The following is a 60,948-nucleotide window of genomic DNA, read 5'->3' on the forward strand; positions in this document are numbered from 1 at the left end:
TTCCATCAAGCACTAATGTCTCGAAACGGAACTGTGATTCCGAGCTTATTGAGAAGGGTTTTCTAATCTGCATCAACAATAACACTACGCCAAGGGCAAAGGCCGTATTACGAGTTTTACTGTCTGCTTTTATCGCGTTTCTCCGACTGATTGTACGGAAAAAAATTCTCAGCCATAAATCTGACGGTTGTTTTTGTGGATGTCGACCGAAAAATCCCATAAAAATACGCTTTCTCTGAACTCCAATCATTTCCATGTTTCAACTCACTAATTCTATTATATGTAATTATTTATGGGAATATTTCCAGGCTAAAAAATGATACTATTTTATGTAAAATACTATTACTTATCATCCGTATTTTCATACTAGCGCGTTAATGTCCAATTTAATAGCCATATTTTATTATTTTAACTTTTCATATCATATCATTTAAGTACGCATTCTTCATCATTTAAATACGTATAACATAATGTACTCTTTTAAAAAAAATTACTAATGTTAATATGTGCAAGCCTTATCTCCCAATAAAAAAACAGCTGTTATTTTTATTAATTAGGTTATTTTAACATTTTTATTTTATCGTGTGTATGTATCTTTTGATATATATTTATGGTTTTTTAGTACAAATTTTTGACATATCTCTTCTTTTGACGAGTCTGTTTTTTGGTTGGCTGGAAGATATTGCTTTTAGCAATAAATCCGCTAAAGTACTAATTCTTTGTACTTGAATTTTTAAATAAATAATACTTTAAATAGATAAACATGGACTAGTATACATGGAATGATATTTATGTTTTTTTTATTTATCTTTATAGTTTTTGTTATTTATCTCATGTCGGCCTCGTGTTGTAATGGTCAGCGCGTTTGCTTACCATGCAAGAGGTCTCGGGTTCGATCCCTGACATGGTACCTGAAGCGTCAAACTGATCATATCACCTTCGTGTAACAAAAATGATCAAGATACGCTGTAATTTGTGTACCAATGCAGTGCCCTATGCACCATTAGGTGTGGAAAGGGAAATTATGATGATGATTATAGTGTCATCTATATTTATTAACAGTTCCCTTTTAAATGCACCACGGGAAAACACACCTTTATAAAATATAAATATTTACAATCAAAATATTTACTTACTAATGCTTTTTTTAATTGCGAGTTTTCGTAAAACAGTTGAATTGAGAAGCTTTGATTCAACAGAATTGTTAAAATAAAAGGAAAGAATAAAAGTGAACTTTTATTAGGTGTAAATGTTCGATGTCACATAAGTAGCTTGTAAATCTTCATACAAAATGGAGTATAATATGTGAAAATATGATAAATCTTGTTATAACGGGCATTCTTATAAATCCATCTACCCCTCGCAACAATATTTACAAAGGGGATTGAGAACTTCTCGTTAAAAGTAATTCGAGGTCGATTGAAAACACATAATATAAATACAATTATTTCAGTCACAGTTATAAAGTTTTATTATTATACGTGAAAAAATCGATAACCATTTCTTTATAAAGTAATGAAATTCATCGATTAGTTACAATTCTGAATAATTCTGATAAATTTGTATTTTTGTTAAAAATGCGTTGACTAAATCGATAAACGTGTATGATTTTTTTTTTAAATTGGATGAAGATTTCTTTTTGTATTCATAATTTTTGAATTTTTTTATTTGAAATTTATTAATGAACCCTTGTGAATTACAAACATTAAATAAAATATTTTTTCTTTTAAAATTAATATTCTATAGGTAATGAAAATATTTTAATGTCTTTTGTAATGGTTGTCTTGAGTATTTTGTTTAGTTTTTTCTAGTGGTTATTGTATAATTTCAGTCCTTTGTTTATTAATCTCGATTCTCGACTGTCCTTGTCTTGTTTTAGAAAAATGTATGTGATATTTTTCACATATTCTCGTATTCTATCCATGTTTACTACAATTTTTTCCAAGTTTTAGTTCTTCGTTTACAATAATTACATCAGTGACTAATTTATGAATAAATTTTAAGGATTCTAGTTGAAAGAGTTCAGTTTCATTCGATTATTTAGTTTGTTTAAAAAGTTCTTTAGTTGCCGTTAAATAAGGGAGGTCATAAGCTTATTTCGATATTTTATTTTGCTGTCTTCGTAGTCTATTTATGTCTTTTTGATTTCCTGCTCCCCGTGGTAGTAGTTTCTGCTACTAATGGTAAAATGTCTTGATCATATTTGTTACATGTAGGTAAGATGATCAATCTTACGCTTCAGGCGAAAGTCCAGGGACTATGCAATATTCTAGAGTCGAAACACCGTTTTAAAATAATATTTCATGCCAAACCATGCCGAGAATTGAATCTGGGATCTCGTATTTCCGTAAAACTAACGATTAAAAATGAAATAACGTATTGTTTTTCAATAATATAAATTATTAACAATAACATAATGAAATAATACCTAATTATATTTACTTGATAATAATCACAATATTATTTGTACCACAATAGGCCAGAAGATCCAGGCTTGAGAAATATCTCACTACATCACTTTTTATTATAATTTAATTAATTTTACTATGTATTTTTTTTCGTTAATTATTTATTACGGCTTACTACGGGCACAGCCTAAAATGCTTAAATAAATTCATGAATATGAAAACGAGTGTAATTTTTAATGAATAAATAAATAATATAAATGAGTATGTGCATATTTTTATTTCAAGTTTACTCATAGATTGTGTCGTCTGCTAACTTCTGTGTGACCTCCGCAGTGAGTCGGATCTTAGTAGTTGCATATAACATATTTAAATTTTTACATGGGCTTCATACATTTTCGGTTTTTGGAACAAAGTTTTGATTTTTAAAAAAAGACTCGATAATGTCGCCACTTCGCTAATTAAATTGTTGATATAAATTGTCCATGTCAATTGTCTGTATATTGTTAGTCTCAAGTATTTAACATGTTCAATTACAGTTAGTCGTTTATCATTTATGCAAGCATTTATTTTATGTTTTTTTTTCTGGATTCAAAATGGAAAATATTACATTTGTTTAAGTAAGTTTGTGTTTAGTCAACATAGTTAGGTCTTCGTTTATGTCATTGTTTGTGAATACGTCTGTTTAATTTTTATAGAATAGTCCAATGTCGTCGGCCTATATAATTATATTTCCTTTAAAATTGTACAGTAATAAGTCATCGATATATAAAATATATAATAGTCGACCCAAAATAGATCCATGTGGTACTCCAAAATTTACTGTTTGTGTTTGACTTTTTTTTTTTCATTTATGTTGATATATTGCTTCCGATTTGTTAAGTATGATTTCAGTAGTTTACATTCTTTGTAATTTTACTCCTTCATATGTGTGAAAAATAATGAACTATTCAGTTTAAATAAAAATAAAAGAAAAATTATTTCGTAAGTAACATTTGAAAATCTCACATGAAGAAATAAACATAACTTACAGTTAAATGCGCATATGTACACGTACGCTCTACCTTCAAACATTGTTGCGTTATATATCGTCACATACCATTATGCATAAATGTATAAATAAAAACAGAGATTTTCAACCCGTAATATCCCTATTCAAAGGGCAGTAATAAATCAAACAAATTTATACGAGTATATATATATTATGCATAAAAACGCACCATCGGCGTCGCGTCGTTCAACAATTAAGGGTCAAATCATTCATTAACTTAATATAAAAATAATATCTGAAAAACTAGGGAATTTTTATGCATTATAACTATAGACGTATTACCAATACCGACAAACAATCCCTATTACTGTGTTAAACTCAACAGAAAATTTAAGATTTTCAATCTAAAAAGTAGGCGTTCCTTTGTAAGAGATAACTTTCGTATATATACAAATGCAGGATCGCTCAATCAGATGAATATGTAACAACTTGGCAATTGCGACATGAATATCTTTCTTTCGAAAGGAAAACCTTTAATAAATTATCCTCAATCCGTGAGAGCATTATAAGATGCACAAAAATATTTAATATTTTTTCGTCTTGTGTTTTTCATCTTCAAATACTCAGTTTAATTTGACATTTACAAAAAAAGAACTCACCAATGATATACTGAAATTGACTTGAGCGATTGAAAAATACAAGAAATTGAATAAACAACAACAAAAATTAATATTTTTACCATAAATTAAAACTCAAAAACAGAAAAATACAGCTAAATATATTATGTTTTACTTAATAACTGTCTTATAAGTTCTGTTAATGCCCATTCATTCATCAAATGAGGAGTTAGTACGTCATGCTTATTATGTCTAACTAATAAATAATAAATAAATCGACAAAATTGACGTTACGTTGTCCCGTTTTCTACATCTCAAAACTGAACCTATTTTATAATTTTTTTAAAAAAGAGTTTGAGAATGAAATTTTTAGTGTCGGTAGCTTTTATGTTTTTCAAAATTATTTACCATATTTGTATAACTAACGCCCGACGATGGTCCCAGCTCCTATAAAAAACAATCGATCAAAAAAGCAAAACAATAGAGACACGCCAATGGTAAATATACATAGTGTAAAAAAAAACACTATTATAGTGCTATAATCCAGTAAGTTAATACGGAAATATATTTGTATGAAGAAAAGTCAGACCGCATTTCCTCTTAATTTAACCCGCCTTGTATGATACTTCTAATAATATTTGTAAAAAAACATAAAATATTTCTTTCCTTTTTTTAAAAAAAAAGAAAAATACTCAAATGTTTACTATTTACTGAAATGTTTAAATTTTCAGACTATTTTCCTAAAAGCCGTAAATAACTTATGCTGGAAAAATGGAAATCAAGTTGTGGTAGAGTAGGATTCAAACCTCGGACCTTTGGTTCGTAGGTCTACAATACTACCACTGGACAACAACCCGGTTCATTATATAAACATTATATTCTTTTCTAAAATTTCATTTTACAGTACATTCAAAACAATACCTAAAAAAATAGTGTAAACTTCTTGGAAACCATAGCAGTCAGACGATGACGTGAGAGCGATGAAACCAGTTATTGGTTCATTAAACCAAATGGATTAAAGCGTCAACCGGTGATTTATTAAAAGTTTACTTTATTTATTAATATAAGAAATTTCAGTAACTAATTTCAATGTTTTACAAATCGTTCGACATTTATCTAATTATTTTTAAAAACGTAGTTTTATCATTGTCACCTTTCTTTTTCCGCACCTAATGGTGCATATGGCACTGCATTGGTGCATTAATCGTAGCGTATCTTGATAGTTTTTATTTCACAAAGGTAAGATGATCAGTTATATGCTTCAGGTACCAGTCCAGGGACTTTGAAATATTCTAGTGTGAAAAACACCCTTTAAAATAAATACATCATATCAATCATGTCGGGAATCGTATGGTAGGTAAACACGCTGACTATTACACCACGAGTAAATACAAAAATCCTAAAAACTCACTTTTTATGGCTTGTTGGTAAAATACGCAGTGCTGTAGGAATGTAAAAAAGTTTGAAGAACACTGAGACCCACAAAACTCAATAATCTCCCCTTTGCCAAAAGACAAATATATATTATATGAATGGTTATAGGGATTCTCCCTATCAAAACGATTCTTCTCATCTTCATATCTCTTCCTCTTGTTACACTCACTTAGGGTGGCACTCTTCCAAATCTGCGGGATTCTTAAATATATTTAAACGTGTACTTATGATTCGTATAAATACCATGCCATTCTTTACCGAAAACCTTCAAGTGTGCATTTCAATGCCTATTATTAGAACAAATAATATTTTTTATTTTGATTCATTAATTAAACCTATATCATTATACACGGATTTTCAGGGCTAGACCGCAAAACTTCTGAAGAACATTCCTCATGGTAAGCTGAAAAAAAACTTATGAAATTTTTTCCAAAAAGTCATTTTTTTTTATTTTTATGATCTCGAAATGGAGTAAATCTTTGATTAATTGGACTAGTATCCCTTCCGCAAACTCATACCTCTCCCCGACAAAAAAAATGCGATAAAAACGTATTTGACCAATGAAGCGATACGCACCGGACGCGGACAAGGGAAGCGGGTGGGTAGGAGAGGGGTAGGGGTTCGTGGAGAGACTGCTTGTTCCGAGGAATTAAGGATTTACTTTATTTTGAGATTACAATTTTAAAAATTACTTTTTGGAAAAATTAACCATAAAAAGCCTACCATGAGAAAAGTTCCTCTGAAGTTTCGCAGTCTAACCCTGAAAAACCGTGTATTACTTTGTTACTTTATGTAAAGCACAAGCTTTTACCCGCGGCTTTACTCATGTGGTATTAGGGAGAAATAAGTTAGGTAAATAATTAGTTCTGTCGTTTAGTAATAAGAATTTTCCGGATGGAACGATATGTTTTTTTTTTTACACAGAAAGTAGTTTGCCGGTCCTCCAACTATCAATATGAAAAGAATACAACGATTCGTTGATCTATGGCAACATCGCATCGTTAATCGATTCACAAATCTAAAATCCTAGTACAAAACCAAAACGAAATGCAAACCAAACTGACCATTGATAAAGTCAGTCAACTGTAGAAATTTGAAGAATTAATTTCAAATGGATTATTTTTTAAATATCCTTCCCACCTTACCGCGCTCATTTTCAAATAATGTTGTTCATTGTTGACATTTTATAAAAAAAAGTATTCTATTTTACCTCTCACCTCTCTGGCTATCCCTATGCAAAAAAATATGTCAATCGGTCGCTTCGTTCAGACGTAAAAAAAAACACAAACAAACCCACTTTCGCATTTATAATATAAGAATGTTTGCATGTGTTAGTACGAGTATGTATATTGTACGGGTTCAATAAACCGATACATTATTTTAACGATTGGATTTAATTGCAGATAGTAATGTTTTTTAAGAGGGCATCAAGGAAGTCGTATTTACAGGGCTTATGACCTGTCAATGGGTTGTGTAAGTTGCCACTTTACACGCTTTCTAACATTTTTATTTTTATTCTGCCTATGTTTAAACATATGCTTTCTTCAACTCTTTCATTTCGAGTTGTGGTCCTGTGGCTAGTGTCTCGGACTCACGGACCAAAGGTCCGTAGTTCGAATCCCACTCTACCCCAACTCAATTCCATTTTCTAATAGTTAGTTAATTACAACTCTTCGAAAATGGCCCTCAAAATCAAATATTTGGGTAAATCAGAAGAACGCAAATATTTCTTTATATTAAAAAAAAAAAAAAGTTGACCTTTATGAAGTTAAAGAACTGAAACCCCTATTGATAGGTGATATTAGGGTGATTCTCAACGAAAATATGATTTTTTATTGAAAAATGCCATTTTTACTTTTATTTTTAATGAAAAATTTACAAGAGTTGGTTTGCGGAAATTTTATACTATATTGATTGTAACACATACCATAACAATATAATTTAGGTCTATTTCTCAAAATGGTGTACAAAACGAAAAAAAAAAACTATTTTTTTGTTTTGTACTCTTTGTGAAAAGGACCGAAATTATATTATATGCTATTTGTTATGATGAATATGGTGTGAAGTTTCCGCAAACCAAGTTTTGTTAAATTTCCAATGAATACAAACGTAAAAATGCAATTTTTCAATAAAAAAATATAAAAGCGCCATCTATGAATAATTGGTTTCATATTTTTGTTAAGAATTTTATTTATTTAACTTTTTGTACATAACGTTATTTGTACATTGGCGGATCACCTTAAAGTGTTATCGCCTTGCCTAAAGATTACTTCCTTGAACACGATATTATTTTTTAAAGTAGTAGGAACGTAGATCTCCACTTGGTCTTATTTTCAGGAGGTCTTGAGTTTGAATCCCGACGTTAATGTGAATTGGAAATAAAAAAGGGGTTTTAACAGTAGGATATTTCATGGTTACAGAGTCAGCACCTGAAACATTAGACTGATTATCTTACCTTCATGTAACAAAAACGCTGCATTTGGTGTAGTGTGCGTAAGATTGGTACTTTTGAGAAACTCTTTGGGTTTTCCCTTCCAGTCATAGACAGGCACTTCAGACGCCAATTTGTAAATGGTTGCGCGTTGTTTGATTATGTTTTCATATGCATTGGGCATGACAATGTTCTCTCTTTTCTTTATAATTCTCTCAGTCAAGGCCCTGTCGGCCGCCAAGAAAGAATGTCTTGTAACACTGAGAGAGAAAACCCACTTCCACCCGCAGCTGTCATAGAGTCTTAGGAAACTCTCTGTCAGCCATGCTATTTTAACGAATTTACTTTCTACAAATATATATATTTTATTTCTTTTTACAAGTGATTTTAGTAAAAATCTAGGGCAGAAAAAAAGCGTCCAATCAGTAAATATATACTATTTCTCTACCCTAGTCTCCTTCATTGCCTCCGTCACAACTTGATTGAAAAAACGAAATAAATATTTGTAAAGTTATCAAACATCACACATCACGATAGAGAAAATAAAAATCCAGATACATTCAAATATGAGATTTTTCCAATATATTTTCACACAAATACTTAAAGGTAAGGCCCATCAAAGGTTACCGAGACACGGAGACAAGGGAATATTTCTTGACATCCCGTATTTTTGATATGACATACCAAACAAATAAACACACATTTTTGTTGTACAACAATTTAATAAATATATTTTTTATTTAGAAACTTCACTAATCTGTCTTTAAACCGTATCTTTTGTAAGTTATTATATCATTGTCGACTGTTTATTTCTGTAAAATAAATTAATATTGGTTTCCGTTGTCCTCCTTCCTATTGCCATACCAGATGAAATTCCCTTTTTATGTACCAACTTATAAAAACAATTATACCTCAAATTCATTCATTGGACGTACCTGTAAAACTTATAATGGACTCAGTATTGATGTAGACATTTTGAACTGCAAGTTGCATTTATACAGAAAATTTCTTCATCGAGTTGATTATTTGGGATAGTTGCTGAATGTACATCTTGAGTGGTTTATGCTATGTATATGTGCCGCATGTAATGTATAATGTTTGTGTATGTTTTATTTGTGAGTTCATGTGTGTGTGCGTGGATGTCTCAGAGTGTGCATTTGGTATTTTTATTTATTACCAATGATAACCTCCATGAAAACGCAAATGTTAACAATTTTTATTTTCTCACATGAGTTTCTTATTTATTTATTTATTTTTTGTCCCATTTAATCTTTTGCATAATTTATGAAATCTTAATTGGTTTTTTTGTGTTGGAAAATCGTTATTTTTCACACTTAATATGCATGACTGTATGTTTTCTAAATAAAAATAAAAAAAACAATATTTTGAGTTTGTTCAAATTTTTGTAGACAAGAACTGGATTCAACTCCCTGGGGAGCTGTTAGCATTAAAATATTACAACAGAGATGAAGAACATTTAAGCAAAGGTAATATAGAAGTCAAGGCATCTACAGGGCTAATAACCTGTCATTGGCTGGTTTAAGTGGCCACTTTTGTGTAACATTCACCATTCTGCCCATATTTGAACATCTATATTCCTTCAATTCTTTCATTTGCTGATGTAACAGCCCTGTAGATGCCTAGACTTCTATATTACCTTCTTATAAATGTTCTTCATCTCTGTTGTAGTATGTTAAAAAAAAATATAAAAATACCTGCCCCAAATAGTCGACCTCCTTTAAATAAAGTCCATTTCATAACCATGCATATGATGATACAGTTCTTATTTTGTCTGCCACAGCCGTCTGAAACGAACCCTAATTTTTTGCTACGTGTCTTAACACAGTGATACAGGGCTGAGAAAGTCTCATTTGAACCTTTGGCCGTTTCGTCTTCAGTCCAAATGTACGTTTAGATATTAACGGGTGTCAAAGTGGCGTGTGAAGGGCCGATAACAACAGTAAAGTTACAATATTTGAGTTTGTCCAAATGTTCGTAGACATGAAACCAACTGGTTCAAGAAGAAGTTTAAAAATTGAAAAATTGTTTTCAGGCGTTGCCTTGCATGTGAAATAATTCAGATGATTTTTTTCACAACAATAAAGGTTTCAGCTCTTTGGAACAAATGGAAGAAAGATGGATGTTCAAACATAGGCAAAATAGTGAATGTTACACAGTGTGTAAAGTGGTCACTGAAACCAACCAATGACAGGTCTTAAGCCCTATAAATGCCTAGACTTCCATTTTCCCTTATTTAGGGATTCTCCATCCCTGTTGTAATTTGTTAACAGTAAAGTCAATAAAGTAAAGTTGTCTTGAATAGCATGTTGCTTGGTCTGGTATCATGGACAATGGAAGATTATTTACGCAATCAAATGAGATTATTTTAAGACCAGCAACCTTCTCTTGAAACATTTTATAGAAATGTCATGCAGCTTGTGAATTCTGAGCTGTGTTATAAATTCTTGCTTATTGGCTTGTGACTTCTCAATTTTATCGTTTTCTGTAAATTTGAGATACAGAGAATATACGTCTTTCTTTGGGCTACCAAATTGTTTGTTAAATATCTTCCTGAAAAAACTTTGCTTGCCACTGAATTCCGCCAGAGTCTGGAGCCTGATGCTGGAAAGATGTGACGATTTGTCACCCACTCGACAATAGTCAATTGGGCATCTCGATTGCTTTGTCATAATGCTATTCTTGAAAACCCTCTGACAATTTCATTGCAAAGACGAACGAGAAAGTGGCAACACTAACAAATCCGTATTTATCTATGGCCTATGCCTCTTGCCACACGTAAACTTTTATTGTTTCTTGTCATTCGAAAAAATATAAGAAAATATTTTACTGAGATACTGAAACATTTATAATTATTATTTTCCTTTGACATAACACATGTTATTAGAAATATTTCATATGTATTTAATGGATTTTAAAAACATATTGTATAATATAGGACGAGTGATAAAATAGTTTTAAAATCATGTTTCCAGTGAAACTTAATTTGATAATGGATACAGTTATATTTGTTGCACATTTGTTGATATGCTATAATAATATTGATCAGGTTGTAAATTTTAAGTTCAACAGTACAAAAATACATACTCGTCTGAAGTTACGGTGTCGCATTTGATTGTCAATGTCGAGTGCTTTGGAGCACTCGAGATAAAGTCGATTGGTTTTCAATCGACTGCATTCGTACGGGGGGTTCAAGAATTTTGTCACTCGTTGAATTACGAAAGTCGCATACGATTCTAAAGACGAACGAGTCCAGCATAAGGCCCCTGGTCGTTGTACATTTTGAGCATTAAAAAAATATTCAATCCGGACTCCAAATTCTGCCGGACTTGTATCTTGGTCTCGACAGTAATAAGATTCTATCGAATTAAAACTTCATGCATTTTTTAATGATTTCTACTTTTGAGGCAAAAGCAAGTTATTTTCTATTGCCTCTCCTATTTTCTTTTGCCGACCCACCAGAATATAGTGAAATGCCTCTGAGCTACCCCTTCGATTCGGGATGACTTAGGTCGAGTAGTCTCCTTGAAAGTCTTCTCACATACTGGTAGTGGAACCTTTTTAGAATAATTGGGAATACAATATTTAATGTAAAAAGATAAAGGACTGGGATTTTTAATCTTTTTTCTTGGCCGATTGCGCTTACCTTTGTTACAACCATGTGCTTTATTAAGTAATTGTCCTGCTCAATTTTTGAGGTAGTCTCATAAAGTCTTTATGAAAGCAAAAGAGGTCTTACTTGTTAGTAACATACATTTCATAGTGTTGTGTATGTCGGCAAGGTAGTTTTTTGGAAAAATCCCGAGTTGAGTACCTTAAAATGAATTTCAGAGATGTTAATTTTGCAATGTAAATTACTAGAACTTGAGCATAATTACGGAATAATTTTAATAATTTGAGCTCTATTAAAATCCTGCTAAAGTTGATTAGATATTATCTACTAACTAAGGCAAATAAAGTACGTTTACTGCCATTTCAATTTCGTTTTGTTTAGTTTCGAATTTATTTATTTATTTTAACAACTTGTTGGCTTTTACATGTTTTACATATCTTTATATATATAATTCCTCTGTACGTGTGATGTTACTAAACTCTTCCTAAACGGCTTAACCGATTTACGTGCGGTTTTTAGAGAAATATAGATCTTTGCGCTGTGCGTGTTCGTAAATATAAAAATGTTTTGTAAAAAATAAGTAAGGAGCATAAATGTTTTATTCATAGATTTACCAGGGCTGTATTCGAGGAGAATGCATTTACAAAAAAATGGAAAGATGTTGTTTTTTTTTTAAAAAAAAAAAAGGTTTTTGAATGATTACAATCAGCATTCATTTTTTGTGGATCTCAATAAGATTCTTTCCTTAAATTCCTTCTAATTTCTACCGATTTATTTATTTTTACTGAATTTTTCCCATCAGTTATTTTAAAAGAATAGAAGAAGTAAGAATAATAATAATTAAAAATACAAATATAAGTTAATAAAAGGTACATAATTTAAATTTACGTAGTGTTATTTAGGCATTTAAATTTAAAGATAATCTATTAATACTCCGCCTTTTAAAATTAAAAAGTTTTATATTAATGCGTATATAATTTCAAACGCATGAGCTCTACTTATCGGCGAGTGTACACTGTAGTTTGTTGTAGAAACATTTACATATAAGAGTTTATTATCGGGTAACCGGTCAGGCACTCGCAAGTTAATCAGTTGTAATAGTTGGGAACAGTAAAATATTGAATTGAATATTTTAAATAAAAATGTTTGATAAGTCTGTTGTAATGTGTCAAATAAAAAAAAACATACAATTTTTGTTTGTGTAAGCACGTAAATTTGAATTATTCACATGAAAACCTATTGTTCACAAAAAGTAAAGGTACTATTTTAATGGACTGTACTTTGTGTGTATTTAAGTATATAATAATCATATTTAGTCTGTAAATGCCTCACGGCTGGGTACAGACCTTCCCTCAATAATTGTCATAAATAAAATTGCAAACAAAAGTAGGTATCCCGGAATGAAATCACCCACAGCAGAGTTTGGCTCTGACAAAGCCCTAACTTAAAAACAACATTAGTAGCAAAGTCGCACATACAATCTCTGCTTTTTCTCGGCTTTCTTTCACTGTGTCTTTATATTGGGCAACTAGATGACTGATGCTGAATTGAACTGGGTGTTGACTGCGCCCTGTGGTCTCTTTATAGGCCACATTCCTTTGTTGTTCATTTCTCCATGGTAGGGACGATGTTTATGTACAATACTGTTAAAGTTGCATTAATTGTGTCATTGGATTCTTTAAAAAACGATGGACTGGGTTCATCGGTCGTCGCTCTATTTCAGGTGAAATATGTTAACACGTGTGTTTCATCGATCATGGACTTTGAACCCCTCACATCAATTTCCGAGGGCATTTTCCCTTCTGCATAGAAAACAAAGTGGTCAAAAAAATTATATACGAATAATTAATTACAGGCCTACGCGTACATCTAAACTAGACTGTTTTGGCAAAATTTTTGAATGAATTATTTATGAAAGGATTTTTAATCACGTCGAACAATACATGATTATTGAACAAAATGGCCCTTTTCTGCAACGTTCAGTGGCAACTAACCTTCTAGAATACTCCCAGTATATACGCGAAAATATGGATAAACAAATACAAATCGATGCTATTTATACTGATTTTACTACATTCGACAAATTAAATCAAAAACTTTTCAATAGAAAGTTAGAAACGTATGGAATAGTTAGGAATCTTTATAGTTGTACCATTTAATTATTTATTCCAAGTGGATGGGGTTGGATATATTTGAGGAATCTAGAGTCATTAAAAATAAATTGTAAACGTTCGTTATGGGTTAATTTGTGATTGTTGCCAAGTTTACTATATTGCTATACTTTCTAGAAATTCTTTGTTTTCTGTATTGGGAACTTGTGGGCTTTAGGCCTGTTTTCCAGGAAAAAAAAGAAAAAAAGACATACTAATATTTTATGCGCGCTCTTTATTGATAGTTAAAATACCCATATCAACAATGCGTCTTTTACTTCCAAACCTCCTTTATCATCATAATTCCTTTTCCGCATCTAATGGTGGATAGGGCACAGAATAAGTACACCAATCGCAGTGTATCTTGATCATTTTTGTTACACAAATCAAAATTGTTTTTTTGATTTAGTGACAGGCACTAACCCATTAAAACAGGCATATCAAACATTTTTATTTAAAATATTAAATACAATATTTGACTGTTCCCAACTCTTACAACTATTAAAATTTAGTAGGTGAGATGATCAGTCTTACGCTTCAGGTATCAGTTCATGGATATACACATTTTTAAAGAAATATTTCATGTCAACCATGTCAGGAATCAAACCCAAGATCTCTTGCATGGTAGGCAGACGCGCTGACCACTACACTACGAGGCTGAATTTTATTCTAAACCTATAAAAAAACTGAAATCATAGATAATTGGGGTAATAAGATGCATTCGTAAGCGAGACAGATTTTGTAAACTAAATCAATTGGATCTTCGATCTAAAGTGTTTTATAAAAGTTATGGGAATATTTTTGTAAATTTCTTTTAATAAGAGCTAAAACAATATATTACAGAAATAAAATCTAAGAAACTGGAAAAGACCGCAGGGAAATTCGGAAAATCATTTTCCATCTTCAATAAAATATTGTATAAAAAGTACTAGATAAAATCGCCAACCACCTTAACGATGTTTTTTCTCCGTTGGGACAGGATTAGCGAAAAATACTTTAAAACATTCTTAAATAAGGAAAAATAATCTTGCACTTGTAGATATTTGACGCTAGCTTCATCCATAATCACGAAATAAGTAATCAACACAATATCTTCTTTTAAAAATACGAATAGTTTCGTAATTGATGGTCTTACAATAAACATTATTAAATATCTTAAAAAGTATATTAGCTTACCTCTAACACACATAATAAATACTAGCTTTAAATCGCGATGCTTTCCATCCTGCCTAAAAGAAGCTTTAATTATACCTATTTATAAAGCTGATAAAAAAATATTTCTCTCAAATTATCGTCTTATCTCTCTCTTAAGTGTAAAAATAATATTTAAAAAATGTTTTAAAAAGACTCCTGAAATTACCTGAGAATGGCAATGGTCTTTCAAACAACCCGTTTGGTTTTCAAAGGGTAGAAACATGACAAACGCAATTATTGATATTACTCAAAATATTTATTACTATAAATATTAATATTAACATAAAGCCTTGATAATGGTAAAAAGCTCATTGCAGTTACCTTGCTAAAGTTTTCGACACGGTTTCCCTCCTAATTCTCATGAGACGAATAAATTGTATTGGCATCAGGAATTAAACTCTTCCATTGCTTCAGAATTTGCCTATCTTTGAGATCGTAACTAACGGTCATTCATACATCGCAGGGAGAAGCACAAAGTACTGAATCGCCCAGTACGTTTAGAGTACCACGGGGCAGCGTCCTGGAGTCCATCCTATTTTTGGTCTACGTAAACTCTTTTTGTGAAATAAATAATGGCGGAAAAAATATTTAGTTTGCCGACGACACAGTTTTGTTATTTGAAGCTAATGACTGAAACTTTGTCTTTCAGAAAGCAAATTGTGGTATAAACATGATTAAACAATGGCTAAATGATAATCTTCTCACACTTAAGTGTTTTGTCGATATTAATATCGATAAAACAAAACACCCAAAATTTTGTATAATTAACAGTACACTACTAAGCAATACGCTTAATCCTGGAATTTACTCTTATAAATCATACCAACCTCTGCAACGGGTAGATTTCATAAAATACCTTAGTGTTATCATTGATACAAATTCTGTGATTGGACGCTCAGGTCCAGTCACTAAATTCTTCTTCTGTGCCATCTGTTTTGCTCTCTTAAAGACATTCTGGATATTGCCACTCTCAGAAGTGTGTATTGTGCTCTGTTTCAATCTGCTGCCACCTATGGAATAGTTGGCTGGGGAAGTTGTGCGGTATCTATTTTAAAGTCACTCATACTTTTACAGAAATTATTATTTTGAAAAATATTCCGGCGCCCTCGAACAAACCAGTCAGAACAGATGTTCCAATGCTGAAGGTGCTGGATATGAGACCTACCTAAAAGAAGCACTTACACACTTCTGGTCGGACAGTAAGGAGAGATCTCAGCAAAATGATTATACGAGGTTCTTCTAGAAAACGAGTTATACCCAAAACACGTACCGATTTTGCTCAGAGACATCTCTTTTATCAAACTGAGTTTTCAATATTTTGGAAGAGCATGGAAAAAAGCTGTTTTCAAGAGAGGTGTGAAGGACTGGATTTTCCTTAGCGGGAGGGATCTGAGTGGGAAAATCCTTGATATTTTAAACCAAATGTTTGTGTTTGCTGTTTATAATATTAATGTGCCATACATGTATTTTTAAACATTATTATGTTTTGTGCGGATATAATATGAACATATGTGTTAAATAATTATTCGGCCCAACTCAACATAGGACTTTTGGTCCCATGGAATTGGGATTTTTGTCTTAAAAAAATAAATAATAAGCTGTGCGTAAATAAGTAAATAAATAAAGTGTTACAAGTTTATTCTATGAAAATAATACAACTTGTTATTTCAGGAGTATACTCCTCCCATCGACGGGTGATACAAAACTAAAAGTATAAAAATACAGCAGGCTTATTCTGTCACAATTTCGTTTTGTAAGTTCGTCATAAATCCATCTCATTCTAACGCAATCAAAACCATATTTCGCTCTCGTTCCCTCTCATACAATACGAATGAGTTTACGAAACGAATTAGTACAGCACAAGGCCACTGAATATTGTTCACAGTGTAATCAATAAATCTATACAAAAAACAAATAAATCAGCGTTAGATACTAATGCTAGTTTGGTGGGTGGGTATTCCACTTATCTAAGGTGTTAGCATAAATATGGGTGAGATTTTCACACCTAAAACAAATTTTATATTTTTGAATAATTCGTCATGAAGTGTTACGAAGTGATTGCCGATTCAATCAATAATAATAATAATACAATGATTAGTTAATAAGATTGTTATATTTCATCTATTGTAGTAAACTGTGAGCATGAATTATTTAATTTGATTAAAAAATTTATTTACCCATACGGATATTGCTTTAAATAATTTGTTATTTATGTTCATTTGATCACACATTAATTAATATTACTTATTAGAAACTGCTTGTACTTGAACTGTGTGAATGTCTACTACTCTTTTTGTCATATTTATTGAAAGTCTAAGTTTGTTAATTATACATTTTATGTTTAAGCGTCTCTAAATGGTAATGTTCCGATACATTAACCCAGATATGCCCATTCGTTTCTCGATGAATTTTTAATTTTTTGTTTTTCACTACAAATCTAAAGTTTTTGGATGTTTATTAAATGGAAGGTTTTTCAGACTCATATATATGACAATAGGACTCAATTTACTGACAGGCTGTGACAAGTTCTTAGTTCTTAGTGTACTCTGTGTGGGTCATTGGGCTCAATTATTTCGTCCTTTTATATACTTCTGCTGTTAGAGTTAAATATGGAAAGTCGTACGTTTGAAAATTCAGTTTTGGTGGCCATTGCGTTGAAGTAGTTATATTGATAAATTTAGTTTTAAGAAAACAATTCCCTATTTACATAAACAGCCACATGGAAGTCGATCCAATGGTGATTATTCTGCCGAAATTGATGACGAAACATGTCGATTAGTGAGGCATCAAAGATTATGGCGTACCATTTGGCAACGGGAAGTATTGCAGTAAACAAGGTCGCCGACTGTATTTACACTGGAAGAAGAATTAGCAGTTTTAATGGCGGTAGCTAAATGTTCAGATTGGGGTTTTCCGCTATCTATTCTTGGTGTCAAGAGAATGTTGGGAAAATATTATCTGAATAAAAGAAGGACAACTGTAGACAGGTTTAACAACAATATTTCTGAAGTTGCTTGTGCAAAAGTACACCTTCCTTAAAATATAGGACTCATTAAGCCACCGTGTGGCAACCAATATTAGTAGCAGTATCGCAAAGATGCAGTTTATTCATTTAATAAGCACCCTAAACAAACACTACAAAAAAAAACATCTTTCTACCAACTTTATTTATTTTGACGGCTTACGCCTTCGACAAAGTATAAAATAATATTGAAAAACAATTATCATGAAACAAAACACCTGTACGCAAGTATAGAAAATATAGATACATAAAATAAAATTACCAGACAATAAAGAAATAATAAAGGAAAATTAAATAAGAAATTTGTTGGATGCTCGATACCTTCGACCCCGGGATTGTAAACAAGGCCTGCCCTCTCGCGATACGAGTGTTCGAAGAAAACAGGGAACGTTTGATTTTAGGTAAACTAATTAACGTTATAGTTTTAAGTGTCAATCCTGGAATTAATGAATGGAGTAAGGACTTACGATTTTCTCCCTTTGGCACAGGTCCAGAAAAACACCGTTATCGTTTGCACTGGTCACTTTGAACGTTTCCTTGTATGTTGGTGATTCGAAATCACTGTCACGCTCGCGGTACGGTTTTCGTTGTGTTGCCACGCGTTGCTTTCTTGACTCGCCGTCAGGGAGGAGTAGGTACATTGGGATTTAAAACAAGGACCACCGGAATCAAAGGAAGGAATGACTTGACACTTGAATAAAAAATAATGAATCCGAAACCCATAGGTATGCAGCAAATTAACAATAAATAAAGAGTTTGAATATAAAAAGTATTGAAGTAACAGAGGCGATGTATCATAGTATAAATAGTAAAACAAGTATAACACTTAGTACATTTTTGTAATTTAGAAAAGAAGTGATAAAAAAATAATGATTTTAATTCGTATAAAGATAAACGAAATAAATCTATGTTTCCATTTTTGTTTGCTAACATGTTATTTATGTATAAGTCACTACAACTCTGCTCTGGAATGTCTAAAGGAACTATGTGTTCCAGATGAACTAGCTGACCGACGTCTTACGCCTAGATCAGCTACGCAATCAGCGCACTAAATTCAGTGAACGCGCATTTGCGGTCACAGACTCTATGGCATGGAATGCTTTCCCGGTGAATTGCGAAACGTAAACAGCATTGTGAAAAAAAAAACAATTCTTCTCTAAATCATTTGAATAAATCCGCATGTGATAACAAAACAAATTGTTTTCCTTAAATTATAAATTTTAATTAAAAATTGAATAAATATTCATAGAATCGCACTCCTTCGCTTGCTTGATTTATCCTTAGTGTTTAACTAGAATATTTGTTTGTAATTTGGCTTATGTGATTTTTATAATATATAAATCACTTTGTAAAGACCCCTTGCGGTATTGTACTACAAAAATTGCGCTGTATAAACTAAACTAAAATGTATAATAATAATAATAACACCTAAAAGTATCTGAAAGAAAATTCTTACATTGTTTTTGACTTGAGAAATGTATTTTTCTTTTGAAATTCTTGGTGGTGAAAATCCCACCAATATATCATGTTGACCGAAGATCAGACACTCTAATCAAAAAGTAATCGTTACGGAACACACAATGCCACCACCGCCACCGGACGGGAGAGGACATCCGAACATCACTCAAAACACCCTTTTTACAAGAAGGATGTGTTTGCAAATATTGTCTTTTGATTTAACTTTGTTATTGGAAAAATGAATCTCGAAAATATGATTCCGGAAGGTTCCAGAAATATTTAAAACTGTTGAAAAAAAAAATTTACGCACTTATCACGTGTTTCAAGTTAATACATAGAGCGAGTTTTTAACATACTACGCAATATGCGTATCTACCAGTAGCGAGCAGTGATTTATTTCATAGGTAATCTACAAAAAATGTTCAATATTTTGTACTTAAATTTAAGTAATTATAAATGGCTATTTTTTTGTGGTTCTGTAGAAATCATAAACAAAAATTATTATTAACTTCGCGATATATGTACGTAGCTTTATTCTACACTATTTTAATGCAATAATTGTACAAAAGTTTATTAAAAAAAACCATGGGGAACAAGAAACCAAAATGACATAAACCGACTACAATGACAGCAAAATAAAACATTGAAGCCAGTACATGACCTCCCTTATCTAACAACGACAAAAGAACTCTTTAAAAAAACTTAACAATTAAATGTTAATGAGCTTTTTAAAATAGAATCTTTTAAATGTATTGATAAGTTAGTCACTGATACCATGGTAGACAATGAATTAAAACTTGAAAAAAATGTAATAAACATGGACATAATACAAGAATATAAGAACGATTTCACATACAACATTCCAAAACGAGACAAGCACAATCGAGAGTAATAAATCAGAGACTGAAATTATATAATAAACTACCAGACAAAACTAAACAAAGGACTCAGACAAACATTTCAAAAGATGTTAAAAATATTTTTATCGACAACAGAGTATGAATAAAAAAATTTACATTATTTTTGTAAAATGAATGTAATAATCCATAACGGTTAATAAATCAATTTTCAAATAAAAAAACAGTTGAAAAAAGGTAGGAAAATTTTAATGCATCAATGGCAAGTTCAACCTTCAGTGTTCCATTTTTTTATTGTATGTATTGTAAAGATTTATATAAAAATAAAAAAAAGTTTTAATAATGTCTTAGTGGTCCCTAAAATTTCTAATAAAAGTGGTAGTAGAGCATTAATTCATATCTTACATAATTATTTATATCTTGCGTTTTAAATGAAATTCCAACTTTTCTTAGATTAAATATTAGATGTAGATAGTATTTGAAAAGCCGCGCAGTCAACATTTCAAAAAAGCCAGTGAATTTAGAGCCGTGTGAACTGTAGCCCCATTTCGTTGGAACCACTTGTCTTTATTTTATGATCTGTACTTCTAATTCCTATTCGTAATTTGATTTTTTTCGAAGGTCGTAAAGCTCTCAAAAAGGGTTAACCCTACACTCTTAAGGGATAAGATCAATGAAAATATAGGTTTCTCTCAATCTTTTTAAAAATATTTTATTTCTGATGAACAAAATAATTTATCTAATATAAACCATGGTGTTTTATTTTGTTTTTATTTTTGGAGATCGATAACAGGAAAATACGCCTTGTAAAATTTTGTAGTTGAAATATTCAATGATTTTTAATTCCTCAATCACTCAATAAATAACTTTAAGTCCATGAATAAAGATGGCCTTTTGCAGTTCATAAATATTGAGGCAGGAAAGTAAAAAAATATCAAGCGACATGTAGCAACTTTACAAAAGAGCAATTATTTTTTCTATTTTTTTTTTTAATTAATAAAAAATATCCCAAACCTGCGTATTATTTTGGCGTGATTCTTGAAATAATTTTAAATTCTTTATTTTATAAAAAAATACTTTAATTGACTCTTTTGTAAAATTACTATAAGTTGCTTGGTAAATTTTCCCTATGTCGATATTTTTATTTCTTTAAAAAATTTGAAATTCTATATATATAACCTAGAATTTAAAAGAATGAGCCTTGGGGAAACTGAAGAATGTTCAAGATTATTGAAGAAGTGTGTTTTGTTCCAGATTTATCCGTGGGTCTTATTAGCGTCCTTACTGATATCATCCAGAAGATCACCGTTGAATGGACAGCTGGTCACATGGCCTGTAAGATCATAAGATACCTACAGGTGGGTCCAATATAAAATATTAATTATCCTATACTCAGTATTTCTAGGGCCGCGATTATAAACGCTATCGTAATCGGTACATATCGAGAAGGTATAAAGTAAAATTGATATTTATGTACGAAAATGTATATATTTGTGTGAACACTTAAGATATCTTTGTCGGTAACCTGTAACACGAATTAAAGACTTGTCTTTTTAAGCACAAATCGTGTACATTGCCGGTGACAACATACGGACTAGAAACCTTGTCTGTGACAAGACAGATGCTCGTTGTATTTCTAAAAGGCAGAATAAGAATTGAAGTAATAAGGCGCCTAACCGAAGTCGGGGATGTTATGGAGCAGCAAAATTGAAATGGCAGTGGGCGGGACATTTGGCGAGGCAAAACGATGGCTGTCCATGAGCAAACAAAAGAAGTCTCGGAAGGCCACAGAAATGATGGGTCGATGACAGCGGGTAAAACATGTATGATGAAAACGAGCGATAGGAAGGAAGAACACGTTTGGAAGTGGCATTTATCCAGCAGTGGAGAGAATAAGGCTGAAGAAGAAGAAAAAACCTGTTTCTGAACATATTTAGAAAAAAAATGGATATGGATTATATTTTCCTTACAGAAAACTTAATTTTACTTTGTAGATAAAATTGCAGATAAACCTTAACTTCCCATTGGAATACGGGTCCAGAAGTACTTCATTATTGACATGATTTTACTAAATAGGACATGATAGAGAGAAAAAAAAACCCGACTCCACCCGCAGTCGTTATAGAGTTCTGGGTGACTTTCTGTCAGCCATGCTATTTTAACGATTTTATTTTTTTTTATTTGAGAGAGGTATGCCGTTTTTGAGAAAAGAACATGGATTTCTTGGCATTTACAGGACAAATGGCCTATTATTTTATTGATCGCATAACATGATTTGTTATATTTACCATTTTTCTATGCACGAACTTTCATATTTCATTCCATTTTTATGTCTGTTGACTTTTGTGAAGTAAAAGAACTGAAACCTTCATTGATGTGGGTGAGATTTGTCTGGCGGGTTTATTTTACCTACGAAGCAACGCCTCAATACTTCTCAAATGTTATTCTTCTCCTTAGAGCAGTTGATTTTATCGTCATAATTCAGTCAAAACCGGTTAAGTATTTTTGGAACCCAGTTAGTCGTAGTGACGAACCTCTGAAGACGGATATTGAACGTACAACTGAGTTAACTATGGACGTTGGGACTCCTCTTCGAAATGTAGATGGACTTATTCCTTTTAGCCTGGCGTGAGGACAAGAGTCGAAACATGCATTGGCATTTAAATCACAATGATTTCAGGCCACGGAGAATTCAGAGGTAAACTCCATTATTTTACTCTTGAAAGCGAACCGAGATGCGCTTGCGGCGTGTCAAACCAAACGGCCGCACATGTGCTATGAAATTGTTCCTTCCTGAATGTGAGGAAAGGGATGTAATGTCGGATGGTCTGAGAAATGTTACTAGACCAGTCTGAAATTCATATTTTGTGAAGAATGGTATGATTTCCGGATCATTTTCTTAGTTTGTCAGCTCGTGGGTTAGGAAGTGGAAAACTCTCAAAAGTACTCCATAAATGGTGACCGGTGTTTGCGGAACGCTTGTATTTTTGAGGTTGTGTTTAAAAAGTGATTAAATCGTATGTTGTTATAGGAACCCAATGTTTCAGGGTATGAACCGAATAAATTTTTAGTGTTCTTTTTTCCATCAAAGGGAAGCAGTGTTGCGTTTCTAACCCTTGGTGTTTTAAATATTGACAAACTATACGAAAAAATGTACCCCTATTCTCCACTACAATATATATATGTATTATTATGTATCCCCATATATTTTCTACTAATATGTAATGATTTTTATTTTTTGTTTTTATTTTATTTTTATTTATTTTTTTCTTTCTCTTCTTAATTCATTTTTATTTTTTGGTCCTTTTTTGTGTAAAATATATTTATGTCTTGACATTTAAAAATGCACTTCTGTTCTTTCCACTTTTATGATAATATGTATTTTTGATATTTTCTTTTTCTTCTAAAAATCATTTATATTTGTTTTTGCTAATTCTGTGTAAAATACATGTCTGTCTTTATTTGTATATATGTATGTAAAAGCCTAAAAGGCGTTTAAATAAATAAATAACAATACTTTCACAGTGATTAGATGAAATTTAAGTAATCAATGACTTTGAAATACGCTGAGTTAATTCTAAGATTATGAAATTAATATTTTATTGACGCGTATAAAGGACTCGTCGTTGGAGTTAAAGTCATGTGTTAATTGCTTACCCAAATTGATGATATTAATAACTACAGTTGATATGGATTTTTGAAACGGGATTATACAACGAAATCAACATGATTTTGTTACTTTTCTTGCAATTGCAATGTGGTCACAATAAAGAAATGACAATATCCGACAAAGACTTCCATGCAAATCGCCAAACTCACAGTGAAAAAGGAAATTGAAGCAGTAAAGTTAAATTAAATTTTAATCGCGGTTTATGAAATCACTCTATTTTTTTTACAATTTTTTTTTTTTAAGTAATCGCTAGAACGGTTACTTAAAAACGATAGAACGATCAAAACGGTTTTCGGATATGTGGGGGGGAGTACTTTTGCTGTAATTCAGTGAGATTAATCTCACCCACGTCAGTAATGGATTTAGCTCTTTTATTCAACTCAAGTCAAAAGATGGAAGAATTTAATAAATACGGATGTTGAAACATATGCAAACTCATAAATGATACATAGTGCGTAGTCTTTAACAAGCCAACGCCAGATCATAAGCCCTGTAAATAAATGCCTAATCATCCACAATGTATCATCCATGTGATATAAGAAAGAATTAGAAGCTTACTTAGAAATCTCCACCAAAAATAGAAAATGATTTATTGATACAAAAATAAATTATATATAAAAACTTATCTACCTCAATGAAAGCGTAATTTAAAACCATCTCTAAATCTTACAAAATCAGATTTCGATTGTACTTGGCACCGCAAACTTACCATTCTACGAGTACATTGAGTTTTTGATTCATAGTTAGAAATCTCACAATTCTTTTTTCTAATTTTTTCGCAAATATCTCGGTAACTCCTTTATGGAGATTTCTAAGTTTGCTTCATATACCCTCATATATCAATCCAGTCCTTGTCGTCAAAAAATTGGATTTACTTACAATGTTGTTGATGCCTGATAATTTCCACCTTCTTATTTTGCATGTATTATTTCAACATCACACTTACCAATGAACTCAATTAGAATATTTCCAGTTATATGTATATTTTATGTTTATTATTTTAGGCCGTTGTGACATATTCATCCACTTACGTCCTTGTGTCGCTAAGCATCGATCGGTGCGACGCGATCACTCACCCGATGAATTTTTCAGGAAGCTGTGAGTATCCAATGTTAAACAAATATTCAATATGAAGTATTAATACCGTTGAGTTACTTTAAAACGCATGATTTATAAACTTGATTTATTTTACAAGGTAAGCAAACAGTATGTTAAAAATATACAAATACACCTAATTTTATACCTGAGTGATTCTGAAAAAAGGTGCACATTGCACTGTGAATGACAAAGAACATAATTAATTTAGCACAACTAAAAATTTGTTGGTTTGACATTTATAAAGGAGGCAAACAAGGATGTGTCATGTCACCATGGCTGTTCAACGTCTATATCGATACCTGTATGAAAGAACTGAAAGGCTTAAGAATGGTAGCAAAAATGGGTAATCTAAATGCCAATTGTCTTTTATTTATTTATTTAAAACTTCAAGTACAAATAATGGCAATAAATAATTGAAAATTGACAAATCGAAAGTCAGAATAATCGGCGCGCGTGCATGAGAAGATGTATGAATGTAGAGGAAGTGAGATCTGTATGCAAAGATAGAGTGCTGTGGCGTTCTTTCCTCTCTGCCTGTCCTTACGGTGAAACGGCGTGATGGTTTGTTTTTGTTGTTGTTGTGCAACAAAAAATTTAACATGCACTCTATAAGGTACAACTAAAGTTTTTACTTCTTAGTTTATAGGAAAAAAAATGTTTAAAAAAATTATCAATTATCAATTATAATTACCGTTTGTGTTTCACATCTCAGACAAAAAATTATCTAAAAACTGCTTTGCATATCGGATTTTTTATAACAATTTTGTTGAATAGAATAGAAAATCTTTTCAGTATTCAAATGAGATTATAATAGAAAATATTTAGTTGATTAAGATGCCTTAAGAAAAACGTCCTTGTGTTTTCATCTCATTACCATGCTTGAAAACTGTTTTTCTAATTATTATGCCGACGGGTGTCCGACTCGTTCTTGTACTATATACATATATCGATCGGCAGCTGTCCTCGCTCGCAAGCCGTTTATAATACATGTGTCAAACACTGATGTATAATGAAATAAAGATGATGCTTCACAGAACGATTGTTTGAAATTATGTTCCGAAAAATAAGCGTTGCCGTGCAAAACGTGTAGTAGAATAAAAGAAACTGTCTATGCCAGTTTACTGTAAATTCAAAGCTGTACATATGTCGCGCCTTTTTACGCTGTTTCACGTTTACTGTATATCTTATAAGAATGGTTATGATAATTATTGAATGATTTTCCACATTTTTATATTCAAATACTGAAGTTAAAATACACGTGTATGTATATATTACACTATATTTAACATGAAGATTTGTTAAGTCTCCCGCCAGTCTGCTTATGGATCACTGATGGAAAATATACTTACATTTTACTATGACTTATAATTGAATGCAGTTATGCAGAAAGCAGCCCGCCATAAAAAAGTGAAACTGAGAAAATAGCACCTTTATGAAACGAGTGAATAATCAAATCCAAACAACAGCTGGAATATTGTTGACTTCGACAAATGATAAACAATGAATACATTAGTTTTTTAATTTTACGAACAAGAATCTAATTATTTATTCGACCAGTTTTAATGATTTTTAAATTACCGTCAGATTTTTCTAGTGCTATGGGTGTTTTTTGCAAATTGAGAAATACTGTTTTTATGATCGAAACTATTCTTAGAAGGTGATTATTACAGTTTTTTTTATATGAAAACGGTCTGGCTGTTTTTTAGCAGAACACAGAATTGACCTTACTGCACCCGATAACACCAATATCTATTTTTTTCAAAATTGTGAACAGATTGCTTTCTGCATAATTATATTCAATTTAAATTCAGTTCCACCAAGAAATGTCAATAGAAAAACTCGATCTTTTGAAAATACAAAAGTGAATTTTTTTAGAACTGACATTTTTTTATTTTATTGTATGCCAAAAAGTTCCAAAAGTGTTTTAACTCGTTATTATTTCAAATATGTATTGAGTCAGTTAAGTAATTATTAGTTTTTTTTTTGGTACAACTTTCTAAATAAAAACGTGACATAACATTAGTTTCCCATTCATATCCGTCAACAAGCTATTTAAAATAATTTATAATACATAGAATATGTGAGCAACTTATTAATAGATTTACCGAGGCTAATATTTTTTATGACAATGTTAATTGTTTAAAAAAATATATGAAAATATTAAGAGAAGCAGATATTTAATTAACTTTATTATTACATACGTATTTTTCCTTTTTTATATTTTAACTTAATTTAAGTTATTGTCTGAAGTGTAAACATTTTTATTGGTGTGTGCATGAGTGTCCTACACTAATATGCAAATAAATTGACAATATTTATGTACATACTGTTTGTTTACCCAATAAAAAAAAAAGAAGATAATTGCTATGGATATCATTTGTATGGTTTTGTTTTTGGAGTACAATTTATAGTTGATTAGATTTTTCTAAGGATTTTCTAGACTTTCGTCACATAAGCTAAAGCCAGTAATATTCATATTTTGAATAACATAATAGGAAAACTTACATTAAATTATATTCATTACTTACCTTTAGAATTTTCTAAGAAAGTTGGTTTACTTTTGCTGGGATAAAACAAATAAGAAATGTACTACAACGGAGATGGAGAACATTTTAGAAATGGGAATATACAAGTTTACACATTTTTTGTTAATTCATGAAAGAAATTTGGATTTTCAAACGCTGACATAACAATGGATGTAACACAGTGTTAAAGTGACTACTTAAACCAGACAATGACAAGTCATAAGCTCTGTACATGCCTAAGCATCCATGTTTCTTTTTCTAAAAATGTTCTACATCTCTTTTCTTTTCAGTTCTAGTATAATATTTTGTATTTTCTCGTTAGTGGGTAGCGTGCTCTAATTTGTGAAAAACTTTAACTAAATGTGTGCACTATTTTTAATACTTATCTATTCATATTAATTTCTTCTATTCTCTTCTAATAAACCATTAAATAAACGTTATTCTTTAAACGTGAAGAATACAATTCTTAAAAATATCAGACAAAACAAGCTCTCGTTTATTTATTAAAAAAAAAAAAAATATTCATATTTTTTATTATGAACTATAATTAATAATAAAAATAATGTGACCTTATTGGGGTTACTTGTGCCGAGGACACTTAACAATATACTTATTTTTAATAGTTCTATATTTGAGAAAAAACAATAAAGAATAACTTAATAAACAAAGATAATTAACAACATTTTAAGACTGTTTTAAACACAACTTATTTATGTTTATAATTAATTTATGTACATCTATATTATTTATATTACAAAATGCACAATGAAAAAACGAAAACATAACATAAGTTATACATTTGTGGAGCAGTTGATTCAATATTGGTTTGGGCGAATGAGACAATCCATTTTACTTTTACCTAGCTCCACAATATTTTTTAAAAATAAGAAAAGATAGTAAAATAGATGGAAAAAATATAATAACTAAGTTATTTTTTTAGAGTGGTAACTTTCTGATCTGAGCATATAATCTGTGTCTGACGCCTAGATACTTTTATTTATTAATAGGAGATAACCTAGCGACATTATTTCCACATCTAGGCGTTCTTTTTATTAAAGTGACAGTTATTTCGGAATTTAATTTGACTTCAAAACTTACTTATTTCTCTCTCATATTTTTATAGGCTTTTAAGAAAAAAAGTGCCAACCTCAAAACGATAAAAAATTTCAATAAATCATAATTAAAGGAAAAATTGCTCGGTAGAACAAAATTTTTGACACTTTTAATGCGTAGATAAACGTATCGAGGGGTTCTAGACTCGTCGGTATAAAATGATGTACTTACATCAAAACTTGATATTTATCTTCAACTATGACGTCATACTGAAGCTATGTCATTGTAGAACGTATATATGTGTACCGTGACGTACCGTTCCCCTTGATTCATATCGATGTACCTACCCAAAACTTGGGTGGGGGGGTTGGTAGTATATCTTTATAATCGCTAGAAGGATTTTTCTTCAACTATACCGTCAAGGTGAAGGTATGACGTCTTTATCTTCCCATCATAATCGACGCCCTGGGTGAGTTCAAGATCGCTTTGTCATTTTTGCATGTTATCTAAAAGTTATGCGTTGTAAGTCTTGTTTTTATATAAAACATCTTTGGCGAGCGCTCACAGAAGCTTGATACGATTTAAAACGGGGACGCTTGGTACGTATCAATGCACACCAGTTTCAATCAGTATATATTTACTAGACTAAACATTCGCTGATATATGAAAAAAATATGAAATAGATTATAACTTGTGTTATTGGTAATCTTGAGCCATCGGGAAAGCAGCGCTGAAATACGGCTGAAGAAAGCGTCGTTACAGCTCAGAATTCAGCGAAAGTGATTTCGTATCATTCTAAATTCAATTTTAGACAACTATTTATTAAAAACCAAGGAACCGAATTTTTGACATTCACTTCTGCGTGCTCTAAAACAATGCATGGATCGTCTTTAAAACCACCAAGAAAACTAGCTTGTGAGTATGCTCGAACGAATCCTGAATGCAGGTGCCCTCCAACTGAAATATGAACTAAATAATGCGTCAACCTAAGCTCTATCACTGTTTCATAGAACGCAAGCGATGTTGGTTAGCAACAAATTAGCGGGCATTTTGTTTTGTTTGACAATAAACACATAACGGTTTTATCAGATGCTTTTGTCGCTGTTCTTGGCTTTGTTTGTAAATAACTTGGATATTTACGTTATAATAAATAAAAATCGACTAAGGTGAATTGCAGTATGTTTGGTTGCAGCAGTAGGAGCGTCAAAGATGTTAAAAAAGACAGTTTTCATAGGTAATTGATTTCTAATGTTTTCCCATGATTAACATTGATTTTTGGCATTTATTGTCCCGATACGTGTATTATGTTGCTTAAAAACTTTCCTTATACCACCATATTTACTTCAGATGCTATTTTTTCTCAATTTAGGGAATACATTTGTGAATTAAAGTATGTTTACTGTTGATAATGACAGTTGATGACGGGCTATTGCTCTTTAATTAATCGGGGCCGCACTAGGCATCCATATAAAGTTTTATTTTTTTATCGAGTAGAGGTCGAATAAAATTTTGCTCGAAAATAACAACGTTAACCTTGAAATCGCATCTAAAATGACGTGTCCAAATTACTCGCCGTTTCGGAGATGTGACAAACAAACAAACAAACTCAACACAGGACTTTGGTTCAATGAATGAAGTTGGGATTTTGATATAAGTATATTGTGAATAAAATGAATAAAAAAATAAACACGCACATGTATTTTCAGTATTATATAATAAATAAGGGCGTATTATAAAAAAAAAACAAATTGAAATAATCCTGCAATAATAAATACATAGGTACATATTTAAAAGTATTTACAATGCAAATTAATATCCATTTGGCAATTCTCGACCTGAGTACGGCCCATTGTTTTGCTGCGAACTGTAGCTCACTTAATACCCAATAGTCATAGAAGGGTTTTCCTACGTTTGGGCTCCTCTATAGCTTGGCGCATTATTACTCTGAGGGTATGTGAGAGTTAGATGGAATTGTTTAGAAAAAGAAACAGAGAATTTTTGTCTGTGTTCTGCGGAAAAAACTATTACGCGGTACTAGTTTTTCTTTTAGCGTCACATGTATTTCTTTTTGTTGGATTCCTGGTAATTTAAAATCATGTGGACTGACATCCAATATATTTTTGAAAAAACGCATTCTTAAATAAAGTGCACTCCTGTTGGTGAGAAGAGCAGAGTTTGACAGTTGCAAAAATAATTATTTATTTAAAAAAGGAATTATTTAAAGTTTTGAAATTCATCCATAAACAGGTATCTAGGTATGTACTTAAATTCAATATTTGGAAATTAATTATTTTTAGTTCTTGAATTCAATCACAAACTAGTACCTAGGTACCTACTTACCAATAAAAAGTTACACCATCTTTTTTACGTTTATCCGAACGGTTTTTACTCGCTTTCACGACACAACCAAGCATTTCAGTTTCGAATTAAATGTCAAGCTCGCTTCGAAACCCGGCTGGCGGTTAAAGAACGACTAAATTCACGCAGGGTGGAACTGAGCGTTTGGGCATAAGTTAAATGTCATAATTTTAGAGGGTTCCGGGTACGACTATGTGTATTAATGGGTCGATAGTTTTATTTAAGAACACCAAACCTGTTTCCGAACCAAATTATGAAGTAAAGTTTTCTAAGTATGCTTAATAATATTTGATATTGAGAGGAAACGCAGTCGGACTTTTCTACATTTAAACGTATTCCCGTATTGTTTCTCTGGATTATGGCACTAGAGTAGTGATTTTTCCATTCACTATAGCTATTTACTATTGGCGTTTCCCTGTTGTTTTATTTTTTTTGAAATAGTTTATTATGGGAACTACACTTCATTTTTTATATGTATACGAGTATGTAATCAAATCAAGCAATAACAAAGCATTGCCGGGTTCAGCACTTTAATTAAAGTAAAACATATGAATAAGATTGTTTCTCTATTTTGGAACATTATATTTTTAAAGTATTAAGGCACCCGCTAACTATATTAACCCTCCTCGGATTGGGAAGGCTTCGTACAATTTCTCCCCCATGAATAAAGTACGAATAATACGATAAGTAAAAAAACATTATATTTTGGACATGTCCGCAGTATCCTTGTATACTGCTCCACAGTGTGGTCTCCTCAGTACTCGAAATTGTGAAACAAAGTAGCCCTACACAAGAATACCCTTTTTTCATCTTAGAAAAAAAAAATGATTATACAGAAAACTGAATAATTGGCCTGCAGTTTTCTTTTATTTATAAATATTGTTTTTTTTTTGTGACGGCTGTTGTTTTCTATAAATAAATAAATTATTGCAACGTTCGCTTATAAGAATTAATCAATATTAATTAGACTAACGCATAATACAATTAGTTAATCGATGCCATTAATATATTTTAAAAATAAGAATCACTAACCTAAAACCTTATCATGCCTCACCGTTTTCCTATAGTATTAATTTGTATAATAAAATAAATCATTCATTTTGTTCCAGGGAGACGCGCTCGGACGCTAATCACTTCGGCTTGGATTCTAAGTATCGTTTTCTCGATTCCTATATTCGCACTCTACGAAGAGAAGTTAGTTCAAAGTATGTATCAATTCGTGTTTATTGATTAATTAAATATTTCTCTAGCGAGCAGGAATCCATCTATATACAACCTTTTGCTTAGATTCTTAAAAAAGAATGGAATCAATTTGCAGTGCTCGACTGGGGCCTGTTGTAAGATCGGTGACAATCTTAGAGCATATACATCATACATTTAAGGTGACAATCGTATGAGTATGGGTGAAGGATTGATTGTTTTGTGTAGGGATTCTCCTTTTTAATTTTTAAACGAGAAAGGAGAGAACTTCTTTATTGGAACTTTTAGATTTACCTATGTTTATGTTGCTTGCAGACCCGACGGTTGGGCCTGGTTGCGTACTGCGAAAGAGTTTGTTTGTAAAATAATTCAACATCACATTGGAAAAATCATCAAATTTAATATACAACGCCATTTTATTGAAAAAACATATATTCAAATTTTCTCTTTAAAAACTATAAGAAATATAATTATTATATTTTACTGTCCTTTTGGACTTGTAAAAATATATTACGCAATAAGTCAATCAGTTTTGGAATATGGTATAATTGGATGGGGATGTGCAAATGACACACTTATGAAACAAATAATAATTGCACAAAAAACTTTGGTAAAAATGATCTTAAGAGTCCCAATCAGAACTAGCTCCCTTGGTATATTCGTAAATTTTAATGGAACATCTATAAAACAACTTTATTTAAAAGCTCTGTTACTATACGCACACAAACATTATTCTCTACCTTTCATAACTTCTTTCACAAATTCAAGAGTTAATAGATACTCCACCCTGATGATGCAAAAACAATTAAAAATTAAAACAACCTTCGGTCAAAGAGGATTGGCCTGCTACTCGGTTAAAGTGTACAATCTACTTCCATTATCCATAAGAACAAAAACAAGTAAATACTCACAATATAAAATTGCTATTAAGAAATGGATAGTGGTGGTGGGTTGCGCACGGATCGATGAGTGGATCGAGCCAAATAGGTAAAAATTTGTGTCCTGTTTATGAAATTTGGTCAACAAGTTAATATGAATTTGTTATGTTTTTTATGATTATTTTTAGTTTATATTGCTTATTATGGCGGCCTCCGTGGTGTAGTGGTCAAGACGCTTGACTCACAGACGGAAGGTTCTGGGTTCGATTCCCGGTGAGAACACAAAAATTAAAATGTGATTTTTCTCAAGCCTGGGTGTTCTGTGATGTAATTCACCACTGTAATTGGGCCTCCTGGCCTGTTGTGGTGCAAAAATAAAATAAAAAATAAAAATAAAATAAAAAATTATGTTTAAGATGATAATAAGGTTAGTTACGTTTTTATTTTCTTATTATGTTAACTTTTTTTGATAACTAATTTAAGGCATGTTTCACTTTTTGTTAAATGTTTTCCTCGACACGGGACACCCCAGTTAGGGAACATTATTCCGTATAAAAAAAATACAAACATTATAAAAGTATAAATAAATAAATATACAAAATGCATATATTTGTATGAAAATTTAAAGTAACTACGTCGTATACCTGTATAGAATAGGTTAAGGAAAAAAACGTTAGTTACGTATTATCAAGCTATTAATTTTTTTGTAGGCTTGAGTCATGATAATTTCAACGGTAAACAATTACGTTTAAGGTAGTCTCTTTATGTTTGTGTTTTATGCAAATTCAACAATAGTAAAAAAAATAAAACATTCTAGCATATCACGATCGATTTTTTAGTAATAAACATTAATAACATTGGAGAGACGTATAACTGAGATGGACCTTACATGCATTTTCAAAATACTTAATACTGTGATTTCCCACCTCTGTTGCAATCAATTTATTTTTATATTTCCAACCATGTCACCACAATTCAAAATCTTCTATTTATAAAATCTTCAAAAAGCAACTTTGGTTTTTATGCCCTAATGTCCAGAATGTGTAGATTAGTCAATTCATCACACAACTTGGAATTCTTTGGGATAGATCTTAGGGCTTTTCGTAGATCTCTTCGCGACTAAACACTGTGGGATGAAATTGGATTGGCATGGTTTAGCTTGAAGTCTTAAGTCTTTCGTTTTTATGAATATTTTGTATGCAATTATTGTTCTGCTCTTGTTTGTCTTTGCTAAATAGTTTTCTGTTCTTTTTGTTAGTTTCTTGCATTTATGTTTCTTCATGTAACTCTTGTAATTGGCTTAGGCCGTATATATAATAAATAAAATAAAATAAAATTGATAAAATTCCCGATGTTTCAAAATCTGCGATTCGGTATTGATACACTAGTATCCCGATCAGTATTAATAGTGTAAAACCTCCCGACGAGGTTTACAATAATGGTACTCGTATTTTGTGTGTAACAGATCAGCTGCAATGTTGGATCGATCTTGGCTCTCCGAGGAACTGGCAGATCTACATGACCATCATCTCCGTGACCTTGTTTGCTATTCCAGCAGTGATTATCGCTGCCTGTTACTCCATTATTGTGGTCACCATCTGGTCCAAGGGTAGAGGAGTCATCAGCCCACCCAGCTCTAAGCGACTCCTGAGAACCCAGATGGGTAAGTCAAGTTTCTCCTTTTCGCTATTTTATCGCTGTTATTCATATTTTAAATTATGAATCATATAATTAAGAATAGTCCAGAAACCGCATACGCACATCAAACACAAGGCGACTAAACTACTCATAAATGAGTTGGTTTACGTTTTGACCCATTAGTTTCTTTGTAGACGTCGCTCAGTACGCAACTCCTGATTTGAATTCAATGTGTTGTGTCCTTTTAAAGTGTAGAAATACTGCTAGGATCTTAAAAAAAATTAGGAAAAAGGCAAAGTCACAAAATTCAATTTTATTTAAAGCAATTAAAAAGTATTACGAAATGGAAAAAAATATTTATGAAGAAAAAAACATATCAAAATTTAAAATAATGGTCAAGACATATGTGATAAACAATTTATAAATTAAATATATTTGCAATGTTATTATTAGAACACACATAACAATATGTATGATATGTGTGCCCTACTTTAAGATTTAAATAAAAAATAAAATAAAAACAGAATGATATCACATTTCATGTGTAATTAGCAAACGAATGTTTAAGTAGCAAATGCATTACCTACTTAAAAATTGATTTTTTTCCCATCTGTCAGATTGTCGAAGAAACAAAATGGAAATTTCGTTAGTGTTGCCAGGGTAGTAAGTTTTTCTACCCTACTTTGCTCATCTAATAAAATAACTAATGAAAATTAGACCTCGGATTAAACAACGCCGTGGGGGACATTTGAACGACATTATCTTCAAAACATCAAATATTATTTACCATGTTATAAAAATATTCGTTTCATGTTAAACAAAATTTGTTTTATATTTTAAGTTCAAAGTTCATTAATTCTATTACTCTTATTAAATGACCCTTTACTTATCTATTCTGTTGTGTCAATCCATGTTTTCGCGTGCACAATAAAATTTTAGAGAAATTAACAGATTGCTTTTTTTTACCTTACATTTGTGTTATGATTATTTTTTTCCCATCAAGCGAAACTACGCGGCGACATCACGAATGCGCGCGGTGAAAGTAGGGCTTAGTGAGGGGATTATTGGACACAGTCCGATATATTCAAATATGATTCTACGCTCTTCTGGACTATTCTCAATTCTATGTTATGAATTAATTAAGTAAATTATGACTTTTTAATATGGTCTACGCCTAAAGAGACTCAATGTGTACTTAATGTGTACTAATTGCATGTCTTAATGGGTATTTATTTATTTATTCATTCAAAATTACAAATTTAAATATTTATGAACTAATTAAGGCTTTTTAGGCTACGCCCGTATCAAGCCACAATAAATAACAATAAAAATACATAGTAAAATTAATTAGATCAAATTATAATGACATAGAATCACAATCTAGAAAAAAAAGGTAAATGTAATAAATAATCGAATTCCAAAGAATACAATGCAAAAAAGACAATCAGAAATAATTTTTAAAATATAAATTGTACAAATTAAGAATCACACATAATCAAACATACAAAAAAGTGGTTTTATTAAAATCAACAAAATAATAGTAAAATATAGTAGTATTAAAAAAATTAAAAAAATACAAAACAAGAGCATCATTTAAATCAACAGAAAAAGAAAATATATATATATAAAAGCATAATTGAAATGATAATTGAGTTATGTTTTCTAGAAATTCACTCAATTATAGTAAGAAATATAAGGAATAGGAGCAATAAATCATATGCCAAATAATAGTACGTACCAAATTAAATTATACAAAAATACATAATAAGAAAAACATAAAAATTAATTCTTGTAATCATAATAATATTATACTGATCATCGTATGACATATCATGGCATGTATTTTAATATTCACCTCAAATCTATTTTTTTTTTTTAATTAACGGAAGTTGCACTATTTTTTACCTTGCTTATAATGTACAAGGTTAATGTATACTTCAAAGGGGTAGTTAATAGTTATGTGTTTGTTTAATTCGAAAAACTATGTTGCATTAAGTTTACTCCATGAAACATATTATTTACTCGATATTTTTATATGCTAGGATCGAGTGGCGTGTTTCGGCGGTGGCTTGTTTTATGATCTTCTCCGCATTTGCTCTAGTGACGAGAAAACCACAGAAAACTCATCAGAAGAAGGCGGACTGGTGTCATTGTCAACAGACCTTCCGATCCACTCGAAGAATAGAAGAGTGTTCGGCATTTGGTGTTCTGCCATAACTTATACCTTTTATTGCCTTTACTTTATCTATCATGTATAATGCTACCTCTCTTGACAAGTTCTTATGACCTATCACTACATGAAAATCGTGTAAATCCTCATTTTGACTTCTACATCGCGCCTGCAGTTGCATTATCTGTCAACTAAAAAGTGGCTTCGTATCAACAGATGGGTAGTAACATCGTCGCATGGGCAGGTGTTGATCTCAGATAACTTGAATATGTTCGGGTAGCTCATGATTAAAATCTAATGTTATCGATTTGTGTAGGATTAAAAAAATTGGAAAAACTGATGGGCGTACATTAACAAAATGTCTGTCTTATTAGTGCGACATTTAAAATGTTTTTAAAACAATGCAATATTGTATTTCCTTTTGTATCATTTTTTCGGCATTATTTTTTTGTGGCACTTGGCAATGATTTAAGATTTTTTTGCATGAAAGGGACGTTCGTAAGGATACATTTTTTTTACTTGTTTTACAAGTGAACATCAATATGTACGTAGATCATAATATATATAAAGATATTGTGACCACCGTACAGATTGGTTTTCAAGATTCAAAAGAAATATTCGTATCTCTCTGGAACCGAACCCGAAACCCTCCGTGTCACAGTCTGTGCTAATGTGCTCTTGCGGATTGCGGATTCACGGATCAGAGGTCTGAGGCTCGAACCCCACACTTCAAATAGTGGGTTATTTACATCTCGTTTAAAATGGCCTGAAAACTGAAATGATTGAAAAAAAAACTTTTTAAAATAAAACTTTTAATTTTACGCGCAAGAGTATTAATTGTTTTTTTAGAAAACAAAGCTACTGCATTTGAAAAATTTGAGTTAAGGACTAAATCTAGAGGGTTTACCAATTAAAACGAAAGGATTATAAATTGAAATAAAACACATTAAATTTCACCAAAAAAGTTGCGAAATGGTTTTATTAGATTGTACGTATTGTGTCATTTATGATTTAAACGAAATATAGTTTAAATAATCATCACGGCTTTTCTTGGACTGATTGATCCGGCGACGCCAATTTTTTATGACTGAGATAGAATGTCGGCTATGTGCGGCGAATGTTAGCTTCGAGCTCCTCAAGAGTCCTAAGTTTATTGGTGTAAACCTGCGATTAAACATAGCCCCACAAAAAATAGCCTAGTGGTGTTATTGGAAGGAAATATCATCCTCATAAATTTCTTCAATTTTGGGAAAGAAAAAATCATTCAGCATAGCACGATAGCGCTCACCATTTACAGTAACGGTACGTCCTTGCTCATTTTGAAAAAATATGGCCCGATAATGCCACCATACCATAATCCACACCAGACAGTGAATTTTTCGGGATGTAATGCAGCTTCATCAATCACATGAGAGTTTGACTCACATCGATAGCGACAGTTTTGCATGTTGAAGTAGCCGTTTAAATGAAATGAGCTTCATCTGTGAAGACGATTTTTCGATGAAAATCGGCATTTCCTTCCATCTCTTCTAGAGCCCAATCAGCGGACTCTCGACGCGAACGATGGTCAGTTGACTTGAGTTCTTGTACTAATACGATCTTATACGGATGTAGACCCAAGTCTAATCGCAAAATGCACCCAGTAGTCACCGTGGACAGGCCTAACTTTTGTGAACGGCTCGAAATGGAAAAAAATTGTGTCGGTGGCTTACTATTGTGTAGAGTAAATTCAATGTTTTACTTTTGAATTATGCGACAAATAACAAGCTCAGAAGGAGCAGACTGACGACCATATGTTGCGCGAAATACTCTTTGAGTAGCAACAAAACTTCTCGAATTTCGATAAAATATTTGAACCATTTCCAAAACGATTCATGATGAAATAGCCAACCTAACTGATGACAACTGACAGCAGATGTCCAATTTTAATATTTAAATATGGCCGCTGTGAGCTATAAAAATCATATCGTCCTTATTGCTAAATCCTTTACTAGTGTACGTTATTACGATACTATTGTTACATAAGACTTATTATTAATACGAAATATTAGAAAATAAATACCTCAACTTTGGTGGTATATTTAAGGACCACTTAGTTCTAGGTGACCTATGAAGAGTTAACTAATGTATTAATGTATACATTATAAACACACATAAAGAACTAAATTGTATGTATTGGTTCTGACTTATCAACATAATGTATGTTGTTTGTTTTAGTATCCGATGATCTAGATTCCAGACGTGCAAGCTCAAGGGGACTTATTCCACGGGCTAAAATCAAAACTGTCAAAATGACTTTCGTCATAGTTTTTGGTAAGTCTATATATCCATATATTAAAAAATCATTTGATACCTTTTTGTAAATATTTTATCACAAAACTATCAAACATAGTTGAGTTGTAATTTTGATACAAATTATCAGTCAAACTTTTTGGTATAGTTTTATTAATTTATTTATTGGCCAAAGGGCGATTTCACCCAGTCAATATCTCAGCTCATACCGAGTAGTACTTACTACGTGTTCTCTCCTCACCTTTAAACTTGTAAATATTTCATTAAATTTCAGTCCAAAGTACAAACATTCGAAACGTAAAAAAGAACTGTTTTGCAAACTATGTTTTATGATATTATGTCTGTTTCTAATTGCACGCACGCAACTACGCTGGCTAGGTATCAGGAATAGAAGAAAAATTCACATTCTATCACTTCTCCACAATATTTTGAATAATCCCACTTCGCTTGTTTATCTGAAAGAGTTTTTCCAACCTCTATCACAACATGGACTATTTCTTCGTTCTAGTAACTTGAGAACCCATTTAATACCCATTCACTCCTTTAGTTTTTTTGCCTCCTCTGCCACAGCAGTAGCTGCTTGATTGTAGAATAATGAACCCACTTATGATAGTGACGCCCCTTCTTTATTTACATTTAAATCAAGATTGAAATATCACTTTCTAAATGTTTGAGTTGTTTCTTTCTCCTTCTTCTTTCCTTCCCGTCCCTTCTCCACTCTTCATAGTATAGTGTAGATTTTTTGACAATTTTGGTTTAATTTTTTTGATAAAACTATGAGATTCTATATAATTACTTAGAATATGTCCATGTGCTTGTAATTTTCTCAAACTGAACGGTTTGGGTGGATATAAAGAATTCGCCTTATGTCAATATGCCCGCCCTTATATGTTATATGTATATAAAATGAATGTGTATGTAAAGTGTTGAATATTTTTTTTTTTTTTTTAATTGGTTAGGTACTTGATGTTCCAATCTTCTTAAATTTGTGAACTATTATTTAAGTCAAATACATTGTAAATAATTAATTAGTCTTGAAGATGCAAAATATCAACAAAAAAAAAAACAAAATTCACCACGTTGTTTGATTAAAACATTGTATCAAAATTATTTCCTTATTTAAAAAAAATATTTACTACAGATAATTGTCACCTAAAATGTTTGTGCATTATCAAAATGTATAAATATATATGATTTTTATGACAAAATGCATCGTTTTACTTTACTTATAAAATAACATATATGTACATCATCATTCCTTTATTCGCGCCAATTCGTGCAGTTTACCTCGATTATTGCGTTATACGAAGGCTAGATGATCAGTCATACGCCTCAGGTGCCACAGTCCAGGAGCTGTAAATAGATTAGTGTTATATACATACCTAGTTTAATAAGACAACTATACATTAAAACTGTTATACGACACTTCTACAAACCCTAAAGACACAATGACACGGACAAAAAATATGTAGGTAAAAATCAGTACTTCCATTATCAAAGATAAAAACAAAATACGGACACAGAGTCATGACAATTTTCTGGAACCTAAACTTTATAGTATTTTAATTATGGAGACATCGGTGTGTAAAATAAATAACAATGCTTTTAAACTCTAGTCCATGAATGCATAGTTAAAAGGACTAAAAGAGAAGCCGAGTTATATGTCTTATTCGTCAGAGTACATTTACTCGTATATGCATTTGAAGCCTTTTATTATTATTTTTTTATTGATTTTTTTATTTTTTTTTTATTATTTTTTTTATTTAAATTTTATTGATGAACCCTTACGGGTTACATACATTTAACAAAATGTTTTCACTTTTAAAATTCACATTCTACTGTTAATAATAATATTTTTAACATCTTTTGTAAAGGTTGTCTGAGTCTTTTGTTTAGTTTTGTCTGGTAGTTTATTGTATAATTTCAGTCTATGGTTTATAAGTCTCGATTGTCCTTTTCTCGTTTTAAAAGATTGAATATGATATTTTTCTGATATTCTCGTATTGTGTTCATGTTTACAACAGTTTTTTTCAAGTTTTAATTCTTCGTCTACAATTACATCAGTGGCTAATTTATGAATAAATTTTAAAGATTCTAGTTTAAAGAGTTCAGTTACGTTTAATTGTTTAGTTTGTTCAAAAAGTTCTTTAGTTGCTGTTAGATAGGGAAGGTCATATACTAACTTTAATATTTTATTTTGCTGTCTTTGATGTCTGAATTTCTTAGATAGGTATTTCTTTTGTTTATCACAACAAAAATTATGTTGTAAGCTATGTGAGAGATACAAAATACATTATTTGACACTCGCGTCTACATAATAAAAGAGCGTGCGTCCACAAAAAATGTCAATCGTATAAAAATGTGTATTTCTTAATTTATCGTTTGAATAAATTATTAAATATTTTCTGTCATCTGAAGCATCTTGTTCGGTAAGTAAACATGCTAATCACGTTATCACGGAGAGGGAATAAAATGATTTAAGAAATGGTTTTTGAAAAATTATTGTAAAATAACGTCTACGTAAGAAAATAAATTTAAAACGGGCATTGATAATCAGCAGAATAGTTATGGTCCGCGGTATTTCCCTACTATGGTCGTTTTGTGTTATCCCTCTGGGGACTTGTTATAATTCCGCCAATGTTTGGCACTAACAATCTAACGAGACTATTGTGTCGCCGAATGGAATTTAAGTGGCTTCTACATTTCCATAGCTCTCAGAATACATTATTATTTATTTGTCCTCTACACTCTCGCACGCTCCCTTTTATTATTACCTTTTTCTGTAGACCCTTATCAAATCCCCAAACGCGAACAATTCTGGATGGGCAAGTCATAACCATTCTCATTTAAAGGTATATTTTTTGAATTTTTAAACTAAGAAGGTGAAACATTTGTAAGCCAAACAATAATTGAACGTAGTTATGCAAAAGGCAGCCTGTCCACAATTTTGACAAAATGAGATTGTTATCGGGTGCAGTAAGGTCAATTCTATGTTCTGCTAAAAAAGGCCAGGCCATTTTCATACAAAAAACTGTAATAATCACTTGCTAAAAAAAGTGATGATCACAAAAATAGCATTTCTCAATTTGCAGAAAACGTCCACAGCGCCAGCGCTAGAATTTTTTTACGGTATGCTGATAGGAAGATTAATGCATCCAGAATTCTAGTTATCTTAAAGTGGATAATTATATAGCATTTTAATTTTATAAAATAATTCATTTATAAAGACGTTTTAATACTGAATGTACCTCATGAGTTTATAGTTTGAATGAGCTATCGTTTAAAAATAGATCTGGCTGTTTTATGAAAAATTCACATTTTACGTAGTGTAATCAGCCTGACTTCAACAATCATTAAAATTCCTCCAACATATAGTAAAGTGGTTTTTTTTACCTTCTTTTAGAAACTTTTATATGGCTGTGAAATTTTTGTGTTCACGAAAAAAAAATTTACACAAATTATCAGTGACACAGAGAGCCAGAGAAAAGAGAATGCTGGGTATTCGTTGAGAGACAGAAAAACCAATACATGGATTTGAGCTAGAACAAAGGTGACCGATGTGGTTCAGAGGGCTGCCAACCAGAAATGGAGCTGGGCTGGCCATATCTATAGCCAGAACCACAGACTCTAGAGACAAGGTGGTCTGATGACATAAAACGAGTTGCAGGAAGTGGTTGGATGCGGTTGGCTCAGGATAGGGAGGTATTTAGTTATTTAAAAGAAACAAACAGTCGACAATGATATAATAACATTTAAAAAAAAATTCAGTTTAAAGACATGGAGACTAAAGGGGAGGAAGGCCTTTGTTCATCATTGGACAAGAGACGGCTGATGATGATGATGATGATAGTAACGTTACGATGTAAAATTAACTAATTGATTATTTACAGTTAAGTACCTTGATATAAATATAAAATAATATGTTTAATACACAATGACACAACATCCATCAGAGTTTTACAAGAGCTGGCTGTTTTCTGCAAAGTGCACATTTTAGGTTGTGTGGTCAGCCAGATTCCAAAAAAATCATTAAAAGTGGTTAAACACACCATTTAATTAATTTTTATTAAATTAATTATAAAACATTCCAACTTTTGTAAAGATTTGATTATTCAATCTAATCACAAAAGTGTTATTATCTCAGTTATACTTTTCTATGGCTGCTTTCTGCATACGTTTCTACGTTCAATTAAAACCCCCCTCACATATTTTTTTTGTAAAGTTTTTTCTACAAATATTATTTTAATGAAATAGTGCTTCGCTTCTTCGGACTGTCTTCTTAAACTTCATGTAATAAAACGAGGCTTACTGCGATAAGTGTGCCAATACGTTGACTTATGCACATTGCAACAATAGGTAAGGTGATGATTAAAACCATGAACTATTATTTCTATAGAATATAACGAAACACACATTTTTTTGTACCATTGACGTTTGATTATTTTTTCTATTATTTTTTTAGCATGTTAAATAATGCTACTTATCCGAAGTTACGCCGAAATAACTGGGAGGAAGGAAAAATATTTAATAATTTACATAAATATGTCATCATTATTGACGTCTATCTTTGCTATTTAAATTGGTTACTTATGTCTGAACAAAATTCAGAGTATAATCAATCACCCTCTATAAATATTATAAATTAAAAACCATTTTTTTTTTTCAAAAATACTGTTTTATACCTTTAGAACGAAAACGACTTAAATCAAAAAGACCCTTAAATGAGTTAAGATAATTAAATGCTTCAATGAACACTATTCATATTTCTGAATTTAAAAAAATGCAACATTCGGGTGGGAATAGGACTCAACGGTTACATCGCTCTCCAAAGAGTAACAAATTACTCGGAGAATTTAGGTCCCGTGTCAGTATGAGAGCGACGCATTAGTGTTGTGTTTTTATTGCTGTGTGAAGAACGCAACGCAGACAAACATATAGTGACCGAAAGCCGATTGAGTCGATTTTATTCCGATTTGTATGGCAACTTTACTTTGATTAAAAAAATATTTAAACGACCAATTTATCTCTGTGATTGTTTCGTTCCGACTTACCGATAGTCTTCGTGACTTATTTAAGTTTATGTCATTTCATGAATAAATAAAAATATGTGTTTGGTGACCTGATCTGACTTAGTGAAAATTATGTCATTATCTTATTTATCAAAGTGGATTTGTTTGATGGTTTTTTTTCAATCTAATAATGACTCATTAAATAAACGTCTTTTTTAAACTTAAGATATTTTTTAAAGCCTTTTTTCATAGATTCATAGTTGAATGCCTTTGATATAATTTTTATTTCAAAATTTGGTGCTTACTTCGAAAAATACAAAGGTGTCACAATTTACATTCTTCTTTTGCAGTTTCCCAAAAAAAATAGTTTTTTAGATGAGTTGTTTTCGTACTAAAGGTGCGATTTGAGTATATTTAATTGGAAATAGATGTATTTTATCAATGGTGTATTTTGCGTTGTGTGACGTTTGCTTTTTTTTATCTGTTTATTTTTCCGTACAATATAATTACAAAAATACACTTTAGGAAAATACATCTTAAAATTAAGCTATAACATAAATTGGAAAAAAATGCCCACAAAGACTTCAGCGTCTGAACGTGGGCCATCCCTTTTTTAATTATTAATAAGTTTATGGCATATAAATATGGTATAACATGACCGTGAAAAGAAAATAAAAGAAAAACAAAAAAAATACAAAATTAACATATGCTTATATTACGAAAACATGATTTATTTGCAGTATGCATTTTAATTTTATTTTTTTTTTTTTTTTTCAAAGAAGGTGTCTATCTGTTTTAATACTAAATGTACGACTCGCTATCTAATGGTCAGTGCGTTTGCCTACCAAGCAACTTGCCGACTTGGTTGACATGAAATAATGAGTTTAAATGTGTTTTCACACCAGAATATTTTGATTGTCCCCGGACGGGCACCTAAAACATAAGGCTGATCATCCTACCCTTATGTAACAAAAAATATCACGGTACGCAGCCGTTGGCGTAGGTACTAATGCAATGCCCTGAACACATTTAGGAACGGAATGATGACGACGATATGAAATATATTATAGATTCGTAATAATTTTGAATGGGGTCGAACCTAATCTGTCGAAATTCTTGTTTATCTAAGCGTTTTCTCCTATTCCTTAGTCGTTATAATTTTATCTAGGACCGGTGTTCCGAAAATACTTTAGCACAGTAATTAGGAGCCTTTCTATCTTTACGCGTCGTTAAACGTTTATTCATTTATTTCTTCCACCGAATAACCCAAAGAATACAAGAAATCGGTAAAGAATTTAATTTTAAATAATAAATTGTGATTTTAGAATCATACTCGATCCCATTTTTTTTGTATATACAGTTGGGTGTTTTCACGGGTTCTAATTGTTATTTATATTAAGCAAAGCGTGACGGAATTATTATTGTTTCTGCGAGACGTTGCTGGATAAAAAAATGTTCTGAAATGGTTAGAAATGAGGGTTTCTCGATTTTCGGGTTTTTAACTCGAGATCAAGACATAAAAAAACGGAATGCCCGGGTTCCCCGGCAATCAGGAATCTACGAAAAATGCATTATTATCTTTAAAAGATGCACCGCGGACGACCAAAGGGTCATATAAATATAGATGTGAACAAAATAATAAAGAAAACAAACGAAAACGTTAAAAAATAAGCTCGTATTTTTTTGATCACTTAAAACACACGAAAATTCAAATGAAATTTTACAAAATCATTTTCTTATTATTTAGCAAAATAGGCCTTTAGACATTGTTCGGACCAACTCTCAACTGAAACTACTTATATGTACTCATCCGTCCTTTCAATTTCCTAGCGCACTCCACTTAATGTGGCACGATAATTCTGCGGGTGAGTGCCGGAAAAGACATTATATCGTCAGTACCAAACGAATGTCTGACAAGTAAATTACTCCCAACAAATTATTGACAACGAGCTGTGCCAGTGTCTACCTAGACCGCCATCTCCATTCAAGCTGTGCCAGCGTCACGAGACCACCAGCTTCTTCACCAGGTTTTCTTCTTCATCGCGTTTCACCTCAACATCAGCAGGTTAGTGGAGTTGCGCAACCTTCCTTCTCCAACGATACAGTTTCAAAATTTCCCTCCTGCGGGACGAGGTATTTTTTTACGCCTCGTCCACTCCTCAGCTGACATGTTGAGGCATTTAACGCCATATCGGGAAACCGACTTTTAATTTTAGTAGCGACATTGCCTGCTACTTATAAAATCTACCGTTCTTTGTGAAAGTTCGTTTCATAGGTTATTACCTAGCTTTATTAAGCTTTGTAAAGCAACTCCAAATTATTCAGAGTTCGTTTTTTGTAGGTCTCAGATAGTTGAGAATCCTTGTTTTACTTTAAAAAACGTCGTTACGTTGTTGAAACTTCCTCATGAGCTTTATTTATGGCTTTCTTTAGCTCATCTTTAAATGTTTCTTTAGACATTGAAGCAAATTTCACTAAATTAAGCACGTTTACGTAAATGTTAGAATCGAATTTTGCTTGGTTAATTCTGTCAGTTTTTGATTTGTTTCGTTGATGTTTTTTGGGAATTCCCATCTAAAATTTCCTGTAATCGGGATCGACAAGGTTAAAAGAATGTCGAAATGTTTGTTTACATGCTGGAGTTAAAGTCTCACCTTAAACCAACCAATTACAGGTCAAAAGCCCTTTAATTGCATAGAATTCTATATTTCCCATTCAAAAATATTTTCGCTGTCTGTTGTAATATGTTAGACTAAGACACACCTTAAACATTGATTATTTGATTGAATAAAACAAATCAACGCGCGGGAGTGAAATCCAGTATGTCTACAAACATTTAGACATAGTCAAAACATTTTTGATTAAACCATTTGGTATAAAGAGAAGTATAAAAATTGAAAGGTGTTTTCAGGCGTTGCCAAGTGGGTGAAATAATTCATTCAGATGAATCTATAAAGGTTGCAGCTCGTTTACTTCACAAAACCCAACAGGTGAAAGAGTTGGGGAAATGTGGTTGTTTAAACTTAGGCAGAATGGTGAACGGCCACTTAATCCAGCCAATGACAGGTCATAAGTTCTGTCAATGCCTAGACTTCCATATTCCTTTCGCAAATTGTTTTCCCTCTTTGTTGCAATAAATTAAAACCTAAAATTATTAATGAAAACTTTTTTTCAATCTAAATTTTAGCAGTTTTATAATTAGAATCGTAAAAATCCGTTGTAAATATTGAATACGTTTTTAACGTTGTTCCCGATTAGTGAAACCCTATTCATACAATAATTAGTCGGATGAATCAGAAAACAAATTCATAAGGAAAAGCTTCCACGTCATACATTTTTATTGTGCTGGCTTTAGTGCCGAAGCTAAACCTACACACAAAATATCAATTTTATACAAAGTTATACAAAGTTATTTTTAAATATAAATAAGCTATATGTAGTAATGGATGATGGTGGGTTAGTTTTTATAGTTTGCTGGTCGCCGTACATCGTTTTCGATTTACTGCAAGTCTACAACTGCATCCCCGTGACGCAGACCTCCGTGGCCATTGCTACTCTCATCCAGAGCCTTGCTCCTCTCAACAGTGCCGCCAATCCAATTATCTACCTTATATTCTCCAGGCACACCTTCTACAGTCTACGGTACGCAACATTTTATTTGATTCTATGAATGTTTAAACTTAATGTGTCATTCCTATACCTACTGAAGGTCGATTTTGTACACTGTTCAATATCTGCTTTTAAAATGATTATCCACTGATGAATTTCTCACATAAAAATCATCCCCAAGATCCCGGATGCTTATTAGAAAAACCCCCCTACTGAGTTTTGAATGCGACCTCTAATATTTGGTCAATATGTGACAATCACGCGATTATCGCATGTCTACCAAAAAGAGACCGCGATGGTGAGCAAATTTATGGCGCAGCCGAGATAATGCAATAAAAATGTGTTTTTCTTTCGTTGGGTGGCGTTAGTAAGCGCTACTCAAGGGCGACATCGTGATATCCATTAGCGCAGTTTTTGTTCTTCAAAAACATGCTAAGCATTTGAGCGATCACAATGAACAATAATGAACTTGCTCAAGTTATCGCCGTCATAAGTCTACGCGTGTGTAATCTCTAAGTCAACGCTCGTGTCGATTTGTTTTTTGTTTTCCTAGTAAATAAATGCAGTTCATTGGCGAAAAATCGGCGTTTACTATTTACTATAAAAAATAATACAATATATATTGCATTTGCAAAATATTAAGGAGTATCTAATACAAAAAAAATAAAATTACTATTACATTTGGCTTGCCAACTGCCAGATAAATGCAATGAATATCATGATAAATGATAAATTAATAAATAAATAAAGCAATTTTTGAATATTTTCCATATTTACTGCGGTGAAATTCAATTATGTGATCGCGCAGCAGGATTATATGTCGCTCAACGTAAATATTTTGACATTTAATATTAGGTGTTTACGGATGTTTCATTGTGATTTCGAATACGATACACAACAATGGTGAGAAATTGTTATCACGTCGCTTATTAGCACGTCGATAGTTATTTGTGATTGAGCTACAGGAAACCCAATATCAGCAGTGAATTATAAAACAGATCACCTTGGGATAATAAAAGCACATTTTAATTTTGTTATTACGATATTACTACCTTCGTCAATTCAAATATAATAATAGTAAAATTAAAGTTTATCAGAATAATTATAAAATTGAAAAAAAAAACTATTTATAGGCCGGAGTTGGTTACACGACCATCTGTGAAACTGACGTCGCGCGTTCGATTTCCGCCAGTTCCAAGAAAAAATCCAAAAAATATTTTTTTCTCAATTTGTCTGGGTTTTGTGGTTTAATAAACATAATCGACGCTGGGAAGGCTATTTACTTTAAGCGACATTTTTTCTGAAAATGAGTTTTTAAAAGAGTTTGACAATTTTTTTGATGCATTGATTGCACCGGGTTTGGAGATGGTCTGAGTACTTTCGACGTCGCTTCAGTAATTTATTTTGTAAAACTTTCTGATATTTTTTTTACATCAAGCGACATCAAAAACGGCAATTCTAAGTATGATGGGGCTTAAAGAGCAAATGCTTTCTCTATTCTATTTGACAAAGTCACATACAGTAAATAACTCGCAATATTTTACAAGTCCCGTGTCGTTTAATGTAATTAGTTCTGTCCTTATTAAAACTGCGATGCCGCTCAAAGTAAATAGCCTGCCTGTGTTTCAAACCATTTTATCGCTTAAATCAAATAGTTCTACTGTGCTAGGTTAGAACCCTAGAATTTTTATAAACAAAGTCTTTTCATTTATTTAGACGGAAAGATTTTTCATGACTTATCACAATTTGTTCATATTTTCAATAAATAGGCGAATACACATTAAAATATGATTTACCCCGTTATACGATGGAGGTAAAATTTATGTTTTTTTTTTAAATTTTCAAATGGCTCTCCTGTAAAGTTTGCAAAATGTTGCTTAAAGTAAATAGCCTTTCCAGCGTCGATATTATCCTCTCTGTATGCATTAATCAAGCCTCTTAAACAGCTCAGGTGGTTATTCCTTATTTAAAAAGGTAGGTATAATAAGGAAAACAAATAATTAGAGATCGTAGTATACACACATTTTTGTTTTGTGTTTAGATCGATTCCGCCATTTAAGTGGATCTGCTGTTGGAGAAAGGGAGTTTCGCGGCGCCAAGGAGATTCTTCAACTCTTAGCGAGAAGCTGACGTCATCCAACCGCCAGCGCAGAGGTACCCTACTGCAACAGAGAGCTTCCACGGTCAGGGAAAGGACCGACTCTGGCACACGAATGGTTAATAATATACCTCTTTAAATAACATCCCTTTTGATGAAAGTTCACAATTATGTTTATTGCTGAAAAACGCTATGTTTTTTATTTTACAATTAATAATAATAAAAAAAATCCAGAAAATGAATAAGATAATTTTCGATTTTATTAAATTTTTTGCAGTTCATTGATATATTGATCGACAGCGTGATTAATTTCTCTAGAATAAAATATATTTATAATGCGAAAATCATTTTCTAATACGACGATAGACCGATCTCTGTGTCAGAGAAATTCATGTCAAGAAAAAAAAATCATTTTGCCCCTTGTATTCACTATCCAGATTCCTAGGGAAATGTAAAATTGGTCTTATCTCCTTCTTCGATGATGCTACAGCCCAAATCGAGCCTTGACCTCCTTCAACTCCGCCTGTCCTCAATAGCCATTTTCCAATTTGCAACTTGTAGAAGCCATGCTGCATCTTTTTAACTTCATCCTCCTACTTTAGTCTAGGTTTTCTAATCCTTCTTATACCCCCGGATGTCCAGTCATGGCTCTTTTAATTACTCGCGCATCAGGCACTCTTTGTACATGTCCAGCCCATCTCAACATGATCAGTTTTATTTGTGTTGAGATACTAGGGGCTTCATATATGCTGTATAATTCGGCATTTTGCCTAGTGCGCCACTCTTCTCCATCTTTCACGGGACCACAGATTCGGCGAAGAACTCTCCGTTCAAATATATCCAGCATCCTAACGGACCTTACTGTCAGGGTCAGTGCCTCGCATCCATACGCCAATGCAATCCTTATAATGGTCTCGTACAGGGTTATCTTTGTTTTCCTATGGACGCTTCTTGACTTAAACACTGGCAGCAAGGAGAAATATGTTTTGTTGCCGACCGATATTCGTTTCTTTATTTCTGTAGTTTTTTCGTTACCTTCCGTGAGAAGAGAGCCTAAGTACGTGAAAAGATTGACTGCCTCAAAAGAGTTACTATCTCTGAGCTGCACGCTACCTCTTGCTCTGTTGGATGGGTTTCGGCTTTGAGTGATAAACTTTGTTTTATCTTCATTAATTCTCAAGCCCACCTCGTGCGCAGGGGTTTCCAGAAGGTAGAAGATTACCTTGCCGGCTGTTAAGGATCTTCCAACAACATTTAGATCATCTGCATATCCAACTATCTGATTACTCTTGAAACCATACGTGGGAGCCAGTATCGATGAATGTTCTGCGGAAGACATGTCCCAGCACTAAGTTAATGAGAATAGGAGCCAGGCTATCCCCTTGCCTAAGTAGTATGCACCTAATGGTACATAATACATGTTCATGGGTACGAGTATGTCACGTTGCGTTAGTACATAAGTTGCAGCCTATGTCAATAATTTGTGAATATGAAGGACAATTATTATGCTTCTGATACCAGTCCAGAAACTTCCAACAGAAAATTGCAGTGAACATTTTCGAAGGCGCTCTAGGCAAAATAAACATACAACGTGTTCCGGGCACAAGTGACCGGCCGTTGTAACATACAAAAAAAAATAAACACTATCGATAAAAAACATTTAAAGGGGGCGGTTTATCTCTTAAAAGTAAAAAGTCATTAATAAAAATAAATTTTTTTTTTCATAGCTCTTACGCTCATCTGAGAAATCTTTAGATTTAAGTAAATCTGCGGATTAAAAAAAAACTTTTAAAGCTATTGCATTGTTTTAACAATTAAATTAAAAACAACTAAAAGTATATTAGTGTTTTGGAGAAAAAATTCAAGTAAAAGTTTTAAGTAATTCTTAAAATAAAATTACGTAAATGCCGATTGAATTGGAGAAACGTCTAATTAAGTACATGTAATTATTATTGATACTCGTTTGACTAAAGACATTCTGCAATACATTGTAATATTGTTTTTATCTATATTTTATATATTCCAAGAAATATGACCCCAAATATGGCCCTGTGTTGTGTTCGGAACGACTAAAGTCGGTGTAGTGAGTCACCACTGTCGCTCGGAAGAAGTTATCTTGTGGTCATTTAATAGGTAAAATCGAAAATGTTGCAAAATGATAGGCATGTCATAAAAATAACGAAATGCATTGAAGAGTAATGTAATTAGTTTAATTAATTCAATTTTCAAAATGTCCTTCACAAGATTGCACTACACCGACTATAGTAGTTCCGAACACAACACAGGGCCATGTTGGGGTCGCATTTCAGGAAATTCCTCACTAGTCGGGACCTGAAACAATAACCATCTGTACATACATACATGTAAAACAGAGAAAACAATAAATAAACTTACCGTTGATGATGCATGTTGGGAGGATGATTGGTCTATTGAATAGCCTAACAAGAGAAATGAAATTTTTTCGTGCTGGGAATCCATTTTGAACCCTTTTTTGTACTATGTATCGTGATGTTTATTAGTGATTTAGTTGTCCCGATTTTTATAAATTACGTGTTTTTATACCGTTAAAATTTATGTTTTGTACTTTTTATATTACTACTCGTATTGTAATTTGCATGTTTTCTGTAATGTACCGAGATGTAAAAATAAAAAAAATATATAATGAATTTACGAACTTTCACTCAAAATTTGAACGTTTTCAAATGTACTGACATTTTAAGTATTTTAAAATTTAAACATGTTTATTTTTGTAGACATTAATAAAAGATGGAAACCATGAGGGGCGGGGGCATGTGATCAGACGCCCTTCGGACAATGCACTGTTGGGCGGGAAACGGGTTCAACTGCTGCTGCCAGCGACACAGGAACTCCCAACTCAGGAGGCGGAGAATGCCCTTCCTACACATGTCACTATCACAACAGCTGACTGCTACCTGTAAATTGTAGCCAGCTTCCGGACTACCGACGGGATCAACTATTGCTGCCAGCGACACAGGAACCTCAATTTAGGAGGCGGAGAATTCCCTTTCTATACACTTCACTATCCCAGGAGCTGATTGTTACCTATAAACTGTGTGGTATTCTACACCCAGCCTCAGGACTACCAATGCATTATCGCTGCCATTCATGGTATCAAATAAAAACAGCTAAACTCACTGATTTTAGATAGATAATACGGTATATGTGGATTTACCCCAGAACTTTAGTAAATTATTTAGATTATAATCTAGAAAAAAAAGACAGATATAAGGATATTTACGGCAACAATTTTGATAACATGGACCGATGTGTGATGCATGCTTATTCGTAAAATACGAGATTTATTTTAGAAACTCATTTTTTGATGAAATCAAAACATTTTGATTTTCTATTGACGATTTTGACGTTCCTGTTTGATTATTGAGATTACGTAAAATAATATTAAACTAATTAAAAATAACCCTTAATTTTCAATGTGAATGTACGTACTTAATGATATAAAACATATTTTTCAACGCTGTGGTTTCTAGTCGAAGTGGTTGTAAAGATTTTTTTTTAAAATATTTCCTGAGTATGCTATTTCATGTTATTTTTTAAATATCAATTAAAACAAACGGTTTAAATGTATAAGTGTACCTGTTTGAGATAACAATCATAGATGATTCGACATTTTGAATTTAAAAATATACCTCGCAAGAGCGTTGCTCCACTCTTTTCAAATACGCATTTGTGTTTGTATAATACGCAAAACATCTATACAAATCTACAAGTTGAACGCTTTTGTAATATCAGAAATAAATATGTAAAATGCAAAATTATTTATTAAAAGATTCAAAACATTTTTTATATTCTCAGATATACGAACTATTTTTTATTGTGAATAAAATCGATGCTGCACTTGTAGAATATGCATTGTTACCTTACATTATTTCTAAAATAGGTGAGAGTTATAAAAAATTGCGTCACATCCCATCGCGTCAAGAGCTCTCTGCATTTGGATTTTTAAAAGAGATGATAGCAGAATATAAAAAAAAAACTATAACAAAAAAATTACCCTTTTATGTTGAATGTAACTCGTATATAATAAAGTCAAGCCATATGTCATGTTTTGCTAGTCATTTCTTACAACTAATAATTATTTTTGACTAATCTAGTACACGCGGTTATCACAGAGAGAGAGAGGGAGAGAAAACGAAATAAATAAGTTTTAATCCTCAACAAATATTTCTGAAGTTTTTTTATTTGCGATTCATAAGATTTGTGTGTTTCAAAATCAATCGATTCTAATAACGTTTAACCAGTCATAAAATCACAATAATACATTTGTACTTACAATTGAATGTGGTATATGAACACCGATAGATATGTATGTACATTGTACATACCCGTTTATATCGGGCTGTGTTCTGATAAAACCTTTTTGGTAATTTTCGAAGTATCTAGATATAGGCACCTTTGTCATGTTACGATCTTCGCCAGACCTAACAAGCTTCAAATAAAAGTCGTCAACTTACTCGTAGGTATAGATAGTACAATATGTACGAATATTAGCATTTTGGTTCGAGAATCTTCAAGGCTCAAAATCGTAATATGATTACGAAAGAAATGTAAGGATGCTTGAAATAACGATTTTGACAAAGGCTCTTGTTAACAATCTGTTTCAGTCTAATAAACAGACTTTATATAATATTGATAGCAGATATTTTATATAGTATACATACATATTATACCAATATAAAATAATTTAGTTTTGTAGGGCAACAGAACGTTATTGACGAAATGACGAAATACACTATTTTGTAATTAGTAATTAGAGTCATTTACGACGATTTGGAAATAACTGTAGGTATTTACCATTAAAAATAACATTTTTAGACAAAGAATACATTGTTATACAAACGATACCATTATTAAGATATAAAAATGCAAAAACTATTTTTTTGTGTGTCGTCGGTCTCGTGGTGTAGTGGTCAGCGCGTTTGCTTACCATGCAAGAGGTCTCGGGTTCGATTCCCGACATGGTTGACAAAAATTATTTATTCAAAATTGTTTTTTTTCACACTTGAATATTGTCCCTGGACTGGCACCCTGAGTGTAAGACTAACCATGTTACAAAAATGATCAAGATACGCTGCGATTGGTGTACCAATGCAGTGCCCCATGCACCATTAGGTGGAGATGGGGAATTGCGATTATGATTTTTGTGTGGTGTTAAATTAGGTCCAGGAAGAAAAATAATATTTTAGAAACCTACGTACCTACATTGAGAATATTTTATTATAAAAATTATGAAAATGTTCTTTGGAATGTTTAAAAAACTAGTTTTCTGCATTAATGTAAATTATGTTTATTATAACTAATCAATCCAATTAATTTCTTCCTATTTATATTTTAAAACTGAGTCAAAGCCATAATTTCACAAAACATGTATATAGTATAGATAAGAACATGCGAAAAATTATGTTCGAATTGGAAATTTCGTAGGTAGGTACTTACGCTTGAATGGAAAATTTTTAAAATTAAAAAAAAGAGTTATTTTCGTTTTGGTAATTTATTTGTTCATATTTTGAGGGTGATGTGCCGAAAAATGTCTGACTTCAAATTTCTGGGTAAGTGCTCGGTGGTTTTTGCCACGAAAACGGACTCAGTGCATCCGAGGCGACCAACCACCAACTAACGAAGAACTGAACAATATTCGTAAATGTAGTTTTTGGTTATAAAGCAGTTCGATTCTGATCGCTTTTTAGAAGTTACCCTCTAGAGAACGTTCCGAATCGCGCTGCCATAGAATTAAGAATGGTCCAGAAGGAGCGTAAAATCATATTTGAATATATCGGACTGTGTCCGAAAAACCTCCCACTTTGCCCGACTTTCACCAAACGCATGCGTGACGTCGCCGGGCAATGTTGCCAGATCGCGAAAAATATAATCATAACATAACATAAGATAGTTATATTTTTTTAAAAAGCAATTTGTTAATTTCTCTAAAATTGTATTGTACATGCGGAAACATTGATTGATACGACAGAGTAGATAAGTAAAGGGTCATTTAATGAGAGTAATTTAATAATTGAACTTTGAACTTAAAATATAAAACAAATTTTATTTGACATAAAACTTAAATTTTTAAGTCTATTAAATAATATTTGATGTTTTAAAGATAATATCAGTAAAATGTCCACCACTGCGTTGTTTAACACGAGAGGTCCAATTTTTATCAGTTCTCTGATTGGATGAGCAAAGTAGCGTAAAAAATTTGACAACACTGGCAACACTGACAAAATGTCCATTTTGTTTTATTTGACAATCTGACAGAGGAAAAAATAAATCAATTTTTAAGTAATGCATTTGCTACTTACAAATGAAATGTGATTCATCCCGTTTCTTTAAGATCTCAACAGAATTTCTACACTTTAAAACGACACAACACGGCTAGTTGAATTCAAATAGGGAGTTGCGTACTGAGCGACGTCTACAAAAAAACTAATGGGTCAAAACGTAAAACTACTCCTTTAAGAGTAGTTAAGTCGCCTTCTGTTTAATGCGCGTATGCAGTTTCTGGGCTATTCTTAATTATATGCGCGCTGCTTTTCCTTCAATGGTTTACACCGCTTTACGAGCAATTAGTTTTTAAAAAACTCCCAGAGAACAATATTGTTAGGTACATTATAAAATGGTTTTCTACGTTTTAGGTCTGTTAGTCTGTCTTCATTATTTCCCGGTCATATAATGTTTGAATTTTTATGGTTTATGGACGTAAATAAATAATCTTAAAAATAAACAATACAAATCTTTAATATTCATTATGGCTTAAATATACTTAAAACGGAAAACAGGGGAAAATTTTATTATTGAATATGGAAAAATAGTGGTAGTTTTTAGTCAAACAATATTTAAATCAAAAACTAAAATTGACTTTGACCATTTTGCATATTTATTATGTTTTATTTATATTTGAAAGCCCAAGTATAGCATAAACGAAATATTTTTGTTTAAATACTTAGATTATAAAAATAATAAAACGCTTTGTACTTACAGCCAACCTGCACAAAATGGATTGTTTACCCTTGAAAATAGACGCAATGTATCTGAATTATGTCATTTACATGAATTATTAAATAAAAAAGTAGACTCTTTTAACCTACTCTCCAAAATTAATTTTAATGTCCCCTTTCGCGTGACAAGAAATAAGTATTTATTTCATCTGCCAGTCTGTAGTACTAACTATGCACACTCTTTCCTCTTTCGTTCTTGCTCTAACTATAATGGTTTTTTTATCTATTGATATATTTTACGTGTATAAAAATAAATATGGCACATTAACATGGTAAACAGCGAACTCAAACATTCGGAAAATAATGAGCAATAATAGCGCTACATAGTGGTAGAAATACTAAGTAAAGGATATTTTATTTATATTTGTACAAAATGATGTAAACTATTTCTATATTCAAAATACATACATGGAAAATTACTGTTTTCACTAAAGCATTTGATGTACCTACGATTTTATTTAGAAATATTTGGAAAAAAACGATTTTATTGTATACTAAAGGACCCGATAGACGTTGTCCTAGCTTGACTGCTATTAGTTTGGAAAAAGACTTTTCATTGATAAGTAGGTACCTAGGTATTTGTTTATGGTTGACTTACAAAACGTAAAATAATTCATTTTCAAATAAAGAATTCTTTTTTCAAATGTCAAACTCGGCTCTTCTCACCAACAGAGTGTATTTTTGTCATGAATGCGATGTTCAGTTAAGAATTTGATTAGGATCCATAAAAAGCGAATGTCGTTTGTAACCATTCAAAAAAAAACTTTTTTAAACATAAAAAAACCACATCCTTCCATTTTTTGCATATGCATTCTCACCGAATGCAACCCTGGTAAGTAGATGAAAAAAATATTTATACTGGTAACTTTTTTTTTAAGATTCGATTGAAAATTTTAAAATCTAAGAACACGCTCAGCGCAAAGATCTACATTACGCTGAAAACCGCACATAAATCGGTTAAGCTGTTTAAAAGGAGTTCAACGACATCACACGTACAAAGGAATTATAAATATAAAGATTATTCTCAATCTATGAACGCATAGATTAAGACGAGGGTTGTTACGGTGTTCTAGGTTCAGGAATAGTGAAAAATTTCTCGCACGCATTAATTCATTGAATGAAATAATCTATTGGATCCCTTTTTTGCTCTCCTTCCCCCCTTATGCTCTACTTCATATTTGTTGATGTCTCGTTCTATTTTTTTAATAATTTAAACCGTTATTTTGTTACTTTATTGATAACTGTAATTTATACTTTACTAGCTGAACCCGGCCACGCTTCGCTGTGGCAAAAGAAAATATATTATTAAAAAAAGTATTGTAATTTTTTAGATATGATTCGATTTTTAATGTCTATAAAATTCTTATTCTTAATTGTCCGGAAAATTAAGTTCTGAGCCTTTAGCGAAAATAGGTAAAATGGCAGCACTGAGTAGAACTGTCATTCAGTACTTGTTAACTATGACAGAATGTTCCGTTTCCGCTAGAACTTTCGAATAAAATGTATATAGAAACACCTTTCTACTTAAATGCATTTTTTTTTTTTTTTAAAGGAATAACCCGCTAAGCCTCTATTTTGAGGCTTGTCAGCAGGTGGGATAGAGGGGATATGGAAGGAGGTAATGAAAAATACACCACAACACCCAGACCAATTGAGATAAAAATCTTTCTTGGATTTTTTTCTTGCAACTGGCGGGAATCGAACCTGCGACGCCAGTTTTCGCAGTTGACCGTCTAAACAACTACGCCACGGCGCCTGTCTGTTCTGTAAAATTTTTAAGTTAATCCATTGATTCCTTTCCGAGATTTGCGGAATAACATACGGAACCTAACTTTATTTATATGTATTCTATTAATTTTAATGATATTAATATTTTGTATACTGGTTTATGACTGTAACTTTATAGGTATGATTTATATTCTATTACTTTTATTAGTTTTTTAATGTTATTTCTTGTATTTGGATTGTTTTCTTTTTATTTATTTTTTATATTGTTTTATGTGAAATTATTAATTATGTTAATTTACATACACTTTATATTTTGATGTTGTTAAGTACTATGGCTTACCACGGACACAGCCTAAAAAGACATTATGTATTGGTGAACATGTATTCAAATGTAATTTGAAATGAAAAAATAAATTATAAGACAGAATAATAAAATCCAATAACATCGTTTTCGAAAATTTTCGACATTTGATGTTTTTAGAACGAGGTACAGAAATGTTTATCAAATTTACTAATACATTTATAGTAAATGAATAAAAACAATTAGGTAGGTATCGAAAATGTATTTTGTTGACTTAATAGCATGACCTTGATATTTTCTAATCTCGATACAAAATATTAACTCACCATATTAAATAAAACCTTTGTTGGCTTTTCAAGAGAGTAAGGGGAGAAACTACATATATATATATATATATATATATGTATATATATATATATATATATTCGTCTCTTGAAATAATTATTTATTCAAATACAAGTACTTATCGATGTACATTCGCCATGAACGGTCCTTAAATATTCTCTTTTAGTAAATGCCAGTAGACGCAAGCTATTGCGTATGTGTCGGTTGATACTTACTTACAAAGCATTATCAAAGTTACTCCGGAAGCTTATTTCCCTTTAAATAACTCGTGGGAAATATTATTTTGACTTTCAAGATGGCATGTTCAAGTATATATTGTTTCGCGGTAGATTAAGCGTAAGTTTATACACTAATTATTTTACAAAAAGGGTAAGGATTCATAACATCGAGAATCAAAAGTAATTATTAAAGGTCAAGAAAAAACTAGCGTCGCGTCGTCGAAGTAAAACAGTACGAGCTTATGGTATAATCAAATTTAGGATTCATAAGCGTAAACGATTGGCATAGTTCAAGTGCTCTATTTATATACACAATACATAATTCAGCAGGTATTAGGTACAGACTAGATACGATAGGATATTAATACATTTTATGTCTTATATTTTATTTCTCTGCCTTCCAATTCTTGGACTAATTATTAACTTTCCCCGATCATTATCTTATCTTACTTTGTTTTTATACGCTTTTTAAACCCTAGCTTGGTTTGTAAGATTAATTTATCTTTTATTAGGAATCTTTATTTTTGCTATCTTTTCCAATACTGCAGGCTTATTCTGTCACAATTTCGTTTGTAAGTTCAAAATCGTATTTCGCTCTCGTTTTCTTTCATAAGATACGAATGAATTTACGAAAGGAATTAGTTACAGAATAAGGCCTCTGTCTTGTATTTAATTATTTCGCATAGATGCATTACCAATTTTGTTTATTTATTCAATTAGAAAATAAATTTTGAAGTAATACATATTATGGCGATCTTTTTTCCTTTGCAACAAATATTTTTTCTCTTTCCATTTGACGATAACATGATAATACATTATTTTATTTATGTTTCGTGTAAACCGCATTCAAGCCCCGTGGTAGTATAGCAAACTCACAAATCGGAGGTCTGACGTTCGAGCCCAATTCGATTTACATTTCCAAGCGCCGTTATTACCGAATATTTAAAAATAAGTCCAAAATCTAAATATTAGAACGCAAATATTTATTGTTTCCTATTAAAAAAATGTATGTCACCCCAAATTTAATAACTAATGTTAGAGAACCAATAATTCAGTGGATCACGGAGATAGTTTTTATTGAAATGTAAATCATTTAGCAAAATAGATTATGCCACCTAAAAATTTACTTAAGAATGGTTACAATAAATATATATATGAACATAATATCAATAATTATAGGCAGGAGCCTATTTTTAATACGTAGAGTACATGGAAAAACGATACAATTATGTATTATAGTAAGGTATTATATTACATTATTGTTTCGCGGCAGTACAGGGTATTGGTTGACAATAGTAAAATTGTTATTTACATAATCCACACAATTAGCACCATACCCTTCGTTAAAAATAAAAACTGGATTATGGGATATCTATTTACACAATGGCCCCGTATGAACCCAATAAATATATTTTGATTAATTTTCTTGCAACAACAATATTGGGATGATTTTAGCGGTTCCAAATTTAAATAAGGGTTACGAAAGATGTAGATGATATATATATAATAAAAGTCGAAATTGTATATTTATAAA

The 60,948-nt window shown here is 31.8% G+C and overlaps 1 protein-coding gene across 1 annotated transcript; it reads left to right on the forward strand.

Moving 5' to 3' along the window:
- The first annotated feature begins 21,407 nt into the window (after positions 1-21,407).
- On the forward strand, positions 21,408-52,727 carry CCAP-R (Crustacean cardioactive peptide receptor). The gene is made up of 8 exons (XM_088224955.1): positions 21,408-21,548; positions 24,865-24,958; positions 32,004-32,099; positions 34,438-34,644; positions 38,998-39,093; positions 47,543-47,723; positions 49,732-49,906; positions 52,542-52,727. The coding sequence occupies exons 1-8, from the start codon at positions 21,408-21,410 to the stop codon at positions 52,725-52,727; spliced, it is 1,176 nt and encodes a 391-aa protein (XP_088081081.1).
- Positions 52,728-60,948: the final 8,221 nt, after the last annotated feature.

The sequence above is a fragment of the Micrasema longulum genome, unplaced genomic scaffold (assembly GCF_059751315.1).
Source record: "Micrasema longulum isolate JH-2025_06_02 unplaced genomic scaffold, ASM5975131v1 h1tg000322l, whole genome shotgun sequence".
Taxonomy (NCBI): Eukaryota; Metazoa; Arthropoda; class Insecta; order Trichoptera; family Brachycentridae; genus Micrasema; species Micrasema longulum.

What these genes read in the sequence shown, in the direction of transcription:
- CCAP-R (XM_088224955.1), top strand. Translation starts at nt 21,408, where the DNA reads ATGTTCAAGATTATTGAAGAAGTGTGTTTTGTTCCAGATTTATCCGTG. An exon ending in GATGAATTTTTCAGGAAGCT is followed by an intron (nt 24,959 to 32,003) that starts GTGAGTATCCAA and finishes ATTTTGTTCCAG; the next exon opens with GGAGACGCGCTCGGACGCTA. An exon ending in CCGACTCTGGCACACGAATG is followed by an intron (nt 49,907 to 52,541) that starts GTTAATAATATA and finishes TTATTTTTGTAG; the next exon opens with ACATTAATAAAAGATGGAAA.